The 66,420-nt window shown below is 31.2% G+C and overlaps 3 protein-coding genes and 1 pseudogene across 5 annotated transcripts; all 4 read right to left on the bottom strand.

Moving 5' to 3' along the window:
• Window positions 1-12,822: 12,822 nt before the first annotated feature.
• Window positions 12,823-15,750, bottom strand: LOC131626713 (uncharacterized; annotated as a pseudogene).
• Window positions 15,751-26,981: 11,231 nt separating this feature from the next.
• LOC131626764 (uncharacterized) lies at window positions 26,982-30,811 on the bottom strand. Its single transcript, XM_058897606.1, has 4 exons — window positions 30,675-30,811; window positions 27,997-30,495; window positions 27,407-27,883; window positions 26,982-27,200 (listed from the first exon to the last, which is right to left on the bottom strand). The coding sequence occupies exons 1-3, from the start codon at window positions 30,697-30,699 to the stop codon at window positions 27,414-27,416; spliced, it is 2,994 nt and encodes a 997-aa protein (XP_058753589.1). The 5' UTR covers window positions 30,700-30,811; the 3' UTR covers window positions 26,982-27,200; window positions 27,407-27,413.
• An 11,612-nt stretch (window positions 30,812-42,423) lies between these two features.
• LOC131626763 (uncharacterized) lies at window positions 42,424-45,375 on the bottom strand. 3 transcript variants are annotated; one of them, XM_058897603.1, is made up of 4 exons: window positions 45,320-45,375; window positions 43,398-45,173; window positions 42,773-43,277; window positions 42,424-42,685 (listed from the first exon to the last, which is right to left on the bottom strand). In XM_058897603.1, the coding sequence occupies exons 1-3, from the start codon at window positions 45,324-45,326 to the stop codon at window positions 42,814-42,816; spliced, it is 2,247 nt and encodes a 748-aa protein (XP_058753586.1). In that variant the 5' UTR covers window positions 45,327-45,375; the 3' UTR covers window positions 42,424-42,685; window positions 42,773-42,813. The 3 variants fall into 3 exon arrangements, with proteins under 3 accessions (XP_058753586.1, XP_058753588.1, XP_058753585.1); XM_058897605.1 differs by having other exon boundaries at window positions 42,424-43,277; window positions 43,398-44,319; window positions 44,362-45,173; XM_058897602.1 differs by having other exon boundaries at window positions 42,424-43,277.
• A 4,556-nt stretch (window positions 45,376-49,931) lies between these two features.
• Window positions 49,932-53,878, bottom strand: LOC131626762 (uncharacterized). Its single transcript, XM_058897601.1, has 5 exons — window positions 53,603-53,878; window positions 51,414-53,304; window positions 50,734-51,210; window positions 50,472-50,644; window positions 49,932-50,375 (listed from the first exon to the last, which is right to left on the bottom strand). Exons 2-5 carry the CDS (start codon window positions 53,272-53,274, stop codon window positions 50,238-50,240), a joined length of 2,649 nt encoding a protein of 882 aa, XP_058753584.1. The 5' UTR covers window positions 53,275-53,304; window positions 53,603-53,878; the 3' UTR covers window positions 49,932-50,237.
• Between the last annotated feature and the right edge of the window lie 12,542 nt (window positions 53,879-66,420).

Genomic DNA, 66,420 nt, shown 5'->3' with positions numbered 1-66,420 from the left:
GCCAAATCAAAAGAGGAAATGAAAAGAATCATTGGTAAGTGATCTTTTTGATGGATTATCTCACTTATTCACTTTGAAAAAGTGAAATTCTGGTGATTAAGTTAGTAGACACAAAAATCATTTTAATAAAATTTAATTATTTAATTTATATTAATTTTTCAAATTTTATATTATAAATTACAAATAATTATACTAATATGATAAAAATGCAGTAAATTAATATGGTCGGTATAAAATGATACATAGCATACTAAAAATCAATATTATATAATAATAGTGATCAATTTTTTGGTTAAAAATTTAAAATTTGAGATGCGGGGTATCAATCCCTGTACCACTCGCATGCTAAGCGAGTGCTCTACCATCTGAGCTACATCCCCATTTATATAGAATTTCTATTTAACAATGATCAATTATATTTTAAACTCAAGAAAAACTACTATTATAATAATTAAACAATAATAATTTTTACTTTTGAGCCAAAATAAAAATTTAATTTTAAACTCAATTTAATCAAATCAAATAATTTTTAAATATTTTTTATTTTTCTCGTGACCAACACATACAAATAACTTATAAAGATGAAAGAAAAATAAGCTATCCAGCCTATTTAATTCGCCACTATGAAAGATGTTTTTTAACTTTTAATCCATCACTACTAATTACTCTATCCAGCCTAACATGCTACTATATTCGTTTTTTATTATAAATCGTTTTGGACTTTTCACACAAGTTAAAAAAAATAATAATTGCTGTATGAAAATAAAAAATTATAAAGATTTTTATAAAATTGTCCTTCATTAATGACATGTGCAAGATAATTTTATATAGTTAAAAAGAGAAAGAATAATAATTATTTAAAGATATAATAAAAAAATATAATTAATTATTCATTAGAATTGTAAAACGACTTATATTTAAATATAATTTTTTTTCAAAACAACTTATATTAAAAAATTGAGGGAGTAATAAACTAGACAACGTCAGGACAAGACGGGTTAACGAGGAATGTAACAGTTTGATTTGAATCAATTTTCACTAAAAACATGTTTGAAACAATGAAATCTATTTCAATTTGGTTTAATTTAATTTTTAATATTTTAAAAAATAGAACCAAATAATTAAACTAATTTTTATTTCGTTTAATTTGGTTCGGTTTTTTGATTTAAAACAATTATCAACAAATATATCTATCATATAACAATTATATTCAATGCTATATATATTTTTAAACAAACTACTCTATGCTCTCATTTTTTAAATAACTTCAAATTAAAGCAAATAAATTCATACAACATGGTGAAAACGATAATAGTTCATCATCAAATATATTTATTGAAGTTAAAAAAAATCCATATATATTCTAAATGACAATATCATGTTCACCATCAAATTATAAATGCAAACAAAATATGCTCCTCATCATGAAATTAAGGTCACCATCATTTACAATTTGAATCTCCAAATTGATGATATTATGTTCAACATTAAATTATAGATACAACCAAGTTCACTATTAAATTCTATATACAATCAAAATCAATTCATCATCTTAAAATCAAGTTCACCATTATTTCAAACTTGAACACCAATTCACCATTTTAAAATAAACACATTTTTTTAAACAAAAGAGAATATCATTAATAAAAGGAAAAGTTACAAGGACAAAAATAAGAACAAAAGCAAGGCCCTTTAATTATAAAGCCTAAATTTAGGAGTGCCTTGCTTATCAAGCAAAAAGTCCTTAAAAAAATCTAGGATGTAAACTATCGAACCAAGAGGAATCCTTGGTTTAAAACCCAAGGTTAGCCAAGAAATCAGTACAAAAATTGGCTTCGCGATAGATGTGCGTAATCATGAAGTCCATATTTAAAGTATACGCAGAACAATTTAGCCAACGAAATTTAATATTCCACAGGACGAGATTAGAATTAGAGAGCACATTCACCACCAAAACACAATTTGTTTCAAGCCATAAACTTAAGCCAGTTACGCTCATTAGCTTTCTCAGTAGCTAAAATAGCTGCCAACAGCTCCGCAGAAATGGAATTCCCCTCATTAAGATAAGCGCAAAAGCTTCCCATATGATCGGCCCTGTCGTTTTTGAAGATGCTGCCACAAGAACTTTTCATGGGAGAGCCTTTCGCGAGACCATTGATATTGCACTTAATCCATTCCCAGGGAGGAGAAGACCAAAGAACCTCAATACTCCTCTGAGGAAAGCGATGGTGCAGCTCAATATCAAAGGCCTTGAGCACGGATAAGATGGACAGGTCCGAATTGGAAAGCTTGGAATTGTTGCTGCCTATCATCTTAACCAGGGAAGAAATAACTAGCCTGCAACATTCCCAAGTGATTATTCTATTCTCAAACCTAGCCAAGTTTCTAGACTTCCAAATTTGGTGAAACAAGAGGAAATAAACACATACATAGAATGTAAGATATTAAATTTATTCTTAATTTAAATAGATCAAATTAAATTTAATATATACAGTTAAATTGAAGATGCTTTTATACTTGTAGAAATTTATATTTTCTTATGTAACTTTATTTTGATTTTGGTTCTTGGAATAGACTAACTTGGCAATTTTTGTACATAAAACTCAAACTAAAAATTAAACAAAGCAAAGAAAAGCAAAATTATAGTTCTGTATGATACTTCAAGCTACAAGAAGATTGTACATACAATGAAAACTTTGAATTTCATTAAAGAATGCTAAAAAAACATGGAATTTGGCTTTTCTTAACGTCAATTTACACATCACTAGTAAAAGACCAATGTGGGTTTAATGTGATGAGGAGTAGTAATTCGGAAGCATACATGAATTGATAACATTTGAGAACAACATATTTATAATTTATAATTGGTAGATTGAACTACAAAATGCATCAAAATTTAAAATCTAGGAAATTATTAATATACTTGTATATAAAAAAAAAAATAGAAGTTGAACTACGTTCAAAAGTATACACAACAAAACTATGTTTGATGCTTCTGTTTAGCCAAGAACATGGACTTCGGATAAGAGAATAAATTACAATCTTCTTGATGCAATCAACATATACATGTTCCTTGTATGAGTGACAAATAGACATCTCTTTCAAATCATCAATGAGGGCGAGGCTATAGATCTGGTTAATAAGCGAAAAACTCTATATCATATTAGAACACCTCAGCTCAATAGCTTTAAGAACCTTAGGGTCCGTTTGGTTGGGAATAGATGGAGGAGAAGGGAGGGAACATTTATAAACACATGTGTTTGGTTCATTTTTTTTAAGAGGAGGGGAGGGGAGCAAAATTTCTTCTAGACTCACTTTTTGCTCTCTTCCAATTTGGAGGGGAGGAAAGATTCATTAATCATAATTTTTTTAATTTTATCCTCAATTAATTTTTTAATTTCAAGATTTGAAGATTGTCCTTATTGAATTATTAAAGATTAGATTTTTTTTCTCTATGTTATTTCACGTTTCATTTTTTCTTGTATTGTGCGGTTGTTATTTGTGCGTTGTTGCTCTCAGGTGATTTTTTTTTTCCTTTTTATTTAGTTGAATTTCCCTTTTTTAATTTATGTTGTTTTTTTTTATAATAATAACATATCTATATAAGTTCTTATTTATAATATATGATAGTAATAAGATTTTTTTATTATACTATTAATAATAATAACAATATGGAAAAATAGTATATTTATGTTATAAATAAAAAATTTAAGTCTAATATCATTTGTCCAATTCTTTTAACATTTTAACATTATTTTATCTATTTTTATTTATAGAATTTTTTTTAGAAAAAACTTAATACATTTGAAACGATTATAATTTAGATTTTGATAAGCCCTATTTCCTTTGAATACATAATCAGATTTAAAATTTAAAAAACTTAATACCTTTGAATCCATTATAACATTATCATCAGATTTAAAATAATTATAATTCGAATTTGAACAAAACCTAATTTTTATGAAAACCTTATAATCATAGTTGGAGAAACCGTGATATGAAATTTTGAAATTTTAAAATTACACATAGTTTTATAAATGAAGACTAACCTTTTTGAGTCGTAAATCGGAAACTTTAGGGAACTTCTGTTTTGCAAACGCAAAAAATGAATGAAGAATTAAGCTGTTATCAAATTAAGTAAGGAGAGCATTCATATATATTTAAGAAGTTGCTCATGATAAAAGAGATATAAATTGTAAACATTATAATTTTGAATTCCTAAATTAAGGTTGGTGTATTCTGGTGTATCATTGTTATAAATAAATAAATAAATAAAATTTAAAATACTTAATAATGACTAAACAGCTGACTGAAATAATTAGCAATTAAAAATAATAATAAAGGACATGAAAAATAATGCATACTGTAATTAGTTTTAGATAGGATTAAAAATTTAAAATATAATAACTTTCATAGTAGAATATTAAGTGAAAATAGAAAAACAAATAGTAATAATGTTTATAATGATTATAGATATTAATACAATGAAAATGACATTAAATACATGAAAATCTAGTTGTTTAATAATCACTTTAAATAAAAATTAAAATGTAAGATTAGTGGTAATTAAATTTTTTATAGTTATAGTAGATATGACCTAAGTAAAAACAATTTGCATTTGTTAATGGAGATTCTATTGAGATTATATGTTCGGAATACTAAAGTTAAAATTTTTTTTTCCTCGTTGAGACGAGGATGGAGGAAAAAATTCCTCTGAGGCGGGGATTGTGAAAGTAACATCCGTCCCGTAGATTTTCAGACTTCGACTATATTATACTCCCTCTGTCCCAAATTATAAGAGAAAATTACTTTTTAGATTCATTGAATAATTAATGTATTTGGTCTATATAAAGACCAGATACATTAATTCTTCAATGAATCTAAAAAGTGATTTTCTCTTATAATTTGGGACGGAGGGAGTATTTAACTTTTATATTTTATATATTATATAATATATAATTATATAATATTACACAAAAAAATTAATGTATTAGAAATAAAGAATCATTAGTGAATTATTTTAATTTTATATTTTATTGTATAATGTATAATGTATTATTTTACTACCCATACTCAATCTTAGAAAAATGCATTCAATACATAATACATAAAATGGGATCTTTGACCATTATGCCACCCCATGAAAATTAAATCCTTAAATGCCACCCTCTTAATTGTTTTCTCAAAATGCCACATTTTTTTTGACTTTTTGTACTTGACCGTCATTCCAAATGGCGGACATGTCAGCAGTTCTTCATGTGGCCGCCGTTTCAAATAGAAGCCATATTTTTTATTTTTTTTTGTTTCAATATTAAAAATAGTATTAAAAGATTTTAGATTATTTTTATTTTGTATAATTAGTTATTGATTATAGTTTAATTATTTTAATGTTTAAAAAATTATAAAAAATTCTTTTAATAAATAAAATTTAAAATTTAACAGTAAATTAATTTATTAATAAATTAAATTTAACAATGAATTAATTAGTTGTTAAATTTAATTTATTAAAAGAATTTTTTTATAATTTTTTAAATATTAAAATAATTAAACTATAATTATTAACTAATTATATAAAATAAAAATAATTTAAAATCATTAAAAACTATTTTAAATATTGAAAATGAAAAAAAAAACATGGCCTCCATTTGAAACGGCGGCCACATGAAGGCCTGCTGACATGTCCGCCATTTGCAACGCCAGTCAAGGACAAAAAGTAAAAAAAAAAAGTGGCATTTTTTATTTTTTTTTCAGAGGCTGGCATTTAAGGATTTAATTTTCATGGGGTGACATATTGGTCAAAAATCCACATAAAATGTATACACTTTCTCTTCCTTTTCTTTTTTAATAATCTTTGTTTCATTCATTCATCATCATAACAATAAACACCCTTTTTTATTCATTGTTTATTCATTGTACTTATGATAATTACTTTTCAAATTTATTTTACTTCTATTGGTAACTAGTAAAGGACCCGTGCGTTCGCACGGGTCGCGTAAAGTCGATATAAATATTAAATAAATATTATATAGTTATGGTTAAAAATATATATTAATTTATACGAATTAGCAGAAAAAACCATTTTAATGTTGATTGTCATACAAATATTAATTTAATTTATAAGTTGTAGTAGTTGTCAGGATACACATAGATTTGATAATTACTATTAAAATCAAATATATGGTGGAAAAACATGTTTGACTCGTCGGACATGCCTATAATTTTTTTTTTTTGGAGCAATAAAGAATATATATATATTCCAAAAAACCATTAAGTACAAGCAGATCCATAGCAGATCCAAGCCCAAGATTACAAGAAATCCAAAAAGACACTACAAGATGTCAACATAAGCTCCTAGTTTTTTATCAATCTTCACCCGATACTTGATCTGGTCCAACACCCATTGCAGATTGAGATGTTCTATTTTAGTAGATTTAAAAACTCTGTTATTTCGCACAATCCAAACATGGTAAATAGCTTTAGCCGCATAGATGCGAAGGAGCTTAGCTCTATTACTATTCCCTTTAGCATGCACGGTTAACCAGTGTAACTCATCTTTCCAAGCTTGAGGCGAGTGTGTAACATGACTCCAACTCAAGACTTGCTGCCAGAAAGATCAAGTCTCCCTACAAGCAAAAAACAAATGCTCACATGTTTCAATCTTGCCACAAAACAGACACACGCCATCTGTCACAGTGCCAAATTTGGCCAATCTATCCTTGGTGTGAAGTCTATTTTGGCATGTCATCCACAAGATAAACAATGCCTTAGGACTAGCCATGTTTCCTCTGATTATATTTCTCCAAGGAACCAGGCCACGATCACCTTTTATCTCTAGGTATAGTTGCCTAGTTTGATATGTACCTGTTTGAACAAACTCACTCCAAGCTCTAGAATTCATAAACAGGTCCCTGTGTTTAAACATGGCCTCAATGATCCAAGAATCACTCTGCTTGGGGCAGTAACTTGTAGCATGTTTGTAATTTTAATTGTTTATAATTTTAATTTTATAATTTCTATTAACAAATATTATAAAATAAAATATATTATACACCAAAAAAAAACATATTGATTTAATAATTTGATTAGATTTAATGAATTGAATAGTAGTATGTTTGTTAAATTTGTGTAGTAATTTAGAAGTTATATGTTATAGAAATTCATAAGTCATTAAACATATTATCTCTAATATATGTTCAATTTAAGAAAATTTTGCCGGCCCGTAAGAAAAATAGGTTCGGCCCATCAGACATGCTTATAATTTTTTAATTCTTTTGTATTGTAAATGTATGGATTCTATTGATATTATATGGTTTTATCATTTTATAGAAAATAAAATAACAATTGTTGAAAAACTTAAAAGAAAAAGTTTTTGAAAAATGAAATGTGATAAGTAAATTGTAAAAAATATCATATGAATATAAAATTCATATACTATGAATTTACATATGTAAAAGTATAGTATGAATTTATCCATTTTTTCTTATAAATATTTATTACATAATAAAATAAATTAAATAAAAATAATGACAAATTTGAGTTTTTCATAAGAAAATTGTGTTTTTCATACATCATAATTGTCTTATATTTTTTGTTAAAACAATTATTATATCAATTTTTAGTATAAATGTTACCAATTTATCACTAAATATTTAGTGAGTTAAGATTGTGTTTATTTTGAAAAAAAAAATTATACATTTAGTTTGTAACGGTTGTGTTTTAGAATATACATCTAACATATTAATTAGAAATTATTATTACATATTAGATATAAATTTAAATGTTAGAGGACCCACACACCATAGAATCTCCACTTTATTTTTTAAATCTCTTCCCTTTGAGTTTGATTTTTTAAATATATTTCATTAATAATAATGATAATAATAATGATAATAATAATAACAATAATAATAGTAATAGTAGCAATAATAGTAATAATATTTACTAATAATAATATTTACTTCTGATTTTGTATTAAATTAAAATATAATGAGAATATTTACTTGTATAATAATATTTATTATAATTGATTTGATTGGTTTGATGCCGGTGAAATTCATGCTCCGAATATTGTTCCTTAAATCCCGTTGGTTTGGACTCCGCCTTCTGAAGGGTGAATAAAGTGTAATGTTGATGTCGGTTTTAATAGCCATTATCAGATTACTAATAGGGGTTGGTGCCTTCAGGACAATATGGGAAGGTTTATCATTGCAGGTATAGCATGGGATAAAGGCATTATGTCTCCCTTAGAAGCTGAAGCTTTGGCTCTGAAGGAAGCCATTCATATAGCTCTAACCATGAATCTGAACAATGTCATTTTCGAAAGCGACTCTTAGGTGGTGATTCATGGAATTAATTCTACGGTTACCGGTAGTTCTGAGTTTAATGCTATTATTATTTTTATCCAAAGATTGTTGAGTTTTGTTACAAACTTTGAGGTTAAGTTTATTAAACATCAAGCGAATATGGTCGCCGATTCGTTAGTTAAGGCGGCCAATTCTTAGTCTAGGCGTAATATCGTTAATGTTATTCCTCCTTGTATTGATTGTCATTTGTTTAATGAAATGAATTAGTTTGTTCTTGTCAAAAAAAAATATATATTTAATTGTGATTTTTAATAATAATACTTGTGTAATAATATTTTAAACTTGTGTAATAATATTTACTTCTTATTTTTAATAATAATAATAATAATAATATTTACTTATAATTTTGTATTAAATTAAAATATAATGAGAATCTTTGAACTGATATAAAAATTTAATAGATATGAAAATATATTGCATTTTCTTAATATAAAATTAAAAATGGATATAAATATTAAAGATTTTTACTAAATCTTTTAAAATTAAATGCAAAGATTCTTGATGTCAATAATTACCGTTCATTTTGAATTCTTTGTTAAATTTTACTAAATGTCTATTACAAAATAAATGGGGTAAAGAATCGTTTACCAATGTAAAATTTGCAAGCGAATGAAAAGTTTCTTTTTGGAACTTCATAGGTATGCATACCTAATGAATACTATCTATTTTATTCGTTAAATATTTCAAAGATTCAAATCAATTCCCAAATAAAATATTGAATAGTTTTAATCGTAAGAATTAAACTATTAAATAATAAAACCAAAACTTTCCTATAAGAAATATTTTTGATATAATTAAAAATTAAAAATTAATTGGCTTAATTGCAGTTTTGGTCCCCCTATTATTCTTTTTTTTGAGTTTTGGTCCCCCTATTTTAAAATCCGGAATTTTAGTCCCTCTATTTTAGTTTTTAGAGGATTTTAGTCCCCCTACAAATCCAAAGACAATTTTTAATAAAATAAACCTCACATTGATGACATGTTTAACATAAATCTTAAATAAAAATAGTTTATTTTAACATATCACTGCTGAATTGACATTGACACGTCATTAATGTGAGCATCATTTCATTTAAAATTGCCTTCGAATTCGCAGGAGGACCAAAATTCTCAAAAAACTAAAACATAGGGACTAAAATTCCGGATTTTAAAATAGGGGGACCAAAACTCAAAAAAAAGAATAATAGGGGGACCAAAACTACAATTAAGCCAAATTAATTTTATATATTTTAGCAAGTAAATATAAAAGAGAGATACTCTAGACAATAATGATTTATTAATACTTCAAAAAATAACAAAATTTGGGGAACAGAAAATGATACTCTAATACTAATGTAGAGGATTCAATTATTGTACCTCAAAATTTCTCAAATTTTGAAATTGATTATGAGGCATTGTTTTGAAAGATATATTTGTCCTAGTAATTAGATTTTTGAATTTTTTTTCAGAGTCCGGCATATAAGGATTTAATTTTCATGGGGTGACATATTGATCAAAAATCCACATAAAATGTATACATTTTCTCTTCCTTTTCTTTTTTAATATTCTTTGTTTCATTCATTCATCATCATAACAAAAAACACCCTCTTTTATTTATTGTTTATTCATTGTATTTATGATAATTACTTTTCAAATTTATTTTACTTCTATTGGCAATATATTTTTCATTCAATTAGCAGTTATGAATTTGTCACACTCGTACACAATCAATTACCTGTGCTGGACGATAGCGATACTGTGGTAGTGACAAGTTATGCATAGTAACAAGTTATGTTAATATTTATTATTACTTTTTAAAAAAAAAAATATTAGCTACTTTTTTTTTTGTTATTGATCGGTGTATTTTTTTAAATAATATAAAATATGTAGTGTTCTAATTTTAACTGAAAACATAAAAATATTTTTGAAATTCGATCTCCGTAAAAAAAAATCGAAAAAAGTGAATAGTGAAAAAAGAATTTTTAAAATCTTAATAAAAAAACTATGTAATATAAGAGCAAAGTGAATAGTGAAAATTTTAAATTTTTAAAGCTTTAAAATGACATAAATGTAGAGTTAGAATTTGGATTGATTGATATACTAGAGTTAGAATTTGGATCGAACTTAACAGTAAATGATGATAAGTTGATTTTTTTTTTTTTTAGTATAACGTTAACTGTAGATTTAAAATCCCTATTGATAGATAGTTATTGCAATTGCAATTAAGAGTCATAAGACTATCTCCAATGGTGCAACCTATTTTTGAGTTCTTTATGAGTCTCACCGTCATATCATCTCAAAATAATTTATTTAATATTTATTTTATTAGTGTAATTCAAATGGGTCCCACAATTTTACCTCATAAATTAATTTGATTGGGTACCACAATTTTTTACTAGTTGCATTGCAATGCAACTCTACTATGACATGTCATTTTGATTCAATATTTAATTATTATATTGATGTATAGTTGAAGAACTCATTGAAAAATACCACCATTGAAAATGTCTAAGTGTTGATGTGACACTCATGGGTAGAGTAAGATAAGGATCAATAAATTATTATTGATCACAAATAGTGAAAAATGAAATTTCAGAATTTTTAATATCATATTAATTTTTTAAAAAGTCAATTATTGCATGTAGATTAAGGAATAACAATCAACATTGTATAGAGAAGAATAATTGAAACACCTTGAAGAAAACAACATTTAGAAATTGAGATGAATAAAATTAAGCCAAAAAAATAAAAAAGAGTTTAATGGTTATGTAAAAAAGTTTTACATTGTCTTCCAATTAGAATATAACGTTCTGCCATGTCATACATGTTTTTTTAAATTTTCAGTCTGACTGTCCTGATTCATGATTGTGTAAAACTATTTTACACTGTCAATGCATATCTTTTTTTCAATAAAGACTTTTTTTTCCAATAAAAAAAACTAAAATTTCAAAATAATTTAATAAAAAGTATAAGACAACTAGTTGATTAATTGATTTATAATTTAATATTAAACATTTTTTATTTAAAATAATAACTTTTTGATACTAAAACGTTACATATTAGAAATTCAATTCAAATTATTTTCTTTTATAACAAAACTAGTTGATTCTTGTAAGCCAAGTAACAAGCACAGCAGAATCAAATTGCTTCCTCCTGATAATGTTTTCTCAGCAAAATCGACAATTTGCAACAAAATTTCACTTCATCACAACTTATCTCAACAGACATTAAATAAGTTCAAATAGGATCAGACACCAAATTTTGAAACATGGTTCTAAGATTCAGCATTCTCAAACTAGGATATAAAACTAAAACGTCAGTTTTACGGGATCCGATGATTCAGCATTTTCAAATTGCTTCTCTTTTGAATTGAGCTCCTGATAACAAAGGAAAAATTGTATTGCAACTTCTTCACAAAATTCATCATGTCAGCTTTTGCATTTGAGTAATTATTTCTCAATATGGTTTCTTGAGATTCATGAGAGCTGCAATGTTTATAACTACATGGACACATTAATGCAACAAGTACACGCGCAACTTCAATTTTCAATACTAACATGAATGGTTTCCTTTGAACTCTAGCAATCGTTCAAGAGTTTCTAAAGACCATGTTTCCTCATTTTGGGCATAGACCTTTTAATTCAGAGAGTCGATTACTATGCTCGCATTGCGAAAACCATATATTTGATGACCGTTGTGCATTCTACCAGGTTTAAGTTTGAACAATAAACCGTGATCCCGAGCATAGGCCTCAATGAGTTCCTTCGCACTCATTTCATTCACACCATCTGAATTGACAGCAGAGCCCAAGCTTGCAGCAGCCTGTTATCAAGCAGAGGCTGCTGCTTTCTGCTGAGTCTCAAATTTCCTCGGCTCACTTACCCTGATATAGCTTATCTTCTCCTTCAAACCAGGTTGCACGGTGCAATTGAGGTTCATCATATCAAGACCGCAATTGAGGTTATATTTGAATACTTTCATTAGCCAAGAGTTCTTTTGGAATAAGTTCTTTCCAGCCCAAATACCATTTTGTAACTTCATCAAAGTTTGGATTTAAGCACAAACAATGATACAAAGAAGATCTCCATCGTGTCAACCATCATATGAATTAGAATGGCTGGAGCCCAACTCATAACCAGTTTAGTGAGGTCATGTTTCCTTCGCTTTCTACTAGAATAGTTACCATGATCGTCGTCCTCGGAATCACCCCCTTCCCATCTACCACCTACAAAATCAATCTCCTTCCCGAATCCCATCTCTTCATCTTCATCCATCTTTGGTTTGTGCATTCATTAGATTGGGATGTGAAAACAGGTTCCCAACTCATTACCAATCATATACTTAATATATCTTAATACAATCAAAACTTTAGTAATATAGAATACATCATTTCTTAGAAAAATAAAAAATCAACACTCAAGTTTCACTTGAATACAAAAATATTTAAGCCTTTAAAAAATTAAAATAGAAGATAAAGAGTCTAAGAAATAGAGATAATTCTATTAAATTTATCATGGTTTTTCATTCTTTACATTTAGATATTTGAAAGAGCTAGAAACATAGTCCTGTCAAAATATGTACCCAACAAAAGTACTGTTTATGTTAGCATGTTTTCATTACCACATTTCCTTACATTAAGTTTTTTAGCACAATACTAGTTGATTCTTCTAAGTCAAGTAACATGCACACCTGAGACCAGAATTAAATTGCTTCCTCCTGTTAAGTCTCTCAGCAAAATCTGCAATTTGCAAGAAAATTTCACTTCATCAAAATTTATCAAAACAGACATCAAATAAATTATGGTTAACAAAAAATCCTATGCAGATTGGACTAAATAATTCAAAATAGGATTAGAGACCAAATTTCGAAAACGGGTGTGAAATACTTGCAAACCATATTAGGAACATGGTTCTAAGATTCAACATTCTCCAATTAGGATATAAAATTAACATACCAGAAGCTTAATTTGCAAAACTCAGGGTTCTAAACAGCTTCCAAGCTATCTTGTGCTGAGCAACAGATGCAAAAAGCTCCAAAACTTCGTCTTCATCGAAAGAAGTCACCAATCCATAAATTGACAAAATCAGTAGAAAACCGAGAACCACCAAAGAATTCTCAACATTTTCTTTCATGTTTGCTTTCAAATCAAGTGCTAGCTTCAATGCTTCTTCTCTTACACGAGGTTTAATATCTGGTGAGATTTTCATCAGTTGTTCTAGCAGATAGATACATCTGTCATCAATAATCACATCATTGTCTCCTTTCTCATCACAAAGTGGAAGAATGGGGTTCCGTATTGTATCCAAAATCCATTTTGCTGGATCCGATAATTCTCTCAGAATAGCTAGAGTGTCAGATTGCTCACAGGAGACCAACTGCAAACTTGTTTCATCAATGGGAGGACTTGATTCATCATCCATGTAAGATGTAGCTGCATATTTAGATCAGGTTATTGAAACTATCAACATTATTAAATGAAACAGTTGAAATGAAATTATCTCAATAAAGTAGATGAATAAGAATATTTACCTGATTCTTTTTCCCCATATTTATTCAGCTTTGATTCAGGATTTTTTACTAGTCCTTCAAATTGCTTCTCTTTTGACTCCAGTGCTTTCCATCGATCCTCAAATAGCTTCTCTTTTGATTTGAAGTCCTCAACTTTCCTTTCAAATAGCTTCTCTTTTGATTTGAAGTCCTCGACTTTGCTTTCAAACTGCTTCTCTTTTGAATTGAGCTTCTTAACTTGACTTTCAAATTCCTCCTTCTTTGATTCAAACACCTTCGCTTGAATTTTGAACTCCTCTTCTTTTGACTTGAACTCTTTCATCTGTTCTTTGAATTGCTTTTCTTTTAACTCAAGCTCCTTCAGTCGGCTTTCGAAATGCTTCTTTTCTAATTCCAGCTCCTTCACACGGCCTTCAAATTCATCCTCTTTTGAATCAAACTCCGCCACTCGGCCATCAAGTTGCTTCTTCTCTGAATCCAACTCCTTCACCCGGCCTTCCAATTCAGCCTCTTTTGAATTAAATTCCTTCACTCGGCCATCAAATTGCTTCTTCTCTGAATCCAGCTCCTTCACCCGGCCATCGAATTCAGCCTCTTTTGAATCAAATTCCTTCACTCGGCCCTCAAATTGCTCCTTCTCTGATTCTAGCTCCTTCACCCGACCTTCGAATTCAACCTCTTTTGAATCAAACTCCTTCACTCGGCTATCAAGTTGCTTCCTCTCTAATTCCAGCTCCTTCACTCTGCCTTCGAATTCATTCTCGTTTGAATCAAACTCCTTCCCTCGACCATCAAGTAGTTTCTCTCTAAAATCAACTTCCTTAACTTTTCCTTCCAATTGTCTCTCTTTCGATTGGAACTCTTCCACTTGGCTTTCAAAATGCTTCTTTTTAGACTCCAGCTCCTTCATTTCGCTCTCAAATTCTGTCTCTTTTAATTCCCATTTCATCACTATGCCTTCAAGTTGCTTCTCTTTAAACTCAAGCTCCTTGGTTCGGCTTTCAAGATGCTTCTGTTTTAATACCAAATCATCCAACAACTCCTTCACTAGGCATTCATATTCTCTTGATCTTGATTCATGCTCTTTCACCCAGCTTTCATTTTCCTTCTCTTTTGACTGAAGCTCCCTCAACCGGCTTTCAAAATGTCTCTTTTCTGAGTCAAGCTCCTTCATTTGGTCTTCAAACTCTCTCTCTTTTAACTCCCACTTCATCACAAGCCCTTCATGTTTCTTCTCTTTTAATTCAAGTTCCATGGTTCGCCTTTCGAAATGCTTCTGTTTTAACAACAAATCATCCAACAGCCCCTTCATTTGGCTTTCAAGTCGTCTATCAAATTCCCTCTCTTTCGAAATGTTAATCATAACTTGACGAAGCTCTGTCTCTTTCATCTTAAGCTCTTGCTTGCGCTCTCCAATCAAGTCCTCTATCAAACACAAGTGTGCTTCCTTCGCTACAAAATCCTTAACACGTCCTTCAATTTTCCGCTGCAGTTTGTTATGAACTTCGTTAATTCTACTAACACAACTAAATTGCGTCTTCTTATTTACAAGCTCTCTGCTACACTCCTCAATCTCTCTCTTTACAGACTCCAATCTCTTCTCTTCTTCTCTCCTCTTCCTTTTACATTCCTCAAATGATTTTTCAACAAACTCAATTCCGTTCTTCAACGAGGAAAATGACTTATCAACTGATTTTCCCGGCCTTTTAGCTCTATCCGACGACAGATCACCATCTTCATCTCTGTATTCATCGCGATCATCACGCAACGACAGCTTTGATTTCTTAACAGAAATATGCAAGGAATCACTGTTATCAAACAGCCTCTTCTTAACATGTAAGTTGCCGTTATCACCAGCATCACTGATTTTGAGCTTATCAGAAACCTCAGAGTCCATCATATTCAACTATAGAAACCGGAAGAAAAATTCCTGAAAACAAAGAATGAACAACAAGTCAACAAACCTCCTTAGAAAAACTTCTAGGTCAAACTCAATCAACAAGTAATACATAGAAACAGGGTTTTAAAAAACCGCGAATACGGCTGCGACAAAACGTATTCCCTGAAAACTTTGCATAGAAATCATAATTAGTTTGAGTGAAGAAAATACTTACAAGTTTGATGAAATTTTGTTACGATAATGTAAAGATGGAAATGGAAGATGAAGGTGAAGAGAGAAGAAGAAAGTTCTAGAAATTGATTGGCATTGGGAGAGTAATGAGAGAATAAAATTGAAGAAATGAAAAGAGAAGGAGGAACGTTGCAATACAGCAATATTGTGAGTGGGCGGGATTGTGTATTGTGTGTGGGGTCCACCAAAAATAACGTACTCACATGATAAAAGAATGTTTGGAAAAATTGAAATGCTATTTTTTTTTTTTTTTTTTGTGAATTCTTATTTACCATTACCAAACTGTATGTAATTAGTTTCATATAACATGGCAGTTTTAATTTTGTTGCTATTTTTTTATTTTTTAATTAAAATGAAGGTTATAATTAATGAATAATTGAGAGAATAATAAATAGAGTTAGTGGGATGATTTGTAGTAGTTTATTATCAATTAATAATAAATCAAATACTACAATTTAGAGAGAGGGGAATTTATTAATCATAAATCAAATAATTGATGGATAATAAATGGAGTTAATGGGTTGATTAATCATTTTTAATTTTTTAATTTTTATTTTACTACTTTGGAATGTGGCAAATAATAAGAAATAAATATTAACAACGAGGAAGATCAAATTACACCATTTAATTACATCAAGTATTACACTCATTTACAACGTTTGATTTATTTAAAATCTAATAGATATTAAAAAAACAAGCTTAGGAAAATATTTCCTTTTTTCTCGCATGACCATTCATTCCATATATATATATATATATATATATATAAAGAGGGTTATATATAAAGAGGGTTATATTTACTCCAAGAATAAGTTATAACACTTACTCCTTATCTTGACCATTAATTTTTTTCAATCTAATGGTTAAAGTTAATAAGTAATTAAATATGGAGAGAGAAAATCAATACTCATTAATTTTAACCATTAGATTGAGAAGAATTAATGATCAAGATGGAGAGTAAGTGTTGATAACTTACTCATGGAGTAAATATAACTCTTCTATATATATATATATATACTAGTTGTCTCTACCCGTGCGAGGCACGGGATAAAATTTCTTATACTAAAAAATATTTTTTTAATTATTTATAATTTACAAATAAAGTTTATATTAACATTATAGTCTGTTTTTGCCATTAGTTGCACAATTTTTTTTATCAATAATAAACTATATTTTATTTATAAAAATATCTTTATTACCTAAAAATTTAATTTATTTTAACTATAATTTTTTTTTAATTTTTAAATTATGATGCTAATTTAAAAAGAACATAATTTGTTAATTTATTTTGTAAGTTACCAAAAAAAATTTAGTCTTTAAATATATAACATCAATTAAGAAATTAAAACGAAAAATATTTTTTAAAATTGCTCGATAAGAAATAAATAAATAAGATCTCATTTTAAATATGACCTTCATTTATGAGAAACAATCTGTATGAAATCAATTTTAATTTAAAAAAATTATATATTTATAGATTTTTGTGAATAAAATGATAAGATTAGAATTCAATCAAAGAAATTATAGAAATTAAAAGTTTAAATATTTATAGTATGTTATGATTTGAAGAGATTTAGTTTTTGGAAAATAATTTAGTTTTATTATTTCATGTTTGGAATAAATTTTAACATTTAAAATGTCAAATAAAAATGTTTTAAGTAATTTAAAATTAGTTTGTCAAAATAATATTTATTTAAAAAAAAGTTTTTTTAGAACCCTAGATTAGTTGAGGTTATTATCTATTACAGTTGATTGATTTAATTTTAAATGATTTTAAGTTTTTCTATATCAATTTTTTTGTTAGAATTTAATAAAACAATCATGATTAATTTTTGTGGTAAAAATAAAAGCATTAATTTTTTTAAAGCAAAAGTTAATGTTTTTTATTTGACGTTCATACTACTATAATGATTCAATATGTAATTAAATTATTAATTTCCTACATATATTTGTTAATTTATTTTTTAATTATTATTTTCTAGATATGATATTTGATAGTGAATATTTTAATAATATTTAATTATGAGTAAAAAAAATAAATAAGAGATCAATTTGATATTGTCTTTAGTTAAATAAAATTCTATATATGATCTATTATATTATAATCAATTGATGATTTTATTATATATTAACTATTAGGTTATTTATTTATTATAAGTTATAACAATTTATTTCTTTTTTATAAACAGAATCAATTATATTCAAGTAGCCCGTCTCTCTAATTCTCCAATTATTTTAATTTCTTATTTATTTCTAATTTAAACTATCACCAAATTATTTTGATATAACAAAAAAATGCAATATATAGAATGACATGTTATAACAAAAAAATGCAATATATAGAATGATATGTTATATATTTGCGTTATATGTACTATATTTATATTTATATGATTATATATACATATAATATTATTTATACTTGATATTTGACGGTCAAATTAAGAATAATATTAGTAGTGAAAAATATATTATTAGAAAATAAAGATATACTATATTTTAAAATGTTAATGTTAATATGATTGTAATCAAAAGATCAATTATGGTTGTCCAATTGACAATAATATTAGTAGTGAAAAATATATTATTAGAAGATAAAGATATACTAATATTTTACAACAGGTAGCTTGGAAATTCTAAAATTTTTCCACAATTTATATCAGTTCAATTCATCTATTAACATACCAGAAGGGGTTGTAGTTAAAACATTGTAAGTTGGAAGTGCAAACAAATTAATCTTAAAATAAAAAATTATTTTTTACTGATATTATTGTAAATACATCATCCTAATCACTAATTTAAAATAAGTGCTAAGACCAAATAGGTATTCTTTAGCTTTCTTCTCTCTAGGTAAGAGTTTTCATTTTCAATTTTTTGATGCATCATCTTTCAACATGGGCAAACATAACATTAATTAGACGAATTGACATAAATTTAAAGAAGTTTGATTTTAACCATTAAAATGTTCATACCATTTAGTGAAGCATTGACAATAATCACACCATTTTTTTAATTCACAGGACATTTTGAATAATTTTTCTACTCAATCACATGACAATGGCAATGTCATCACAGTAGCAATGCAGTATATTATAAATCCAAAAATAAACTAATTTCAAAATCATTGATAGTAGCAATGTAACTAATGACAGTAGAAAAACAAAAGCACTTACAACAGTCAGCATCTGTTGAGGCAATTTAAAAAAAAAATAAAACAAATTTTTGACGCAATTTAAAATCTTTAATATAAAATGAGATCCCAAATTAAACAATCTAAAGAATACTTTGTAGTAATAAAAAAGATTCAGAATTGGTGGAGTCTCCATTTAATATAGAAAAACACAAATATATTAGAATAAAAAATTTCACTGCAAAATTGAAAATAGAATCGATGCAATCTTCATTACTGTGAATTGATAGTATAAATCATTACCAATAAATTAATCAAATACTTCATATTCATATGCGTTGGAATATGGAATTGGAATTTCAGCATTGATTATAAATTAATAGAGATTTAATACTATTATTTAATTAATTAAAAACATGTTTATTATTAAGAAGAGGTTTCATTTGAATTGTTATACATTAAATTTTGTAGTATAATTATATTGAATGATCAAATAAAATTTAATGTTGAAATATGATTATATCAATGAAAAAATTAAAAGGATTGAAATTTTATCTTGTAATATTTTAATGAAATATGATTATCTTGTAAAATTTTAATAAAATTTTAATAGTATATCTATTTCACCCTTAGTAATTCTTGTAAATGCATAATTAATCCGATAATACAATTTTTGTATATTAAAATGGCAAACAGGAATTAGCTTTTTTCATTCCATATACGATATAAGTTGGAAATTGAGATTTAAAATATATCAACATAATTATTCTAATAAAAACTGAAACAATATAATAATCCAGAATGATTATAAATTAATGTATGTAAGATTTTATTTTTTATATCACAATTAAATAAAATATCACAATCAAATAAGAAAACTATTAAATAAAATTCTGTTGATGTGATTCTGTTAAGTAAAATATCACAATTAAATGAGAAAACTATTAAATTTATAATTATAATAAAAAAGTACCATCAATATCACAAATGATAACAAATTCTAATGTCAACATTGATAAATACATTTATCAGTTTTTTACAAAATAATTGCAAATGTGAGAATAACATGTAATTTTTCCAGAGCCTCAAAGAATTCTGGTGTAGCAATCTCATGTTGTCAATAACCAACTTCCCATCAATATTCCAGAAACTCGGATGATTCAAGAAACATGAAAACACACAAGACAAATAATGTTTAGTGAAGAAAATGAGTCGTTTCTAAAACAATTTCGGAATACTTCAAATAGAGAGAAGAACCTGTCTCAAGGAGGTTCAAGTTTAGACTCCCTGTATTTGCAGAGGCTGGTGGAAAAGGTAATGAATTACAACAAAAAACTGTGATGGATTTGAAATAAACATGCAAAATATCAACGCTCCAGTGGTTGAAGAGTTTGACATCGAACAATGATGGATCTGAAATGACAACAATAGGTTCTTAAAAATTGAAAGAGAAACCATTAAAAAAATACTTAATTAACCAAAAGAGTTTCTTTCTTGGTTGCTTTGCTTTGAAGAAGCAATATAGAGATGCTCTTAAGATCGAGTGACCATTAATAATCAACATAAATCACTAACCTGCAACACTAACACAAATCAATTTTATTCGTATAAATAAATCATTAAAAATTTATAATAAACAAAAATTCTCATGTTTAAAGGAGAGCCATAATACTTTTCTCACTAACCTTCAACAAATCCCTGCAATAAAATCAAACCCAAACATTAGTTACCTAAATATAAAATCTGATGATAACTAATAAACCCTAATTGAATCTCTAACCTCCTTTTCACGAAAATCAAATTTCTTATCGTTTCCTATTATTGCTATTGAGAGAAGGGATTAGATTTGAGCGAATCTGAGAATTTTGACAATGGAAGATTGAAAGAAGGATAACGGTCAGATGATGGTGACCTTTTCACGATCTTCGAAGATTGGATCCTTGAATCCAAAGTTCTGTGAAAAGTAATAAAAAAATGATGAAAATCAGTAAGCATAGAAGATTAGGGAGATCTGTTAAGGTTTAGGGATGATTACAATTATTTATCAGAGTGTTTGGAATACGTAAAAGAGCAATAACGTAGCTTTGGAATTTACAGATAAAATGAAGCGTGATTTGATTACGTTGGAGAGTGGAAAAAATTGGAATAATAATGACTAATGAGGATTGAATTAATTAAATAATAAAATGATTATGTAGTTGAAAGGGTATAAAATAAGATTTATAAACGGTTTAGTTAGGCTAATTATTATATTAATTATTAATAATAAATTGGAATACTAACGAAAATCAAAAATAAAATAAAAAATAATTAAAAAATAAATTATATCAAATATAGTAAGATTACTTAAAATAGAAATTTTTAAAATAGTAAGGTCTCTTAAATGCTGACACTTGGCAAACTTGCCCAAATTCTCATTTTGCTTTATTATATTGTATGATATATATATATATATATATATATATATATATATATATATATATATATATATATATATATATATATATATATATATATATATATATATATATATATATATATATATATATATATATATCTTAACACAATATTATTTTTCTTTGACATGAATAACCAAGTTCTATATAAATAAAAAAATAAATACCACATGATTCTACTGTTAAAAAAATAAATACCAAAAATATTATTATTTTTAATTAGCTTAAGTAACACTACTACTAAGAAATTAATCAATGGACAATATTATTATATTTACTAATAGAAGTTTACTTATATTATATGAAAAACTAAGTTTCTTAAGATATATGACATTTATTAGATAGATAGATATGGAATGAAATCGTCAGGTGAAAAAAGGAAATATTTTCCTAAGTTTGTTTTTTTTAATAGTCATTAGATTTTAAATAAATTAAAAGTTGTAAATGAGGATGATATTTGGTGTAATTAAATGGTGTAATTTAATCTCTTATTGATAAATAAAATTATTCAAATAATCTTAATTTTAGCTCCAAAATATATTTGGATAACCTAACTACGTTAATTAATAAGATTTAGTAAAATAAACTTATTAGAAAATAACTTCTATGTTCTATAATTCTTTTCTAATTTTATTATTAAGTTTAACAAATTTTTAAATCTTAGATGAAGTCTTCGAAAATTAATCCTTTAATAATTACTATGTTTTGCTTTATTTTTCACTTCATTTGCTATGAATTAGTTATGTCTTTTTTACTTTCAAAATATTAAAGATGACTTTGTAATTTTATATTTTCATAATTATATTTTATCTATTGATTTTAGTTTTGTAATTTTATATTTTCATAAGTATATTTATCTACGATTTTAGTTTCACAGTTTATTAAATATTTTTTAAAGTTTGATCATGGGATAGTTTGATGATAAAAAGTGCACACGTAATACTAAACCTATCATATAAACTGCCCACAATACGTGAGAGAAAAAGGGTAAATTTTCCATTTATTTAACTATAAGTTGTTTAATTAGATTGAAATTAATTTTATAAATGATTTAATTATATCACTAAGGCTGAAAATGAGTCGAGTCGAACTCACCTCTGCTCAATTCGACTCGTTATAAATTGGTCGAGTTCGAGTTCAAGTTCGAATCTGAGTTCATGACAAATTTTATTTCAACTTAAATTCAACTCGTTAAGAATTGGTCAAGGTTGAGTTTATCACGAACTTTTTTTCAGCTCAAACTCGAGTTGTTAGAAGTTCACGAACATCTCGTTTCAACTCGTTAGATTTATCTTGTTAGGTACAATTCGTTTATTTCACGGACTTAAAAATAATTTTTTAAATCTATTTTTATATTATATATATATATATATATATATATATATATATATATATATATATATATATATATATATATATATATATGTATATGACATTTTAAATTAACTTGCTCACTTGAGAATATAAATTATCAATTAAAACCGTTAGATTAAAAGAAAATGTGATACTAAGATTTAGAGCAAATCTTTAAACCGCTTTTAAAGACAATATAATTTATTTCATATATAATCGAATTGACTCATGAACCTAACGAGTCGAACTATGTATAGTTCAAGTTCAACTCATTTAGTTAACGAACTCAGTTTTTAGCTCATATTCAACTCATTTGGTTCATGAACTTAATTTAACGATTTAATTTTTGAATCAAATTTTGAACTATTTTCAAGTTAGCTTGGTTCACTGTCAGCCCTAAGTCTACCCACGTGACAGAAATAATTAGGGTAAATTTTCCTAATTCTCTCCCTATTTCTTTTCTATTTAATTTAGGATTAATACTACTTTACCTCTCCATAATATAGACTAAATTCGCTTTACCCCCTGCAATATTTTTTTTGGATTATCCACAGTAATATTTTTTATTTGGATTCCCCCCTTAAACATGCAAATAATACACTGAAAAAAGTGAATTTCGCCATAATTATTAAGGTAATTTTGTATATCTAACCCTTTAATTTAACTAACACATAACCCGCGCGTTGCGTGATTGACCTATAATATATTATTTTGTTTTTATATAATATTTTAAACTTCAAATTATAGTTATTATATTTATTATTATGACTATAAAATCTAAAAAAAATATTAAATGATGATAATTCAATATCACACATTTATATACACATGATTATTAATAAAATAATACAAAATAATTAATTAATTAATTTAATTGTTAATTAAAATTTGTATGAGTCACATAATAGAATAAAATCAGTTGAAAAATGTATTAGAAATATTTATATATATTTAATCAATCAATGACATTTTTAAATTATTAGCTTTTGATATTATGTTTACTTTAATTTTATAACATTTTTCTATCCCTCCTAACTACTTTAAGCTAGAAAATGAGTGGTTCAGATTCAAACCGAATATGAACCACTTAAGAGTTTTGGGTTCCGTAGCGTATCGATATGTTCTAGGAAAGCTTAGTAAAAAGTTGAATGATAAGGGAGAATTGATGATATTTGTGGGGCATCACTCTACCTGAGGTTACAGGTTGTATGATGTGACAAACAAAAGGATTTTGATCAGGTGAGACGTCATTAGTTGACGAGATAAAGGAGATACAGCAACTTATAACTGGTTACCAGAAAGCTATAACAGGTTACAACATTGAAAATTCAATTTTTGTAGAGTTTAGTCGTGAATAAGTAGCCCCATGACAAAGCCCAAATTGAATAGAGTGTAAGAATATAAACAAGGAAAAGAGGTTTTCCTTCAAGACTCGAAGATTGTAAGCTGTTCCGAGACAACATAGTCAATGATGATGGTGATTTCATTCATTTGGCACTTATGGCCGAATTCGAAACCGTTAAGATGGAAGATGCCTTGAGTCAAACAAATGGATTTGTGCTATGAAGGAGGAGGTGAAATTTATTGGAAAAAAATAATACTTAGGAGTTAGTTGATGTACCAGAAGGAAAAAAGTCGATTGGTGTAAGATGAGTCTATAAGGTGAAGGCAAATCCACAAGGGGAAATAATCAAACATAAGACTCGATTAGTTGCAAAGGGTTTTTCGCAAATATAAGGCACGAACTTTGAAGAGGTATTTGCAATGGTTGCTAGAATTTAAATGATTAGACTAGTTGTTGGTATTGCGAATAACAACAATTGGTCCATATATCAATTGGATGTCAAATCCGCATTTTTAAACGGGCGGCTTGAAGAGGAAGTTTGTGTAGAACAACCCCTGATTTTGTTGTGAAAAATCAAGAATCAAAGTTATACAAGTTGCAGAAAGGGTTGTCAGTTTGAAACAAGCTCCAAGAGTTGTGAACAAGAGGATATATGGTTTCTTAAAGAGAATGACTTCAAGAAGTGGGTATCCGAACATGATGTGTATATGAAGAAGGATACAAATAAAGGGGTGATAATCCGTTATCTATACATAGATGATTTGTTGATTATAGACAACGACAATAACTGTTTTTCTAAGTTCAAGAGTGAGCTTATAAAGGAGTTTAAGATGACTGACATTAACCTCATGACATACTTTCTTGGTATTGAGAGTCCATCAAAGAAGGTATGCGCTTGAGATTTTGAAGAAGTTTGAAATGGCGCATTGTAATGCTGCAATTACTTCGGCTGAACCAAGACTACAATTATCGAAAAATGAGGATGAGCAAGATGTTAATCCAACTCAGTATCAGAGGTTGATTGGATCCTTGAGTTACTTGTGCAATGTGTGACTGGATTTGGCGTTTAGTGTCTGTATTTTGAGTAGATTCATGGAGAGACCGAAGGTGTCTCACATGGTCGCGTTCAAGAGGATTCTAAGATACGTCAAATGATCAATTGGCTGTAGAATTCTCTTCCCGTAGCGGACACAGGAAAAAAATGCAATATTCTCGATTTTACCGATTCCAATTGGTGCGGAGATAAAGATGAACGAAATTCTATAGTTGGATACATCTTTATGTTCAGTGAAACACCAATCTCATGGTGTTCGAAGAAGGAATCAATAGTAGCACTCTCGTTTAGTGAGACCGAGTATATTGCCGCTTTGTTGTGTATGCCAGGTCGTGTAGTTGATGAATATATTGAAGGAGCTAGGCAACGATGAAGGTAACAATGTAACGCTCATGGTTGATAATGTTTCCGCTATAAACCTTGCTAAAAACCCAATTACACATGGTTGGAGCAAGCATATTGAGATGAAGTTTCACTACTTGAGAGAACTTGTTAGTGAAGAAAGGTTGAGATTGAAATATTGTAGAAGTGAAGACCAAGTGGTTGATTTGTTGACGAAGGGGGTCACAATTGAAGTGTTAAAGAAATTGAAGATGAACATGGACAAGAAAGACTTTGAGCATGTTTTAAGGTGGTGTGTTAAGAGAAATTTCATAATCCAAGTATTGTAATTTGTTACCACGGGCGTGTAATTTGTTACCACGGGCGTGTAACTAGTTACGGGTATGAAGAAAATTCAAATAAGTTGAAAAAAAGTGATTTTGTCGTTGGTGTAATTGGTTACGCATTCACATTAATCAACAACTACTATTAATATTTTCAATTTTGTAGCAGCTGTAACCGGTTTTAAGTTTTATGTAACTGGTTACAAGTATGAAATTTATGTTTTTTTTGTTATTTGACTTGTTGCATGTGTCTCAATCCACATTGTAAGTTGTATAAATACCTTAAAGGTATCAACATCAATTGTTAATGAAAATGCATATTCTAACCCTCAATTATATTCTCTCTAATTTCTTCTATATCTCTCTCTAATTTCTCCTCTCTATCACTCTTCACATTCAAATCTTCCATTTTCACCAAATGATCTCTCTAATTTCTTCTATATCTCTCTCTAATTTCTCCTCTCTATCACTCTTCACATTCGAATCTTCCATTTTCACCAAATGATTGCAAGTTCTAACACTACAATATAACAAAGTGAATACTTGAAAAATGAAGTTTTCATTCTTTTAATATGACATAAATGTAGATTTAGAATCTGGATCTATATCATTGGCAGTAATAAAAAAATAGATTTTCAATAATTTTAATATGACATTAATTGTACAATTAGAATTTAGATTGACAGATAATTATTGTTTGTATATAGTGATAAATATACTTTTCTTAATATGCCACTAAATGAAAAGTCATAAGTACTTACTGGAAATTAAAAGTGATAAACAAAATTTCAAAATTTTAGTATGGCACAAGTGTAGAATAGAATAAGGATCAAATAACTAATAGATAACTATTAGCGGCAAAAAGTGAAAAACAAAGTTTTAAAATTAAGAAAAAAATGAAGAAAAAAATTTCAAAGTGAGAAATGAAGCTTTAAAATTTTGAAAAAAATAAAGAATTTTTTTTTCAAAATATAGTTAATGATTAACTACAAGAAAGATTAGAGTGTTGAAGTTGACATGGTGGTCATTTCTTGTACCATATGAATACTTTTTAACATATACATTTTGCTTACTTAATTCAACAAATTATTTTTAACTTACCACATTTCTTTACATTAAGTTTTTCTAGCAGCCACAAAACTAGTTGATTCTTGTAAGCCAAGTAACATGAACAGCAGAATGAAATTGCTTCCTCGTGTTAAGTTTCTCAGCAAAATCTGCAATTAGCAACAAAATTCCAATTCATCAAAACAGATATTAAATAAATTATGGTTAACAAAAAACCTATGCAGATTGGACTAAATAATCAAAATAGGATCAGACATCAATTTCGAAAACGGGTGCGAAATACTTGCAAACCATATAATATTCAACATGGTTCTAAGATTCAACATTCTCAAACTAGGATATAAATTTAACATACCAGAAGCTTAATATGCAAAACTCAGGGGCCTAAACAGCTCCAAAGCAATCTTGTGCTGAGCAACAGATGCAAAAAGCTCCAAAACTTCGTCTTCGTCGAAAGAAGTCACCAATCCATAAATTGACAAAATTAGTAGAAAACCGAGAACCACCAAAGAATTCTCTGTATTTTCTTTCATGTTTGCTTTCAAATCAAATGCCAGCTTCATTGCTTCTTCTCTTACATGAGGTTTAATATTTGGTGAGATTTTCATCAGCTGTTCTAGCAGATAGATGCATCTATCATCAATAATCACATGGTTGTCTCTGTTCTTATCACAAAGTGGAAGGATGGGGTTTAGAATTATATCCAAAACCAATTTTGCTGGATCCGACGATTCTCGCAGAATAGCTTGAATGTCAGTTTGCTCACAGGAGACCAACTGCAAACTTGTCTCATCAATGGGAGAGCTTGATTCATCATCCATGTAAGACGTAGCTGCATATTTAGATAGCATATATGTAGATCAGGTTATTGAAACTATTAACATTATTAAATGAAAAACTTGAAATGAAATTATCTCAATAAACTAGACGAATAAGAATATTTACTTGATTCTTTTTCCTCATCTTGGCAACTTAATTCTTTTGACTGGAACTTCTTCATCTGTTCTTTGAATTGATTTTCTTTTGATACGAGCTCCTTCAGCCGGCACTCGAAATGCTTCTTCTCGGATTCCAGCTCCTTTACTCGGCACTCAAAATGCTTCTTATCTGATTCCAGCATCTTCACCCGGCCTTTGAATTCATCCTCTTTTGAATCAAACTCCTTCATTCGGCCATGAAGTTGCTTCTTCTCTGATTCCATCTCCTTCACTCGGCCTTCGAATTCAGCCTCTTTAGAATCAAATTCCTTTACTCGGCCATCAAGCTGCTTCTTCTCTGATTCCAACTTCTTCACTCGGCCTTCGAATTCAGCCTCTTTAAAATCAAACTCCTTTACTCGGCCATCAAGTTGCTTCTTCTCTGATTCCAGCTTCTTCACTCGGTCTTTGAGTTCAGCCTCTTTAGAATCAAACTCCTTCAATCGGCCTTCGAATTCAGCCTCTTTAAAATCAAACTCCTTTTCTCGGCCATCAAGTTGCTTCTTCTCTGATTCCAGCTTCTTCACTCGGTCTTTGAGTTCAGCCTCTTTAGAATCAAACTCCTTCAATCGGCCATCAAGTTGCTTCTCTTTAGTCTCAACTTCCTTAACTTTTCCTTTCAACTGCATCTCTTTTAATTTGAGCTCCTTTACTTGGCTTTCAAAAAATATGTTTTTAGATTTTAGCTCCTTTACTTGGCCTTCAAAATCTCTCGCTTTCGATTCATGCTCCTTCACTCGGCTTTCGTGATGCTTCTCTTTTGACTCAAGGTCCTTCATTCGGATTTCAAAATGCTTCTTTTCTAAATCCAACTCCTTCACCCGGCCTTCAAATTCATCCACTTTCGAATCAGCCTCTTTCATTCGGCCATCAAGTAATTTCTCTTTAAACTCAAGTTCCTTAACTCGGCCTTCGAATCGATCCTCTTTCGAATCAAACTCCTTCACACGACCATCAAGTAGTTTCTCTTTAAAATCAACTTCCTTAACTTTTCCTTCCAATTGTTTCTCTTTTGATTGGAACTCTTTCACTTGGCTTTCAAAATGCTTTTTATTATTTTTGAGCTCCTTCATTTGGCCTTCAAATTCTCTCTCTTTTAATTCCCATTTCATTACCAGCCCTTCATGGTGCTTTTCCTTTAACTGAAGTTCCTTGGTTCGGCTTTCAAAATGTTTCTGTTTTAATACCAAATCATCCAGCAGCTCCTTCATTTGGCAATCGAATTCTCTTGCTCTTGATTCCTGCTCTTTCACCCAGCTTTCATTTTGCATCTCTTTTGACTGAATCTCCTTCATTCGGCCTTCAAATTCTCTCTCTTTTGATTTGAACTCTTCCACTTTGCTTTCAAAATGCTTATTTTTAGATTCCAGCTCCTTCACTTCGCCTTCAAATTCTCTCTCTTTTAATTTGAGCTCTTCCACTTGGCTCTCAAAATGCTTCTTTTTAGATTCCAGCTCCTTCACCTGGCCTTCAAATTCTGTCTCTTTTAATTCCCATTTCATCACTATGCCTTCATGTTGCTTCTCTTTCAACTCAAGCTCCTCGGTTCGGCTTTCAAAATTCTTCTGTTTTAATACCAAATCATCCAACAGCTCCTTCACTTGGCATTCAAATTCTCTAGCTTTTGATTCATGCTCTTTCACCCAGTTTTCATTCTCCTTCTCTTTTAACTTAAGCTCCCTCATTCGGCTATCAAAAATCCTCCTTTCTGATTCTAGCTCCTTCAATTGGCCTTCAAACTCTCTCTCTTTTAATTCCCATTCCATCACTAGCCCTTCTTGTTTCTTCTCTTTTGACTCAAGCTCCTTGGTTCGCCATTCGAAATGCTTCTGTTTTAACACCAAATCATCCACCAACTCCTTCATTTGGCATTCAAATTCCCTCTCTTTCGAAACGTTAATCATAACCTGACGAAGTTCTGTCTCTTTCATCTTAAGCTCTTGCTTGCGCTCTCCAATCAATTCCTCTATCAAACACAACTGTGCTTCCTTCGCTACAAAATCCTTAACACATCCTTCAATTTTCCCCATCATTCTCTTGTGAATTTCATTAATTCTTCTCACACAACCTGCTAGCTTCGTCTTATCTCCAAGCTCTTTGTTGCACTCTACAATATCTCTCTCTATCGACTTCAATCTCTTCTCTTCCACTCGTCTCTTCCTTACGCATTCCTCAAATGACTTTTCTACATACACAAGTTTTTTCTTTAGCAAGGAAAACGATTTACCATTCGACATTGCAGACCTAATAATACTCCGAGAAATAGGAACATGATCATCATCATCGCTATCATCGGCATTATCATCAACCGGCGATTGAAACACTTTCGATTTCTTAACCGAACCGTGCAAGGGACTGCTATAATCAAATAATTTTCTCTTAAGTGGCAGTACAGCAGCTCCGGAACTCGAAATTTGAGGGAACTTTGCTGATAAAGTAACATCATCATCATCTTCAGATTCAAAGGCTTCACAAGTAAAATCAAAAAATTAATAATATCAACACAAACAAAAACATGAAAATTTAACAGCTATAACATTGAATGATACTGATTTTTTCAATAAATAGCATAAAAAATGTAAAATAAATAAACATACAAAATGCATTAAATGTGAAGAAAAGTTGTTAGGGTTTTGGTTAGCTTACAATGCACGCTGTGTATTTTCTTCATTCACTTGAGAAGAGAAAAATGGAAGAGGAAATGGAAAAAGGGGTTTTAGAGTTTTGTGAGCAATAAGAGAGTGAAATTGAAATGAAATGAAACCATATGAGAAACGTGAAGAAAAAATTGCTGTGAGAAACGGTTCCGTACAGTCAAACATTTCTCACAGTCAGTCACCGTCCGTATTAATCTAACGGTATAAAAAATATATGTTGCTATTTATGTTTTATTTTACGGAATACATTAAAGATAAATTGTGGCCGTCTGATTATGATCGATAAAGTGCGTTGTGATTGTAGAGATTTTTCTGAATGCAAAAATAATGTGTGGAAGCGGGGTCCACGAATAGGCTACAAATTGCAAATAACTTGCTCATCAAGTAGAAGCCATGTACAGAATATGTTTCGTTTTTTCTCAAAAATGGCAAAATTTGGTACTAGCAAAATTAACATACAATATTTATTTTTTTAAAAAACATTAATATCAGTAGAGATATTATAAGAAACGTTTACATAAATTTATTTGAAACAATTCAAGAGTATGTGGTCTAGCGGTGAAACTTAGGTTTTGAGAGTGTTGTTTTTTCAAGGTCTCAAGTTCGAAATCCACTAAATACAAATTGCTAAATTAATTACTCTGTGCAAAGAGCAATCTCATCAATAATGTGTGTAGAGAGGTCTCATGCTCATGAATGCACATATCAGATCAGTTTCTATGCCAAATTTTTGGACCTAACCCTTGTACTAATTATTTCCATGAAGGCCAGCCACAAATGAAGTTGTGCCCTTGGACCTAACCATTGTACTAATTCTATCAAAATATTAATATTAATAGATATATTATATGAAACTTGTGACCTACCCATAAATTTATTAATTATTAATTTTAAAACCAATAATGATTATTTAAACTTAATTGTATTAAATTTTTTTTGACGGGAAACGATTAATTCATTTCATTAATAATAATATTTTGAATACATGCTGGACTATCAAAGAAATTATGAAAACTAGCAAGAGATGGAGTCACCCGTGCAAGAGCATGAGCAACCTCATTAGCTTGTCTTCGTACGAACTTAACATGAGAGTTCCTAAAGAAAAGAGCCATCAACCAGTTACATTCTCTAATAATAGCTCCAAGGTCCGAGTCATCTGGTCTCAGATTGGTCACGCTATCCACCACTCGCTTGGCATCTAATTCAAAATCCATATTGTCGTACCCCAAACCATGGACCCAATTTAAAGCTTTCAAAAGACCTAGGGCTTCTCCAATAACAACATCGGTACACGGCGTAAACCATTCAGTCCGGGCTACAATGAATTTACCCGTATCATCTCTAATGCACGCACCCAAACCCACCTTATTTTGAGAAAAAGCTGCATCAATATTGCACTTGAACCTGCCCCTCTGAGGTTTTTCCCATCTGATAACAACTGACGGGGAATTTATAATCCCATTGTTGGGACGCTGATGTTGAGCCTCTCTCCAATCGGTCAATAACTGATAAGTCCTCTGACATATATGCATCGGAGAGTCTTCCACCTGGTTCCATAGATGATTATTTCTCCCTTTCCAGATACTCCATAAGGATACTGAGAAAAGCGCTTTTTGGTCTTGATTGGATACCTGCAAAACGGAGAAAATAACAGATGCAAATGACTCGCCATTAACACTGAGTTGCTGTAACATAGACCACAATCCCACTTTTTTCCAGCACTCGATGCTTTTAGTACACTGGAGAAAAAGGTGATAATTGTTCTCTTCGCCTACTCCACAAGCTAAACAATTTGGGGAACAATCTACACCTTTATCCAATAATCTCCTTCTAGTAGGCACACAATCTCTACACAAACGCCACATGAAATTCTTAACTCTTGGAGGGATCTTAATATTCCAAAGCAAATTCCAGTACCCATTAATTTTAAGATGGGAGGTATCAATAGCGTCTTTGATACAATATCTATAAGCGCTTCGAACTGAGAACTTTCCATTAGATTCATGCTTCCAATACAATTTATCATTATGAACCGCTTCAAAAAGAGGAGTATTTTGAATCTTTTGAGCTGTATCTGCTCCTACAAGCGCATTAATCAAATTATGGTTCCACTCTTTACCATCAGGATTCATCAAGTCCGAGACTTTAAGATTGCTCACCACTAAATCATTAGGCCAAGGATTGGTCAGAGAAGTACCATCAGCCAGCCAATACTCCTCCCAAACTGAAATATCCTCACCGGACCCTATGCTCCATTTCAAACCTCCCTTAATCACAAATCTTGAGTTCCAGATACTACGCCAAACATAGCTAGGATTATGCCCAATATTTGAGCTTAGATAATCGCTATTCGGAAAATACCTGGCTTTGTATAGACGGGATACGAGAGAATCTGTATTAGTCGCAAGCCGCCATGCTTGCTTGCTTAACATGGCCAGATTGAAAGCATTTAGATTCTTGAAACCCATACCTCCTTCACATTTTGGCATAGATAACCTATCCCAGGATAGCCAATGAATACCTTTAACTCTATCTCTTTTATGGCCCCACCAGAACGAGTTCAACAACTTCTCAATCTCATCAATTAAGGAAGAAGGAAGAAGGAAAATACTCATAATATAAGTCGGAATGGATTGCAAAACAGATTTAATCATAGTTTCCCTCCCTGCTTGCGACAAGCTTCTGCTACCCCAAGAATTGATTTTCCTCCAAATTTTGTCTTTAATAAAATTAAGCGCTGATTTTTTACTTCTACCAATCATAGAAGGAATACCGAGATAGTTTCCGGTGCCCAGAACCTGTTGAACCCCTAAACACGTAGCCAACTCAAGACGAGTATCAGGATTAACATTTCTGCTGCAATAAAATTCAGATTTTTGGAAATTAATAGCTTGCCCGGATGCTTCCTCATAAGTGGCTAGAATATCCTTCATAACATTTGTTTCTTCCATATTAGCTCTGAAGAAGAGAAAACAATCATCGGCGAACAATAGATGAGATATTATGGGAGCATTTCTACAAATTTTAACACCATGGATCTCACCTCTAGTTTCAGCTTTCCTAATAAGAGCAGTAAGACCTTCCGCACAAAGAATAAATAAATACGGAGATAGAGGGTCTCCCTGTCTCAGCCCACGCCTGGGAACTATCGGTCCGACCATATTACCATTCATGCTTACTGAATACTCCACCGTTCCAACACATAGCATAATCCAACCTACCCATTTTTGACAAAAACCCATAGTGATAATAATGTCCTTCAAATAATCCCAATCAATTCTGTCCTAAGCTTTACTTATATCAAGCTTAAGAGCTATCTCACCAACTTTACCTCTAGTTTTGGTCTTCATATGATGAATCACTTCTATAGCAGCCATAACATTGTCCAGTATAGATCTCTCGGGAACAAAAGCTGACTGATTCTCTGATATGCATTTACTTAAGATCTTCTTGAGACGATTAGCGAGAACTTTTGCAATAACTTTGTAAAGAACATTACACAAAGCAATCGGACGCCAATCTTTCATGGTGGTTTGGATATTCCCTTTCGGAATAAGAGCGATGTTGGTTTTATTAAGGTTTTGTGGAAAAGCACCTGTTTCAAGCCATTCACATGCTGCTGTAAAGATATCATTACTACACGTGTCCCAGTAAGCATATTATTATCTTCTTCCGAAATAACACTGTCCATAGCTTGTAAAACGCGGTCTCGGGAGCTTGGTTTCTTTTGGAATAAGTCAGTGAAATACTCATTAGCCAAATAACACATCCCTTCAGTAGACTGGATAACTTCACCATTCTCATTGGTAAGAGATTTTATAGTATTGATGGATTTCCTAACAGTAGCAGTAACATGAAAAAACCTTGTATTTAGATCACCGTCCTTATACCAATGGGCTTTGGCTCTTTGCTTCCAAAATAAATCGTCTTTCACCAACAGAGAAGTCAAGCGTTTCATAAGGGCGGAGAAATAATTGAGATTCCGCTCCGAAACGTGTTGTCTGGCTGTGTCCAATTTCTTACATATTTCATCAATCTCCTTTCTAACTCTGCACCAATTCTTTTTACTCCATTTCACCATATCAACTCCACAATTTTCCAGCTTTTTAGTAATCTCTTCATGCTCACAGTTAAGCCATTTGTCCCGAACAAAATCAACAAAACCCGGTTCCGTTAACCAAGCGTTCTCAAATTTAAAGTTCCTGGCTGTCCTTGGCTGAACCGAGATATTAGTACAATTTAGCAGTATCGGATAATGGTCCGATGAAGCCGCTGCCAAGCAATCAAGTTTCGCATTAGGAAAAAAATTGCTCCAGTTAGTATTTATCATGGCTCTATCTAGTCTTTCCTCCACTGCTCTGGGTGTGCCAAGGCTCTTGAACCAAGTGAAACAATATCCTTCCAATGGAATATCAAACAAGCCAGCATCCTGAACAGCATGTCTAAAGCCTGAAATCATCCAGTTTGGTCTATCAATTGTGCCTTTCTTCTCATTGGATGCTAAAATGTCGTTAAAATCACCAATTATACACCAAGTAAGATTAGAACTATCAGAAAGATTACGGATAAGATTCCAAGAGTCCCTTCTACGAGAGCTCTCGGGTAAACCGTAGAATCCAGTAAGTCTCCAATTTCCCTTTATGGGATCTTCAACAAGAATGTCAATGTGGTTATTAGAATAATTTTGAATGGAGCATTTTTTGTGTTCTTTCCATAACACAGCCATACCACCACTTCTACCAATGCGATTAATCGAAAAACAGCAATCAAAACCCAGAGAATAGCGTAATCTTTCAATTTTATTAGAGTAACTTGTTGTTTCAAATAAAAACAGAACATCCGGTTTATATCTTCGGATGATGTATTTAAGATTCGGAACTACACTCGGTTACCCAGGCCCCGACAGTTCCAGCTTAATACAATCATTTGTCTTGGCAGGCCTGCTGAGCAGTACCCGCCATTGTTACAGTGACAGTCGGATCAGGAATTTGCTGAATGGGAATGTCAGTCCCAACAGCTCCTTTGTCTGGAATATAATCTTCGAGCATAAGGTCACTCGCTGCAGCCGGGCCATTATTATTTTGTTCGCTTAACTCAGCTATATCTCTTTCATCTGCACGAAATCTCTTCTTCAAGGAAATCATATCCCTGCCATGATGGAAATCCGAATCTGACAGTATGAGCGCCTTATGGTGAGGTTTGCGGCGAGCTTGATTTTTCATGGACACCTTAGTAGCTGTTACTTTGCTTTTGCTGGTAAAAAGTTAAGTCCCTTTCGCTTTTCCGGACACCGCCCCGACACTGCTAACAGCTGAATTTTGCAAGCTATCAAGGAGTATCGGGTCAGGTCTTGGTAATTCCCACTCAGTCTTACCATCTTCACACTTCTTAGAGAAAACAGTCTCCTTGCAATTCACACTATGATCAGCTTTGCGATTTTGTTTGGATGGTTCAGCAACATTGACTTGAAACGGAATTAGCATATCTTCAGAAATTTCCTTTGTATTAAATTTTAAAAAATAGAATATTTTAAAAATAAAAATTTTATCTTTTAAATTAAGATAATTATTGATCAAATTAATATGTATTGTGTTAATAGTAATCCGTGAAATAGAAAATTTATTTGATACAATATAAAATTTATTTATATTAAGATATAAATTTGAAATGAGTTATTTAATTTTAAAATAAAAAATAATTATATAACCTCAATTGCATTAAATAATCATGTAAAAAGGGTCTATCGCCCTCTCTCTTATAAAATAAAATCATGCAAACCAAGCGGTTGAGCTCCATTGGCAAAGAGCCCCACCCAAGGACGTACTCGGGGAATACCGAGTTCGATTCCCAGGCGGAACAATCTTGCTTGGCCAGTGCGCATGCCTCTACGCACGAGCCGGATTAGTGGCCCACCTGTGGTGGGTCGAAACTGGTGCAAATAACACAAAAAAATAAAAAAAAATAAAATCATGCAAAAAGAAAAAAAAAGACCCGTGGGATGAAGAAAGACAAAAAAAAAAAGAAAATTTTGATATTTTGGAAAAAAAGATTTTGTCTTTTAAATTAAGACAAGTTTTTTATTAAATAAAATAGACATTATGCTAATAATGACCTGTGACATAAAAAAATTATTTGATGCGATATAAAATGTATTTATATACAAATGCAAAATTTAAAATAATTTACTTAATTAAAAAATGAACAATAATCATATAAATTTAATTGTATTAAATAATCATACAAAAAAAAATCAATCGTGAGATGGAGAAAGAAAAAAATTAATATTTAAAAATAATGACTTTGTCTCTCAAATTAAGACAATGATTGATTAAAATAAAATAGATATTGTATTGATAGTGACTCGTGAGATAAATGATTTTTAAATTTTATTAAAATTAAAAAATAGATTATTAGTGTTTTTAGTGATAATGAATAAATATAGAGAAAAAATTTAAAATGAAAGTTAGAAAATATGGGGAAAAAATGTAAGAGAGATTTGAAATTTTAATCAAGAGAGAATGAATGTATATAATATTTAATTGGTGAAGGCTGAAAAATGAATGTCACATGTCATGCAGTAATAGGATATGGGAATGAAAAAGTAAATATTACTTAATTACTTAAATGATTTATGGACAAAGAAAAATTTAATAAATTCATGCAATTGAATTGTTATATATAGGTAATAGATATTTTCAAAACATTTATCTATAAGATTGTAAATTTTGCGATGGTTATTTTCAAAAAAAAACATATGAGTTCATCTTTTTTACATTGCAACTAATTGGAATACCAAAATTATCATAAAATCAGCATCAATCAGATGCCTAAATTGAGTTGGATAAGAATCAAAGAAACAGTATTCATTAAACTCAATTCCACTTTTTGTAAGAGCATTCGCACATTGCTTCTCTTTCAGAAATGCATGACGAACAACAATCTCTTCTCCATCTCAATAAAGGCTCGAATCTTATTCATCAAATTTCTTTCAAGAGGGTTACCAAGCTTACTATTCTTTATACCATTCACTACTTCGATTGAATCAACATTGATCTTAACCGCTCTAACACCAAGCCTTCTCACACCATTAAACCTTGAAACACCCCCCTCACACACATAACTCTACCATTGTTGTTCCTTATGATACCTCCACACCCCGCTTTACCATATTCCAAACAAGCTCCATCCATATTCAACATAACCCACCCCAAATCTAGCGGTTTCCAACTAACCAACCTCAACTTTTTGGCTGAAGTATCTATTTCATTGGCAACCATGAACGCATTTTCGTGGTCTTGAACATGATATGTGACAAAATCATACAGATCATTCGGTCTAACATAGTGTTCCTCGTGATTTTCCTTGTTTCTCCAATTCCATATACTATGACACGACACTACCTAAAATGCTTCCCACTCCCACCCTCCTTCCATCCTTACTTGTTGTTCATGTTAGTACTAAACCACTACTCTAAGTCTCAAAGTGTATCTTATCATCACGATATGCTGAAAAATAAAAACTCATAATGCGAATCATTGTTCAATACTTCTCCAAATAATTGCTCAAATTAAATCACACATAATATCTTCAAAATTGCCAAACATCAAAAAGAGGGAGACCGAAATTGTATTCATTGTCGGTATCTCTTTTTAGTTTTAATTTTTTTCACCAATTTTTATGTACAATATATCATTTGATTTGTCACTTCTTTGTATCCTATTCATTATTTGGATTCATTTGTATTGTTGTTGTAGCATTGCTTTTGTAATTCACTTGAAATTTGTTGTGTTAACTCGTTTCGGCTATTTTGGTTTTTGTACCTTTGATAAATATCTTGACTCATTATCTTAGTTGTTGTAATAAGTCCATGTTTGTGTCTTTTTTTAAGCCTAACAATTGGTTTTATGCCAAAATCATAAGTATTGCTTGAATCATAAGGTTTAACACTTAGTCAAGGCTGTAAGGTTGTATGATTCAAATCATACATGTGTGACTCGAATCATAAAGCATCTTGAAAGGTAAGATTTAGATCTACCTCATTTTAGTCGAGTCATAGCAAGGTGTGATTCAAATCACAACTTATATGATTTGAATCATAGGATATACATGACTTGAATCATGGATCCTTCTCATTTTTTCAACCTTGGATTCATGTTGAGCGTCTCTTTGATTCAAATCATAACTTAATGATTTAATAAATACTTTTTTCTCTTAGTTGAGAGTAATCATTCCCAAGAGAATGTGTCTACTCTCTTGCACCAATTTAATCTTTCTCATCTTTTGTCAATGAGTGTGAGTGTGTCAACTTTGAGAGAAGCTCTCCGAAAAAGTGTGAGTGTGTCAACTTTGATAGAAGCTCTTAGAAAAATGCGTGAGAAACACACATCTCCATATTCTTTGTTGTCTCGTGTTCTTGTTTAAGACAAAGAAACTTATATAAAAAGAAAGAATTTCTTTTATCAATCATGTGTCAAGATCGACCAATCTTAGAACAACCACCATAGAACCTTGAAAACCTTTTTTTTACCAAGATCTTGAGAGAACTCAGAAAGTATTCTTATTCACCAACACCTAATTCCTTGTTGATACCTTGTGATTAACCTCCTAGAATGTGAATCTTGTGAATTTTTAGTTATGCGTGTGAGATCCTTCACATATTATTAATCATCTTCAATCTTCGTCAAAAACCATTGTTATGGACCTTCAAATCTAAAGATTAAATTTGAGAGGTATATAAAAGTTACATTAGGGAATCTAATGTTTTTCTTCGAAGTTATGCTTTTGTGTATTAGGTGGAAGAATCATTTCTGAAACATGGATTTGATTATGTGTTGTTCACAAAGATATAGTGTCTTTATACTCCATTGAAGACTTTGGTGAAACCCTGTGAAGGTTGTCGTAGATTTTTTTTTGGAGTTATCCAATTCATTGAGGCTAATGAAAATCACTCAGACAAGTCCTTGTTAGATTCTAGGAAAGGAAACTTGGAGAGGGTTATTGTGGATAGCAATATTATTGGATCAAGATCATTGAGGATCTCGTTGTAGCAGTTGAGTATTTGCATCAATAGAAAAAATTGTCATTGGATTTGTATGTAGGCTAATGCAATTTGGTTATTAGCATCCATATTGATGATAGTTCGTTGTATCAAAATATTTGTATACTCTTCAAAATAGTGGAAGATCTGATTATTTTTCTCAATGGTTCCAAAGCATTGAAGAGTCAAGCAGACATAGCGAGGCCGATTGCAAAACCACTATATATCTCTGTGTACTTTCTTCTTTCCTTATCTCTCTTTAATTTTTTTTGTATAGAATGTAAAAATTAAATCATAGCATAATTTGTATGTCATTTAGGTTAGATCATGCTTGTAGTGGTTTACTGTATAAGCATTGGTATGTGTTGCATCAAACCTATTAAGTCATGCTTGAGTTGATTGTGTTAAAGAACATATATAAGTTGAGATATTAAATTGCTTCGATCAAGCAATTTGAATTGTCCTAATTGACTTAAGTCATTGTTTAATCATTCTCTTAGTGATAACATTGAAATATATAGGTTGGAATTCTTAGTGATGAGATTTTAAACTTTCATCTTACATTACTTTAGCTTCCGTCCATCAAACTCTAATTTTTTTGTTGAAATGTTTTCAAATATTTTAAAATGAATGCGTCTATTCAACCTCCCCTTCTAAACCTATTTCATACTTATATTTCCAACCAACAGCATGAGTCGCCGACATCCATAAAGGTATCACCAATGGGCAATCACAAAAACCATGAAGAGAGTCTTCCTCAACACGGCGAACCAAGACCTATGCAAATTTTATTCATGTTAGTAAGAAGTCTATTATAACGAAGCAACCAAAAGAAACACCACAGTCTATGTTTGGCTTTTGAGAGAAACCGCGGTAACAGCACACATTTCACAAAAGCTACAACTAGTAGCTTCCAAAAATTGCGGTGGAATAGTGTTTAAACGCGAGGTAGCGGTGTGCTACCGTGTAACCAAACACGGGCATACTCTCTCCGAGACTTTTAATTTCCATATTCTTTTCCACTGTCTATCAATTACTACATGATGAGTATCATCTAAAATACTTTATATGTTTAAAACTACAAATTCTTTATTCTCACTAGAAACCCAGATCTTTCATCTAGAGCATCATTCTCACTCGAAGGTTAAATACCGGTATTGTTTATCAAAAAATAAGGATTAAATATATTTTTAGTCCTTATAAATATTTCAACTTTCATTTGTAGTCCCTATTTAAAAATAATATATTTTAATCCCTACAAAAATTTCATCCATGCAATTTTAGTCTTTATTATTTTCTAAAATTTTGAAAATTGTTTAATCATCCTTAAACTTTCAAATTTTTGAATAATTTTTCCATACATGTTTAGAATACAATAAAACATTTCTTTATCTATTATAGAATTTTTTAAAATAAGAAAATTAAATATGAATTTTTAAAATTTCAAAAGATAATGATAAAAGTAATGAAAACCTCGACTAAGAAATCAAATTTTGAGTTTTTATTTTTTAGAGAAACTTTTTTTTAATGTTCTAAACATGTCTTCAAAATAATCATTAAAAAATACACTTGGTTTAACATGAGGGACTAAAATTATATGCATAATAATTTTGTAGGAACTAAAATATATATTTTTTAATAGAGACTAAAATTAAAAGTTAAAATATTTATAGGGATCAAAACATATTTAACCCAAAAATAAATACGAAGAAAGTAGCATGAGGTCTAGGATGAGAAAACAATGAAAAGTAGCACAGGAATTAAAAAACAAATCTATACTTCCGGATTTATTCCAGAAATATATTTCCAATTTTATTTTTACAAAATAAAGATGAGACTCACTTACATATAAATTTAATATATTTAAAATGCGTTCAAAAATACCATTTTAACTTTTTATAGGAAATTTTTCTACTACATCGCATGAAACTAGCAATTCCCTCTCATTTATACACTTTAATTTAAAAGGTCTTGTTAACCAGTGCCCTCAAGATAATGGTTAAGCATTTCAAAAAAAGAATTATAGAAAATTTAACACTTTAATTCTTGAGGCATTAAATACGTAAATTACCGAGATAAATTTACTATTTTTAAAATCTTAACCATTACCCTGAAGACACTGGTTAGTATTTCTCTAATTTAAAAAGGTGAATTTCATCATATGTTATTTGATAGAAAAAATGGAGTTTCAATTTTTTTAGTATGACATTAATGGTAGAGTTATAATTGATTGACATCTGATTATTTGTTGGTAAATAGTGATAAATGTACTCTTCTTTTAATATCACATTAAATGTATGTGCTCTTTTTTAATATGACATTATATGTAAAACATTCACACTGTCAGTGTGAAATTTTTTGAATTGTACTACATAATTAATTATTTTACACTGTATCACTTCTTTTCTCAAACTTTAATATGACACATTTGCAGAGTAAGAATAAACATCAAATAATCAATATAATATTGACTTTAAAGAGAAAAATGTAGATTAGACTGATGAGGTTGATATCGTGTTCGGTTCCTCTTGTACCATATGGATACTTTTTCTAAATACTTTTCTAACTTAAAATTTCTTGGCGAGAGAGAGGTAGTATTAGAAAAAAAATAATCAAGATTTGTTTTAATGTAGAAGAAGAGGAAAAAATTAGTAAAATAGGAAAGATTCTTCTATACATAGAAGAATAGAACAAATTTGTAATAGAAAAATATTATATGTATTAACTATTTAAGACAATAATAAATATTATATGTGTAAGCATATTTCCATTACCACATTTCTAGTACAGTACTAGTTGATTCTTGTAAGCCAAGTAACATGTACAGCAGAATCAACTTGCTTCCTCCTTATAAGTTTTCTCAGCAAAATCTATAATTTGCAAGAAGATTAAATAGACATTAAATAAGCACATTTGATAAGCTCCAACAAATTTCTTCCTCCTGATAAGATTCTCAACAAAATCTGCAAGATGCAAGAAATTTCACAGCATCCAAACTTACTATAATAGAAACATAGAAAGAGAGATCAGTTATCAGTTCAATTTCATACCAGCAATAGATATAAGCACATTTGATTTGACAAATAAAACATCAAAAGCATAGGGTGCTGAACAACTCGAAAGCTATCCTGTGATGAGCAACAAATGCAAAAAGCTCCAAAACTTCGTCTTCATCGAAAGAATTAACCAATCTATAAATTGATAAAATCAGTAGAAAACCGAGAACCACCAGAGAATTTTCAGTATTTTCTTTAATGTTAGCTTTCAAATCAAGTGCTAGCTTCATTGCTTCTTCTCTTACACGAGGTTTGATATTTGGTGAGATTTTCATCAGTAGTTCTAGCAGATAGACGCATCTATCATCAATAACCACTTCATTGTCTCCTTTCTTATAGCAAAGTGGAAGAATGGGATTCAGTATTATATCCAAAACCACTTTTGCTGGATCGGATGATTCTCGCAGATTAGCTAGAATATCGGTTTGCTCACACTGGACCAACTTCAAACTTGTTTCATCAATGGGAGGACTTGATTCATCGTCCATGTATGATATAACTGCATAATGCATATTTAGATAGCATATATGTAGATCAGGTTATTGAAACTATCAACAGTATTAAATGAATCAGTTGAAATGAAATTATCTCAATAAACTAGATGAATAAAAATATTTACCAGATTCTTTTTCCTCATGTTTATTCAGCTTTGATTCAGGATTCTTGACTTGCCTTTCATACTGCTTCTCTTTTGACTCGAGTTCTTTCCATGGTTCTTCAAATTGCTTCTCTTTTGACTCGAGTTCTTTCCATCGTTCTTCAAATTGCTTCTCTTTTGATTTGAAGTCCCAAATTTTGCTTTCAAATTGTTTCTCTTTTGAATTGAGCTCCTGAATTCGACCTTCAAACTCCTCCTCCTTTGATTCAAACACCTTTACTTGACCTTTGAGCTTCTCCTCTTTTGACTGGAACTCCTTCATTTGTTCTTTGATTTTATTTTCTTTTGATTCGAGCTGCTTCAGTCGGCTCTCAAAATGCTTCTTCTCTAATTCCAGCTCCTTCACTCGGCCTTTGAATTCATCCTCTTTTGAATCAAACTCCTTCTTTCGGCTATCAAGTTGCTTCTTCTCTGATTCCAACTCCTTCACCAGGCCTTCGAATTCATCCTCTTTAGAATCAAACTCCTTCCATCGGCCATCAAGTTGCTTCTCTTTTGTCCCAACTTCCTTAGCTTTTTCTTTCAATTGCATCTCTTTTAATTTGAGCTCCTCTACTTGGCTTTCAAAAAATATGTTTTTAGATTTCAGCTCTTTTACTTGGCCTACGAATTCTCTCGCTTTCGATTCAAGCTCCTTCACTCGGCTTTCATGTCGCTTCTCTTTTGACTCAAGTTCCTTCATTCGACTATCAAAATGCTTCTTTTTAGATTTCAGCTCTTTCACCCGACCTTCAAAATGCCTCTTTTCAGATTTCAGCTCATTCACCCGACCTTCAAAATGCTTCTTTTTAGATTTCAGCTCCTTTGTTTCGCCTTGGAATTCTCTTGCTTTCAATTCATGCTCCTTCACTCGGCTCTCATATTGCTTCTCTTTTGATTCAAGGTCCTTCACTCGGCTTTCATATTGCTTCTCTTTTGATTCAAGGTCCTTCATTCGGCTTTCAAAATGCTTCTTTTCTAATTCCAACTCCTTCACTCGGCCATCAAGTAATTTCTCTTTAGACTGAAGTTCCTTAACTTGTCCTTTCAACTTTCTTTCTTTTGCATTAAGTTCATCCACTTGGCTTTCAAAATGCTTCTTTTTAGATTCCAGCTGCTTCATTTGGCCTTCAAACTCTCTCTCTTTTAATTCCCATTTCATCACTAGCCCTTCACGTTTCTTCTCTTTCAACTCAAGCTCCATTGTTCGGCTTTCAAAATGCTTCTGTTTTAACACCAAATCATCAAACAGCTCCTTCATTTTGCTTTCAAACTCCCTCTCTTTTGAAATGTTATTCATGACTTGACAAAGTTCTATCTCTTTTAACCGAAACTCTTGCTTGCGCTCTCGAATCAAGTCCTCTATCAAATACAATTGTGCTTCCTTTTCTACAAAATCCTTAACACATCCTTCAACTATTCCCATCATTTTGTTGTAAACTCTCTCTACGGACTTCAATCTATTCTCTTCCACTCGTCTCTTCCTCACGCATTCCTCAAATGACTTTTCTATAAACACAAGTTCTTTCTTAAGCAAAAAAAATGATTTATCAGTCAACATAGCAGACCTATCGTCATCGTCATCATCACTATCATCGTGATTATCATCTACCAGTGATGCAGACACTTTCGATTTCTTAACCGAACTGGGCAAGGGATTGCTATTATCTAACAACTTTCTCTTAACTGGCAATGCAGTAGTATCCCTCTCCTTTACAGAACCATCACAGTTATCATCATCATCTTCAGATTCAAAATCTTCACAAGAAAAAAAATAAAAAATTAATAATAGCAACAAACAATAGATATTTCAAGTAGTAATGACAAAAAAATCCAACTCTTAAACAAAAATAGTAATAACAAAATAATTAATAAAAACAAAAATGAAGAAAAATATTGCTTACAATGCATCTTGTGTGTTCTCTTCTTTCACTTGAGAAGAGAAAAATGGAAAAAGAAAATCTAGAGGGTGAAATTGAAAATGAAATGAAACCCATACCAGAAACATGAAGAAAAAGTTGCTGTGAAAAACGGTTCCGTACAGTGACTTTTCTCACAATCACACAGTTAAAACATCAACCGCCGTTCGATAGTGATCTAACGGTAAAAAAAACAAATTTATTCATATTTTTTTATTTATATTTTATATTACGGAAAACATTAAAGTTAAATCAGAGGCGTCTGATTGTGATCGAACGGTCCCACGCGTAACTGTGATTGTAGAGATTTTCTGAATGTAAAAAATCTGTGTGGAAGCGGGGTCCACAAAATAGAGTAATAGACTACAAATTGCAAATAACTTGCTCACCAAGTTGAACCCAGGTACAGAATTTGTTTCTTTTTCTTTCAAAAAAATGACAAAATAGTGTATTAGTAAAACTAACATTGAATAGTTTTTTTTTTTTTTAAAACATATATATTAGTAGATATATTATAAGAAATATTTTCAAAACATTAATTTAAAAAATATTAAATTTTGCAATGGTTATCTTCCAAAAAATATATATGAGTTCTTTTTATAAACAAAATATTAAAATGATATGTACTCTTGTGGCTTCTAATTTTCTTTTTGGATTATAAAACAGATAATATTATCTGAAAAAAATTAATTTTTTAAGTTGTAGAAAATCATAATAGATAACAAATCTCTTTTTCAAAAAATTTAACATAATTGTGTTTTTAAAATTGAATTCAAATTCAAAATTTTTAATTAAACTAAAGAAATTTGAAATCCCATAATATTTTTCTCCAAGAGTCATCATAAGAAACTTGATTCCTGTTAAATATTTATTTTAGTCCAAATGAATTAGGTTAAACATACATTATACATTATTTATCAAAATTAGGTACTAAACGTATTTTTAATGGGGACAACTTCTCTACCCATTACAAAAAGTTGGGTAGTGTACATTCAACTAATCATATGATGCCATTTAATTTTAACACAATTAATTATTTATTAAATATTACAATTGATTGTTGTATTCAAGACATTTTACATAAGAGGTAACCTTACCCAACTTTTTGAGTTGGGTAGATAAGAATTCACCATTTTTAATCACTATAAAAATGTCACTTTTTGGTTTTAACATTTTTTTTCATTCTTGGTTTGTCCATATATATCACTTCTTATTTTTAATCAATATTATTTTAGTTCTATATAAGTTGTTAATGTTGGAATTAATTTTTTTTTTTTGAAGAAATGGAATTGATCCTATTATATGTGTACTATTCGTTTTAGAAAGGAAAATATCTCAAACCATTTTAAAAAGAGGAAAATGTACATATAAAAACTAAATTTATTTCATGGAAATTTCTTTACCCACCTCCCTATGGGGTCACCCCCAACGAAAACCCCAGTTTACCCCTGCTTCGAAAATGCATTTCCGAAGTGTATTTGTTTTAAAAATTTTTCCCAGACTTCGGAAATACATCTCCGAAAACACCAAAAGGGGGGTGTTTTCGGATATGCACTTCCGAAAACACCTTTTTTTAGATTTTAGTGTAATTCGGAAATGCATTTCCGAATTATGCAGAAGTCTATTTTTTTTTATGTTTTTTCTAATAGTCCCGTACGAAATATATACAAAACGTATAGTATATACAAAACGGAAAAGCCGAACAAAACAAACGACATATCAACGTAATATACTAATATAATAAATAAAATTCAAATAATATATACAGACCGAGTCATAGTGTGCGAAATATATAATCCGAATACAAAAAAAATAAATCCGGACCCCTATTGGGTATGCCTAACCCTCTCTCCCTGGGACCTCCTCTGCCGCCTGTATGCCGCCGCACGGCCCGCATCAGTGACGATCTTCTCCATCACGGCGACTGCCTCTGGACCGCCCTGATCAACGATACCTCGATCCAACGCGTCCCGCCCAAGCATCTCTATCCGCTGGCAGATCGGCAGGAGATCAATGGCGTGGTCATCCTCGGCCTGCTGGTTCTCCAGGATCTCCTCGTGTGCTGGCCTAGGAGCGCCGGGAGCGTCGGGTCTCATCAGAGGATGTGACACCCGATAGAACCATGTGACATACCCCCTCACACTGTGCCAGTCCTGGGTGACCCGAATGCGACGATACTCCTCCGGGAACACATGACGCTCCCAATCCTCAAATATGCCAGTGAGCTGCACTCGGGTTACTGTGTTGGGAGCAGCCTCAAAAGGTGACCTGGGTATCAGCTGCACAAATCCAAACTGTCGCATGCACCGCTCAGGGAGATATCGCACCATGGTGTTGGTCCCGCATGCCAACCAGCCAGAATATAACGATATGCTGTCAAAGGGGACAACATCAGTGTAGTCGCTGAATGGCCTCCAACAGATGTCATCGTGCATCGTGCGGTCGAGGTACCCACGGTATGGTCCCACTGCATTGTTCCCCCTTTGGAGAACGTATCGGGCGGCCCTGGGCATCTCGTCCTCGTACTCAGGATCAACGCGGAAGCCGTGGATGTGGGGGAAGTAGGAGATGATCCAGCTCTGAAACATAAACACGATAATGTATTAAAAATAAATACGAAACATAAATAAATGTGAAACAATTAAAATGAAACGTACCGTAAGTAGTGTGCAGGATCCTGTCAACTGCCTGGTCCTCTAGTTGGAAGCCTCATTCAGCTTCTGGTATAGGTATGCCGGAACAGCTGACCCCCAGTTCCACTGAAGAACTGTAGTCAAGTCCATGAAATAGCGGAGGTAGGTCACGTCGACGTACCTTGCACTCTTGTCCACAAAGAGTGCAACGCCTACCACAAACATGTACCAGCACCGGAGAGCGCAGCCACGGTGATACTGCACAAATAGGGCGTCATCCGCCTCCTCGGATTCGGCCGCCGCCACAAGGTGGTGCTCGAAATAAGCGCTCAGTGTGGAGAACCGGATATGAGGCCCATTTGTCGTCTGGCACTCAAAGTCAGCAACTTCCGTCTCCATACCCAAATAGAGCGTCATCCACTCACTGGCTTCGATCCTCTGGATCCGGGAGTGGTCCAACAGCGTCCCCCTGATCGGAAAGGGGAGAAGACACTGCACATCGTGCAAGGTGATCGTCATCTCCCCAACCGGTAAGTGGAAAGAAGACGTCTCCCTGTGCCACCTCTCCACAAAGGCACCCTGCATGTTGTGGCTGATGGTGGTATACCCCGTCATGCACAGTCCACTAACCCCTGAAGCTCTCACCGCGTCGTTAAACCACTCAGCATTCGGTTTAAAGAGACTGAAAACCTTCCGGGAGTGGTTCACCATTTTCAAAGTGTCTCTCTCCTGTTACAACAGAAACAAATAAAAAAGTATGTTAATTAGACCGTTAAGAAAATGTTTAATAAACGGCTAAATTAAAAACGGTTAAATAATAAAGTCGGACAAATTATAAAAAATACCTCTCCCCCCCAGATACGCCGAGCGACGTGCTCGTGGTAGGTAATCAGCAAGGTAGTGTCACTGGGCCCTCCCGGGTAGCCCTCCTCCTGCTGCTCCTCCTCCTCCCCGTGTGGAGGGTCAACATCTGGTACCTCCTCCGCCTCGTGGTATGTAACTGCCTCCTCCTCCTCCTCCTCTCGCTGGCGGGAATAAGATACCCGAGCTAGACGACTCCTCGATCCAGATACAGAAGTACCCTCGTCCATCTGCACGGGAACTCGCACACGTCCCCGTCCCTGCCCCCGTCCCTGCGTCGATGCCAGCTGCGCTGCCCGCTCGCGTCTAGCCGACGCAGTCTGGATCTCTCTACCCTGTCTGATGCGTGCTGGGTTGCCTGCCATGTTCCTGAAAACAATTGAAATCAATAAGAATGCGAAACAATTGAAAAAACAAAAAAAAATGAAATTCTGGACCACTTCGGAAGTTCATTTCCGAAACTGGGAATGGAGGTGTTTTCGGAAATGAACTTCCGAAACACCCCTGCGAAGCAGTTTTCTGCAACTTCCATGGCAGACCCCAAAATCCATCTTCAAAACAACTTATAATGATTCTAAACAACCTAAATATCACTACCAACCTACCCCTATATCATTTTTGCAATTTCTAACAACCCTAACATGCATTTGAATTATGGATCTAAAGATTATAAAACTTACAAATTGAAGTGATTGAGAAGCTTTTGAATGTAGTAGAGCAAGTAGATGAAACCTTTGATGTAGTCTTGGAAGTGGTTTGCAAAGAAATCTCTTTGGGGTTGAGTTTGAAGTGGATTTAGGGTAAATGAATTGGGGGGAGGGGGCTGTTTTGCTAAATCTGCAAAACGCACAGTATTTCAGAAATGCACTTCCGAAATGCTGTTTTCGGAAATGCATTTCCGAAATAAGACAAATTTTGAAGAAAAAAAAAGACGCTTTCGGAGATGCATCTCCAAAAACAGCATTTTCTTGCATTTCGAAAATGCATTTCCGAAGTAAGGGGTATATCTGATTTTTCCGCAGAGGTGACCAAGAAAGTAGGGAGGTGGGTAAAGAAATTTCCTATTTCATTTTCCAAACACTAACCAATATTTCAATTTTATCTGAACAAATGAGAGAGAACTTTTACATCAAGTGTATGAAGCTAATTACATAATCATTGTGAACAAAAAGGTGGCATGTACTCCAAATTAACCAATTTGTACATAAACATTTTAAGCTATAGAGAATTACTTCAAGAAAATAAAGCAATATACTACAGAAAGAGTAGGGAGTCAAAGATGAGATGCCCCAGTTAGTTTTTTTTTTACATAAGAGCAAGATACAGAGAATCCTGTTACTTCATTTACAAGGCAACGAGTTAGGTGTTCGCTATTTAGAGTATGGTGCTCACTGGTTACAGTAAGAACACTATGTTCCCTTATGTCTCTTTAGCTCAAGAATACGGCCATGAATCATGTCACGTAGATCCTTGGATTCTAGGCTGTTGACTTCAATACACTGTAAAACAGTTGTAAGACTAGTAATTTCTTGATCTCTGGCTTTATCCTGTGTTCATAATTTAAAATATGTATAACTATCATGAAGTGTTATGAAGGTGAAATATTTAATAAAATAGATATCAAATAAAAAAAGGGAAAAGACCTTAATTTCGATGGAGTCGGCTTCACTGCAACTGCTCTCAGAAATTAGTTTTGCATTCTGCACATGTTCTCGCAAGAGAGCAACTAGTTGATTATTGTCGCCCGATTTATACGCACAACTGAACCTAACAGCTTCTACATATTGTTGTCTTGCGATAAGATTCTCAACAAAATCTGCATGGTGCAAGAAAAATTCATTTCATCAAAACCGCCGAAAAACTGCTAAAAAATAAGTTCTAGTCAGCAAATTTTAGCTATCTTACCAGATATTTTATCTGCGAAACCCAAGGCCCCAAACAGAACTATAGCTATTTTTTGCTGACAAACAAGTCCAAAAAGCTTTAAAACTTCATCTTCATCGAAAAAAGGAACCAAGCCATAAATTGACACAAGGAGTAGAAAACCCAAAACCTCCTTAAAATTTTCTTTATTTTCTTCCATGTTAGCTTTCAATTCAAGTGCTAGCTTCATTGCTTTTTCTCTTGTATGAGGTTTAACATCTGGTGAGATTTTCATCAGTTCTTCGAGCAGGAAAATGTCTCTATCATCAATAATTACATCACTGTTTCCCATTTTGCACTTTGGAATAAAGGGATTCTGTATTATTTCCAACACAATTTTTGATGGATCAGATAAACTTTGCAGATTAAAGCCGTAATCAAATGACTCAAATTCATCAGTTTGCTCACATGGGACCAACATCAAACATCTGTCATCAACGGTGGGACTTAATTGATTGCCTGTGTAAGATAAGATGTAACCATATTTAGCTGTGCATATTTAAGCTTCCACGGTATTTATTGAAGGATCAGTTATTCAATCTGAAAATATCTAATCTATATAATATAGTATAATATAAACCTCTCTGAGATCGAAAACTTAATACTAGAGTTACAATTGAAATGAAATGCTTTCAAAAACTGAACGAAAATATAACACTTACCCAATTCTGTTTCTTCTTCAAATGGTTGTATTACTGCAAAGCATTGTTTCTCTCTTAACTCGGGTTGCGTATGTTGTCCATCAAATTCATTTGGCTTCAACTCAAGATCGTTCATAGGTCCATCAATCTGCTTCTCTTTTTGCTTGAATTCATTTGCATGTACTTTGAAAATTTTATCTATTGACACGAGCTCTTTCCCTCGTCCTTCAAATTGTTTCTCTTCTGATTCGAAATCCTCCATTCTGCTTATGAAACGCTTGAGCTCCTGCATTTTAGCTTTGAATTCATCCTCTTTTGATTCAATTTTGTCTACCCGGCCTTTAAATATTTTCACTTGTACTTCAAGCAACTTTTCTTTAAACCGGAGCATCTTCAATCGCCCTTCAAATTGCTCTTTTTCTGATATGAACTCATTCACCCGGGCTTCAAGTTTGTTTTCTTTTAACTCAAGGTCCTTAACTTGGCCTTTAAACATCTCCTCTTTTGAATCCAACTCTTTCACTCGGCCTTCAAGCTGCTCCTCTTTTAACTCTAGCCGCTTCACTTGTCCTTCAAATTGCCTCTCTTTTGATTCCAGCTCCTTTACAGAGCAATCAAAATGCTTCTTTTCCGATTCAAGCTCCTTTATTTGGCTATGAAATCTCTCCACCTTCAATTCAAACTCTTTCGCTTGGCCTTCAAGTTGCTTCTCTTTAAACTCAAGCTCCTTTACACGACCTTCAAAGAGCTTCTCGTTTGATTCAAGCTCCACCACTCGTTCTCCGTATCTTTTCTCTTTTAACCTGAGCTTCTCTACGCAGCCTTGAAACAACTTCTCCTTTGACTCAAGCTCCATCACCCGTTCTCCGCATCTTTTCTCCTTTAACTCGAACTCCTTAACCCGCTCTTCAAATTGCTTTTTGGTTAATTCAAATTCCTTCATTTGAGCACTTAAATAGTGCTGACTGCATTGCATTACCTTTAGTAACTTCTTATTTTCCGACTTTAAAATGTCTGCTTGTTCGTCAATTCGTTTTTTCATTGCATCATGCTCTTTCTCTGTGGCCTTAAGTTCCACAGTACATTGAGCAATTTTTTCGGAAAGAGCCTTGAGTTCTTCTTCCTTCCCTTCACGGTGCTTCTCAATGTTATCCATGACTCGATGAAGTTCTATCTCTTTTTTCTTCAGCTCTCGCTTGCGTTCTCCAATCAAGTCGTCCATCAAACAGAGTTGTGCTTCTTTTGCTGCAAAATCCTTTACACATTCATCAATTTTCCCCAACATTTGCTTATGAGATTCGCTAGTTCTTTCAACGCAACTATTTTTCTTTTTCAAATTCACAAGCTCTTTGGAGCACTCCTCAATATCTCTCTTTATCGACTCCAATCTCTTCTCTTCTTCTTCCCTCTTACTTTTGCATTCCTCAAACGATTTTTCTACCAACGCAAGATCTTTCTTCAGCAACGAAAACGATTTATCAGAAACTTTTCCTGGAATTTTGATTCTCACCGACAAAGGTTTATCATTTGTTGTCACCTTCGCTTTCTTAACAGAATCCTGCAAGGCATTGCCATTACCAAACGGCCTCTTAACCGGCATTGTTGTAGTATTACTATTACCCCTCATCTTAACAGGAACATCACAGATACTACTCCGTGTTCCCGAATTCGGCATCCGGGATAACCTTACCGCCAAAGGCACATCATCATCATCATCATCATTATCAGAATCATCATTCAAAACTCGATTCCTCACTCCTGAATGCCATGTATTATTTCTCTCGGACGAGTTGTGCCGCTTAAACGTTAAGTTCCCATCATCATCACCACCACCACCACCACCACCACAAAACTTTAACTTAACAGAACCCTTAACAGCCATTTTTCAACTAAATTCACACCATATAAAACCCTGTAAAAACCAAAAAAAGAAACTTTCTTAGGGAAATTTCAAGATTAATCATCAATGATTCTACATTACACAAAAAGAACAACATCACCAAACAAAAACATCAAAATACTATTTTGTTAACAAACCACAAAACAGTAACAAACTTGTTTCACTGTTTTTCAAAAATGCACATTATTGTTACATTTTATTTGAAACCCTAACACTAACTAAACAACAAATAATAGCAAACATTTATTATAAAAGAAAATATATTTAAAAAAAATTAAAAAGAAAAAAAAAAAAGAAAGGTTGTTCTTACGGTTACAATGATGATGGTGAAGAAGATGCTTTTCTTGTAGAAAAAAAAAACTGTAACAGAGAAAAATTTGAAATGAGGGAAGAGAAAGAGAGTTTTTACAACTTTCTTGAGAGTGATCGAAGAGAGTGAGAAATAATGGAAACGAAAAATTAGATACACGAAAATGGTAAAATTGCAGTGTCTGTGAGAGAGGGTTGGAATGTGAGTGGGGTCCACAAAAACAAACTGCAAATAACAAATCTTGCTAAGGAAGTTTTGGAGCCTAACTTATTAGTTAGAGCTATTTTCTTATAAATTTAATTTACATACTTTGTATTTATATAAATTTAATATATGAAACAAATGAATGAATGAAAATAAAGTACAATAAAAATTAAAATAACAAGAATAAGAACAACATTGTAAATATAAAAAGGTAAAAAAAAAAGTTTGAAAGGGAAAAAATATGAAAGTGACAAAAATAAAATAGTTCACATCAAATAATAAGTATGACAAGTATGAAAGGCAACATTGTTATAAAGAAAGTGACAAAAACTAGACTCATAACAAGTATCAATGAGCAACATAGCATCACACAAAATCGAGTAAGGATCCACTCTATTTCTTAAAAAGAAATAGAGGGTCTATTATTATAGTTTTGTTTTGTGTGTATAAAGTTAAATAAATAATAAATTTGTGTCACATGTCTTAAAAATATGTGTAATATACACACAAAACTATAGAAATGAAAAAGAAAGGGAGTGGATCCTTACTCCACAAAATCATGAATGGAGACTTGAGCAAAAGGGAAAAAGTGAATCATAAGTATAATTAAACTAATATCTAATCATGATTGTGCCAATTTTAACATCATATACGTCTACAAATTTCTACCCTTCACTATCTTTTTTAATATTTTTGTTAGGTTTTACAGACTTATCACATTCATAACCTCCATCACTTCATAACTTTCATTATTTGCAAGTTACTTTTTTATCTTCATCTCGTTGCATTGGTTTTTTTTAGTCATACAGAACCTTTTTCATCTTGTTTTTTTCTCTACAAACAAAATATTATTGTGTTTCCTTTCTTCTCTCCGTAAATAGTTGTTGTCAATGTTAGAAATCAATCATAAGATATCTCACTTAAATAAGAACATGATCATTGTTGAAACAACTGATGAACTCATGATACTCATAAGAATATTTTTTTTAATAGATTATATTTTAAATTCTACTTTGTTTTTCTTGGGCACACATAAATATTTCTTAGCAAATATAGTCAAGGTGTGTGGTGTTATTTAGGTTCTCACAATCAGTAATGTTGTGCTTTTTAGTTTCATATCCTCATAATTTTTTATCTCTTAGATTTATAAAGTAAAAAAATAAGATTATTGCTTCTTTTTTAGTTTCATGTTCTGATCTATTAGAGTTTGACCTAACTCATCCTTACAAAATCGGTTGGTAAGGTGAGGAGTGTCCCTCTATATAATCTCTTTCAATGATCTATCCCCAACCAATGTGGGACTTTAGGATCTTCCTAATACAACCCCTCACGCCCAACATTCTTTTTGGGCTTGGTGCATGGATGTTCACGGTGGGCGGCCCATGGTCCGATCGATAGGCTCTGATACCATATTAGAGTTTGACCTAACTCATCCTTACAAAACCGGTTGGTAAGGTGAGGAGTGTCTCTCTATATATACTCTTTCAATGCTCTATCCCCAACCAATGTGGGACTTTAGGATCTTTCTAATATGATCATATTTTGCTCTCTAAGTTTGAAAATATCAACAACAAAAAATCTAGTTAACATAAACCTTTAGATTCAATGATTTTTAGGTTGAAAACAAACTTACAGAATAAAACATAGATTTTGATAAATTTTAGTTTAATGTACTTTCATGTTGTTGTTTGACATTAAAATTTTTATAGTTAGCCAACATCCATGTTTTTTACTTTTCATTTGTCTTGTACACTTTTAACTTACTAACCAAAGAGTTTTTTTGCTTTAATCTTTTATTCTTGATAAACTTACTAGTATCCTACTAGCACGATATTATAGACAACGATCCCGAGTGTAGGGCATAGTGAATATATATGTTATGGTGTATGCTAGGATAAGAATGAGATATATTGAGATCATGTTGAACCCTCAATTTATAGATGATATTTGGCTTATACATTGTCTTGTATTTGCGAGATATGATTGGTAAAAACCTCCCTCATAATGAGCAAGGTCATGTAGGTGAGATGACATTGGTCACACCATTCTCATAACGTGCAAAGATGTAGAAGTTTACATATTTCTTTTTTGGAGGTTGATTCATTCCTCGGATTACAAATTGGCCACGCCTAAGACCAGCTAAGCATTGGTGAGATAATCCTTTAGTATTTGGATTGAGACCCATGTTTCATTATGTGAAGTCAAACTCCTGATCTTCAACTTTTATGTTGTTCTATAACCTGTGAGCATGAGGCATGTAAGGACAAGATTCTTAAGAGTGTTATTCCAGTCCACCAGTCCTCTAAGCATGAGGCTCGGGACTGGTAAAATTTCTTAAGAGTGTTTCTTTAGTCCTCAATCCCTTCAAGCGCATGGCTTAGAAGAATAGAAATATTTATAATTATTATTGATTTTAATCAAACTATTGACTCCTACCGTCTTATTTATTGAGTCTAATTGTGTTTTGTATTTTCCATTCTTTACGGTTGATCAAAATGTGCATCAGTGCTTAATATCATTTAACTTGTATTTATATTTTGCGTTTATTGAAAAGTCGTGTCATATATTGTACCATTCTTTGTTGCATGTTTTGTCCCTTAAAATCACCTAAGTCTTTCTGTAGGTTACGTTTTCGTGGCTATAGGCCACTATTTCAAAAATGATGTCGCGACGTTTGGTTCTCTTCCTCTCATTCCTTTTATAGGATTTTGTTCGCCTCCTTCATTATCTTCATTTTCTACATTTGGTGGTGTCTTCGTTTTTTCCAGAAGTTAAGTGTTATTCTCATCGCATTCCCCATTTCATATTAAGTTATTCCTCATTCTTACCATGTGTTATAATTTTCTAGTTTGTAGTTTGCATTTAAAGTTTATTCTAAAAGACACAAGTCCTAGTAGGGAGGCAGCCGCTAATCACATCAGAGATAATGATTTTGTTGAAAAGTTCTACTCTCATTTTAAGAAATGTGTAATAGTATGAAATAGAGTGGTTATTCTAAGGAGGTTTTAGGTTTCCGTAGCGATTATAATTTTTCTAGTGCTTGGGTTAAGGTAAGTGCCAATAGTCATGAGAGTGATTGTGTAATAACTTATGTTTCTTATTTTATATGACTCATATATGTTTCTTACTCTAATGGCTAGTTCATTCAGTGTTGACTATTGATGACGACACTAGGTCATACCATCATTGTTATTAAGTTCTTACTATGTTTTCTACCATTATTGTATGAACTATGGAAAGCTAAACAAGGACCAACACCATTTTGGAAATTCTCAATTCATATTGAATCATGATAATCAGACAACTCTAGAATGTTCACACATAGTGGAGATTACAATGACGAGAAACCAAGCAAAAACACCACACAAAGATATGAAGAGAGGAATAATGTCCCTACTAAAATCGTTCCACGATCAGTGGGGATATGATCGTGGCACAATTCTATGATGAAAATGTGGAAGAATTAGTCACAAATTCCTCAGAATCGACATCAACTTCTCAAGTGATTCTATGTTTCACTTCCAAAAAGCACATACATGAGTGCAGCAAAAGCATCATCAATCATAAAGATTTTGATACTATTTTGTTGACAAAGTATAAAATGTAAACACAATTATCTCGTTGTTTTTCAAAATGACATATTATTGTTAGAATGATAGTGAACTCTTGATTTCAAACTCTTACACTAACAAAATAACAGATAATAACAAACATTTATAATTATCAACAAAATATATTTTAAAAAATAAATATTAAAAAAGAATGTGATTCATATCATTATAAAAAACTATGATAATGATGATGTTGACGCTTTTCTTGGATGAAAAAATGTAACAAAAAGAGAGTATCTTAGAATGTGAAAGAATAAAGAGGAAGAAGATTTACAATTATTTTGACCTTGGTCAAAGAGGGTGAGAAGTGAAGAAAATAAGAAATTAGAAAGATAAATACGACATACTTGTAGTAACTTACTAACTGTGTGTGAGGGTTGGCTGGTGAGTGGGATCCACAAACACACTACAAATGGAAAATTTTGCACATGATTTTGGAGCTAACTAACTATTTCCATCATTTTCTTTATAAATGCTATTATATATTTTTTATTTTAGTATTTTATTAATTGTTTTTGTAAAACATATATCATTTAAATAAGTATTATTTTATTGAGCAAATATTATGTTAATTTCTCTTTTATGTTTGATTTTTTATTTATTTTAATATTAAATTAATTGTTTTTTATCAAACATATCTTATATATCTTAAATACATTATCATAGATTAAACATTCTAGCTACTTACTTAAGTGTTTATTCGATGAAAAGGATGAGAGAGAATGGAACATAACGAAAGGAGAGAAATTTTAGCTACATGTTTAGTTCAAAAAAGGAAAGAGGAAAGGAGATAAATGATTTTAATTAGATTTATGATGGGATCACAAAGGAAAGAGAGATATTTTGAAACTAATATTTAAAACTAATATCTTATATATCTCAACCTAAACCATTGATTAAAAATTCAACTCTATTTCATATCAGTCTAAGACTAATAAAAATAGGGTCATGCTAACGAGTGCCCCAGGGGCTCTAGTTAAGGATTCCAAATGTAGAAAATATTTTATAAATAAATCAATTATTTTAATTTACAATTTATTGAATACAAGTAGTTTTAAGAAAACATACCTTTTATTTTTTAGAAAAATCAATTATTTCCATTTTCATTATATTGAATACAAGTCTTTAATAAACGAAACATACCTTTTTAAACTCTTAACAAGTGTCCCGGGGGCACTCGTTAGCATTTCCCATAAAAATTTAAGAGAAACTATCGAGTCTTAAGCTAGAGAATTGTGGACAAAAAATTAATGTTGAATTTCATTGATGTAAGGCCATTTAGGGGATTTTACATCCATTAATGAAGGGCAAAAAATATAATTAAACTTTATAAATAGGGAATCTAAGTTAAAGACATTATCATTATCCTTATCCACTTTTTCCTCACTGAGAAGAGAGAGAAAGGAGAGAATGAGATGATTGCAAGTTCATCATTGTTTGTGATCATCCAATTCTTCTATGATCATCATTAAGGAGTCGCATTGGGGACCAATTGGGGGATAAAGGAGATAATTATGGAAGTTCTTAGAAATTCATGTTAGGCATAAGGAAGAGGTGTTCAAATTCAAGGATGATTGAGCTTGATCATGTAATTTGGAAGATGAGAGGTGGAGGATTTCACTTGACCACCTTGCATGTCAATAATGATAGGCTTTGATCATTAAATGGTGTCATAATCATCAATGTCATAAATATTTTCATAAATTTTCAAGTGATTTTCCTTGTAAGCTTTAGTCTCATCTAGACTATGTAAGTACGAGATGCAATCTAAGAGGGGGTGAATTAGGATTGCATGATTTTTCTCATTTTTGCATGATAATCCTTAACTTGTTATTTTTCCGGAAGTTATGAATGTGATATGTTCTTAGGATTACCTTAAAGTACAAAAAGTAAAATGAATAAAAATAAAGAACATAAGGAAATTATAATAGCTCCCCTTATAATCAAGGGTACATCTAGTCCCTCTACACCGTAGAGGGTTTTTCACTATGTTTAGATATTTGTACAAGTCTCACAAAAATAACACTACTTCATTGATTACATCCAAACACCAAACCCTATGGTAGACTTTGAATCACCCCAATTTAAAGAATCTTTTTCACCAACACCAAAACACTATGGTAGACTTTGAATTACCCTAATTCAAAGAACATTCTTCCAACAATACTTCACCACAAACTTGATGATTAAGTCACAACCCACGCACTTTGAATAATCTTGAATAAGGTTGATCTTTGCTTGATTCCAAATAGAACAATTTGTTCCTATATTTGATAATATATTACAATACAAACTAATGTACTTTAAGTGCTCATAATATGGTATGAAACTTTTGAATAATTTGAAGAACACATTAGAAAATGTGTTTGAATTGATTAAAAATAATTCCAAGAAAGAGGTACTTTGTATTTATGATGTATATACCTTTATATACATCATTAGACACCTCTTTAAGAAAATATATGAGTTAAAAATTGATTTATGAAGCGTTACATCGTTTTAAATCAATTATGTTTTGAAAAGGTACAACTTTTATACTCGTAATTAATTATGACTTTGTAGTAATCGATTACAACTTGCAATGTTTCATAAATTTTTAATTTTGAACACTCGTAACTGATTACGACTTTGTTGTAATCGATTACGACCAATTTAGAATTGAAAACTGCACTTTTCTATGGTTAAACTTCATGTGTTTTCATGCATAACAATAGAAGAAGGTTTAAGATGAAGTATTCATGAATTTTCGAGCATTTAAAGTATTATATCATGAATTATAATGAACTTTAATCATAATAAACCATCTAAATTATATGAATGCTTTTCCTTCTTTATTTGCTTCATTATTGATCAACCTCTTAGAGTTTTTCTTCTTTGATAAACTTTTGTCTTCATCAAAACTAAATTTGTTAAATAATGAATATCTTTTTCACAGGCTATAGTTAAGAATTGGTATGAAAGATTTGATGAATTGATGATAAAAGCCATGTAAGAACCATGGTCAATATTAAGAGTTTCTAATTATGATTGTGTTGGGAATGAGTTGTGTATTCATATATTCTTTGATACTATGAACATTCTCAGATGATATATGGTGATAAGAATGATCAAGATTTTTTTGATACTATTACTTGCTTAGATTAGTTTCTAGTGAGAAAATGTTGTTATGTTGAGATTCTAGTTTTGTGAATCAAGTCAGAGATAGGAGTCATGCATTTTTTAGGCCATAAGTCGGATCAAAGAAATTTTGAATCGATTAAAGCAACAATAACTCTACATACGAGTTTTGTGACTTGACTCATGGAGTTCATGAATATAATCATGAGTCAAGAGTTTTCCAAAAACCCTAATTTTCATGTTGTAAACCCTCAATTATGATAAATAATAATACCTTATGTTATTAGAATAATCTTTAATATAAACATCATTAGGATATATGTCTATAAACAAGTAATACATGCTTGAGAATGAGTTAATGCATAAGGAATTACAAGAGTAAGATTACAGTCTAAGGATTTAGGATAACTTGTGTAATAAGATAGACATTAGGAAGACTTATGTGATTAGGGGATCCTATAATGGTCTATGTATTTAGGACTTTTAACTACAAGGCTAAAAAATATTAAATCTCTATATTAAAGTGGTAAATACACTAATATTGGCTTGGGTTAAGCTAACATCATAGTGTGATGGAGTCTTTATGGTGTGTTAATTTATGAAGTGGTATCTTCCTGGGAACCTTCTAGGAAAGTGAATAACATTTGTATACCAAATATGTGTGTGTATCACAATGCATAATTCTAGCTAACTCACTTGCATAAACATGACAATCATGATTTGTGTTAGTAATTGCTTTATATGCTTGAGTGTGGGAGGAAGGGATATATAGGTCATGGTTAGTATGAGTAATGAAGGACTTATGATGTTGTCATAACATTTCTCTATAGGAACGAATATGTGATTTAGCCTGGTAGTTGAGTCAAAGAATATGTGTTTTATTCCCTATACATAAGTCAAGTTTATATTTCGATTAGATAACTGACTCATTGAATGGGTGTGTGAATTCATATGGTGATTTCAAGCCTTGAGGGATACACAAGTTACCATAGTAGTTAATATCAGTTATACCTTGACCCAAATAGTTTAGTAGTGAGAAGTTTTATGGTTCCAGTGAGGTGGTTATGACAAAATTGTAGTGACTATGTATGAGGGTTGACTTTTGAGTAGGATTCACAACACACGTTACAAATGACAAATCTTGCTCACAAAGTTTGAAGCCTAACTATTTCCATCATTTTCTTTATTAGTGTTATTTTGTTAAAAAAATTGATTGTTGCATGTTACATTTTTTTCAATTTTAGTACATTAATGCTTTTGGTAAAACATATATCATTTAAATTAGTATTGTTTTATTAAGTCAATATTTCATTAATTTTTTTCTATTTTATGTTAGATTTTTTTATTTATGTTAGTGTTACATTATTTTTTATCTTAAATAGATTATCAAAGATCGAACACTCTAATCATTTATTTAAGAGTTTGTTTGGTGAAAAGGATGACAAAGATGGAAGAAAATGAAAAGAGAGAAATTTTAGTTGCGTGTTTGACTAAAAAAAGAAACATTAAAGGCGATGAATAATTTTAATTAGATTTATGATGAGCTCCCAAAGAAAAGATGTGTTTTAAAATTAAATTTTTGTTCCATCCAATCTTCCAATATTATTATGTTTTTAAAATTATGGACTTTATAATTACAACCACACATAATGCATAATCTTGAATATAAATTAAATAATTTATCAACGATAAAAATATTATAACATTTTTTATAATTAAAACTCCACAAACATAAAAACTATATTGAAAATCAAACACAACATAAGAACTTTTGTATTACTCTACTATTTTAAATTTATTACACAATACAACAAAATACATAATTTAGAATAATATAAAATAAATCAATGAAATAAAATACATTAAAAAAATAAAATAACAAGAAAAATATTCTGAATAAAAATGATGATAAAGAAGCTTGAAAGAACAAAAACATGAAAGTGACAAAAACAAAATAGCTCACATCAACACAACAAGTATGAAATGCAACATAGTGATAAAGAAATTGACAAAAACAAGACTCATAACATATATGAAAGAACAACATAAAAATATACAAAATCATGAATGAAGCTCGAGCGAAAGGGACAAAATGAATCATAATTTCAATTAAACTAATATCTAACCATAATTATCCCAATTTTAACATCATTCACATCTACAAAATTTACCCTTCACATCCTTTTTTATATTTTCATTTGTTTTTGGTGACGTATCACATGCATTACATCCATTACACAATCACTTCATAATTTTCATTATTTGCAAGTTGTTTCTTTATCAACTTTATTTATCTCATAGCAATCACTTTTTTCAGCCACACAAAATGTTTTCCATCTTGTTTCTTCTCTACAAACAAAATACAACTGTATTTTCTTTCTTCTCTATGAAAATAATTGTTATCAATGTCTAAAAATAATCATAAGATAGTTTACTTAGGTAAAAAAAAAGGTCATTGTTAAAACAAGTGACATACTCATGGTTAAATACACTCATAAGAATATTTTTTTAATTTATTCTATTGTAAGTTCTACTTTATTTTTATCAAACATACATAAATCTTTTTGGCAAATATATTCAAGGTATGTGGTGTTGTTAGACTGGAATAGTAGTGATGTTGTGTATTTTTGTTCCATATCGTCATAATTCATTATCTTTTAGGTTTATAAAATAAAAATAAGATTATTACTTATTTTTAGTTTCACGTTATGATCATATTTTGTTTTCTATATTTAAAAATATAAAAAAAATTTTCTAATTAACTTGCACCTTCAAATTTCAATGATTTTTAGGTTGAAAAAACTTACAAGATAAAGATAAATTTTGGCCAACTTTAGTTAAATGTACTTGCATGTTGTTGTTCAACATCTAAAATTTTTAATTAAACAACATGCATGTTTTCTTATACACTCTTAACTTACTGACTAAAAGAGTTTTTTTTATCTTGTGTTATGAACTCAGTAAGGGTTCTACTAGCAAGATGTTTTATACAAGGATTCCAAATGTCAGGTATAATGAAGATATATGGTATATTGGGTTTATTAGGATAAGAAAGAGACATATTTGGTTCACGTGGAACCCTATATTTATAGATGGTTTATGGTTTGTTCATGTCATGTAACTGCATGATGTGGTTGCATGATGTGGTTGTGACAAAACAAGTTGCACATGTGAATGTCAATGTTTCATTATAGAATATTGTCGACTCACTATGAGACAACATTTTTTCCTTGCTCGGATATGTAAGGGGTCTTCTTAGCTTGGAGAGGGTGTTCTGGATTCTAAGGAATTGAGTCCAAAGAAAGCTTATTCGATGATAGCGGCTTACGCTCCCTGCATTTCCTAGCTTGGCCAGGCTACCAAGGATGAACTCAAACTGACTTTTGTGAAAGCTTTTATATATATATATATATATATATATATATATATATATATATATATATATATATATATATATATATATATATTGTGAAAATAATTTTTTTATTATTAATAATATATTTTTTATAAGGTTATTGTCACGTAATTTCACCATCATTTATTGGTTATTAATCTATACAGATGAATATGTTGGGTGTATATTATAATTTCTTTCAATCGATTTTATACACAAAAGTCAAAGATTGAAATTTTGACCACTTATTTAAGAGTATGTTTGGTTGAACATATGAGATCATGATGTATTTTACGGTAAGAGAGCGGACATGTTTTAATTACTTACATGTTTGTTTTAAAAAAGAGGAAAGAGAAATAAAATATTTTAATTACATTTGTGTTTGATTCCTAAAAGGAAGGGATAATTTTGAGAGTAATTCACATTTTTATTTTTACAATCTTACAACATTTTATATTTTTAAAATTATTCACTTGATAATTGTTATAGGTCAGCCATAAGTCCAAATCTGGAAGACCCGATTTCATCATCTTGTAAATACCATCATTGGCACAGAAACATATATGATATTGGTTTATAAATAACTCCATCTCCATGATTCAAAGGCTAACTTGGATGTTGGAGTGCTAACCTTGCATGTTCACCTTGCACAGTTGTACCGGAAAATACATACCATCTAACAACTGCACTGAAGCAACACGTGTCCTCACCTCGAAGACCTACACAAATAATTCTATTGTAATTGATCATTGATTCCTACAAATTCCCATAATTAGATTTCATATTTAACTAGTTGTCTGGTTCAAATCCAAACCAATTCGACAGTCACGCTCAGATGGTCACGGTCCCGGAATTTTCCAAATCAAGTTCTCCTTCAACTTTCCCCATAGATACGATTGGTGAAGATCCATTCATGTAAACTAGATCTCTTTCTCATAGGATATGAGCCAGCATACCAGTCGTAGTAAAGGAAGGATTAGTAAGATGTTTGAGATTTCAGAAATAGATTCTAGCATTGCATGGCACCAGTTGAACATTGAATTCGGTGCTCGATACATATCATAAAGGCGAAGGAGACAATCCCTTGAGAAGATAGAGGCCGTACAAAAAAATACCATTCAAGGGTTATTAGACGCCAGTTCCATCTCTAAAATAAAATACATTGAGTGGTTATCAAATATAGTATTTGTCAAGAAGGCCTTAAGAATGACTCATATCCACTCCCAAGATTATATAAGTTGGTTGATAGCTCGATCGGATACAATTTCTTATCTTTTTTGAATGCATATTCCGGATACAATCAAATACTGACGCATGATCCGAACATAGGGAAAACTTCTTTCATGGACAGTTATGCGAACTACTAATACAATGTAATGCCCTTTGGTTTAAGAAATGCGGGGCAACATATCAAAGAATAATGAACAAGGTTTTCAAGGAAGAAATAGGTGAAATGTATGAGGTATACATGGATGACATGATTATCAAGTTAAGCGAGGAATAGATTCATGACTGTTGCACCCCAAAATTTGCCCACTTATTTATTCCCCAATAGGCCCTCACCTCACATTCATGTGCATACCTCATCTAAGCCATTCATCCATTACATTCATCCATGTCATGATTACTATTCAGAGTTGGTAAGAAAAGAGCTTATGCTGAAGAAATTCTTGATCAAAAAAGAGAAGATTTGAAGTCTGATTATATGGCATCATTCCCATTGAAGTCCTCCTGAAATTAGGGTTTCATTATCTTCAATTCAAGGCATTGATTGAAGAATGTAAGTCTGAAGTTCATCTGGTCTTCCCAAATCAAGGTTTTGACCAAAGTCAACACAGTTGACTTTTTGGTCAACATTTAATCAGAAGATGAGATTTAGAGTATGAAGTTTGGTTGCCTTGAAGAAATATTCATTGAAGCTTCTTTGGTTGAAAACTGATTGAGAATTGGATCGGAAACTGATTAATCGGGAAGTTCATCAGAAATGGGAAAAGTCGGGAAGAGTTGACTTTTTGGTCAAGACCAAGGTCAACGGTCAGATATTGACTATTGATGGAAAATCGGCCAAAGAAAGTCCAAGAAATAAATAAAATCAAGAAATGTCAAAATTACCAAAAATGGAAGTTAGTTGGAAAGGGAACCTACCATAAATAGAAAGTTTCACACTTAGAATTTTTTTGGAGGATTGAAAATTGGTTGGGAAGCTGACTTCATGGATGACTTACACGTATTTCAAGGCTCCATTTCAAAAACGTCATAACATAAAAAATGTCCTATTCATGGCCCTCTACAATTTTGTAGTTGGGAATATTTTCATTAGAAGGCTAGATCATGAGATAGTAAAGTGTGAAGATTGAAGAAATTCATTTGTGCATGTCATGGGGCTGGGCAGGATCTCTAAGTTATGCGCAGCATTTTCACAAGCATGTGGCGTGCCATTTTTGAAGTTGATCCTAAGGAGATAAAAGTACCCATTTGACTCAATCCCGGTA

This window comes from Vicia villosa, unplaced genomic scaffold, assembly GCF_029867415.1.
Source record: "Vicia villosa cultivar HV-30 ecotype Madison, WI unplaced genomic scaffold, Vvil1.0 ctg.000320F_1_1, whole genome shotgun sequence".
Lineage (NCBI taxonomy): Eukaryota > Viridiplantae > Streptophyta > Magnoliopsida > Fabales > Fabaceae > Vicia > Vicia villosa.
This window is presented reverse-complemented; position numbering and strand designations above follow the sequence as displayed.

Bases quoted from the DNA above. Each gene is read 5' to 3' on its own strand.
- LOC131626764 (XM_058897606.1), bottom strand. From the start codon at position 30,699: ATGAAGAAAATACACAGCGTGCATT. The intron at 30,496-30,674 runs GTAAGCTAACCA...TTACTTGTGAAG, and splicing joins GAAAATACACAGCGTGCATT to CCTTTGAATCTGAAGATGAT. The intron at 27,884-27,996 runs GTAAATATTCTT...CTAAATATGCAG, and splicing joins AGATGAGGAAAAAGAATCAA to CTACGTCTTACATGGATGAT.
- LOC131626763 (XM_058897602.1), bottom strand. The intron at 43,278-43,397 runs GTAAATATTTTT...TGCATTATGCAG, and splicing joins ACATGAGGAAAAAGAATCTG to TTATATCATACATGGACGAT.
- LOC131626762 (XM_058897601.1), bottom strand. From the start codon at position 53,274: ATGGCTGTTAAGGGTTCTGTTAAGTTAAAGTTTTGTGGTGGTGGTGGT. The intron at 51,211-51,413 runs GTAAGTGTTATA...TATCTTACACAG, and splicing joins TGAAGAAGAAACAGAATTGG to GCAATCAATTAAGTCCCACC. The intron at 50,645-50,733 runs GTAAGATAGCTA...TGCACCATGCAG, and splicing joins TTTCGCAGATAAAATATCTG to ATTTTGTTGAGAATCTTATC.